The 68,136-nt window shown below is 35.9% G+C and overlaps 1 protein-coding gene, 2 long non-coding RNA genes and 1 pseudogene across 3 annotated transcripts in view; 1 reads left to right on the top strand and 3 right to left on the bottom strand.

Moving 5' to 3' along the window:
- Positions 1-8,447: 8,447 nt before the first annotated feature.
- On the bottom strand, positions 8,448-35,008 carry LOC138308055 (placenta-specific gene 8 protein-like). Its single transcript, XM_069249009.1, has 5 exons — positions 34,960-35,008; positions 11,460-11,562; positions 9,849-9,964; positions 9,480-9,619; positions 8,448-9,165 (listed from the first exon to the last, which is right to left on the bottom strand). The coding sequence occupies exons 1-5, from the start codon at positions 34,991-34,993 to the stop codon at positions 9,073-9,075; spliced, it is 486 nt and encodes a 161-aa protein (XP_069105110.1). The 5' UTR covers positions 34,994-35,008; the 3' UTR covers positions 8,448-9,072.
- A 1,409-nt stretch (positions 35,009-36,417) lies between these two features.
- LOC138311158 (uncharacterized) lies at positions 36,418-41,201 on the top strand. Its single transcript, XR_011206533.1, has 4 exons — positions 36,418-36,525; positions 40,114-40,190; positions 40,374-40,428; positions 41,019-41,201. It is a non-coding gene; the product is annotated as an uncharacterized lncRNA (long non-coding RNA).
- A 15,645-nt stretch (positions 41,202-56,846) lies between these two features.
- Positions 56,847-68,136, bottom strand: part of LOC138311154 (uncharacterized) — a 12,869-nt gene continuing 1,579 nt past the window's right edge. The window contains exon 2 of the long non-coding RNA XR_011206532.1: positions 56,847-57,086. This is a non-coding gene — a long non-coding RNA (uncharacterized lncRNA). The remainder of the gene's footprint in view (positions 57,087-68,136) is intronic.
- Positions 66,813-68,136, bottom strand: part of LOC138308504 (uncharacterized protein KIAA1958-like) — a 1,880-nt pseudogene continuing 556 nt past the window's right edge.

The raw sequence follows: 68,136 nt of genomic DNA, 5'->3' as shown, positions 1-68,136 counted from the left end.
TATATACTAAATCATTACCAAATGAGTATATACTTACCACTACACATCATCAGTATATACTAAATCATTAACACTGAGGTAATTACCACTACATCAGTATATACTAAATCATTAACACTGAGGTAATTACCACTACATCAGTATATACTAAATCATTAACACTGAGGTAATTACCACTACATCAGTATATACTAAATCATTAACACTGAGGTAATTACCACTACATCAGTATATACTACTAAATCATTAACACTGAGGTAATTACCACTACATCAGTATATACTAAATCATTACACTGAGGTAATTACCACTACATCAGTATATACTAAATCATTAACACTGAGGTAATTACCACTACATCAGTATATACTAAATCATTACCACTGAGGTAATTACCACTACATCAGTATATACTAAATCATTAACACTGAGGTAATTACCACTACATCAGTATATACTAAATCATTAACACTGAGGTAATTACCACTACATCAGTATATACTAAATCATTACACTGAGGTAATTACCACTACATCAGTATATACTAAATCATTACCACTGAGGTAATTACCACTACATCAGTATATACTAAATCATTAACACTGAGGTAATTACCACTACATCAGTATATACTAAATCATTAACACTGAGGTAATTACCACTACATCAGTATATACTAAATCATTAACACTGAGGTAATTACCACTACATCAGTATATACTAAATCATTAACACTGAGGTAATTACCACTACATCAGTATATACTAAATCATTAACACTGAGGTAATTACCACTACATCAGTATATACTAAATCATTACCATGAGGTAATTACCACTACATCAGTATATACTAATCATTACATAACACTCATCAGTATATACTAATCATTACACTGAGGTAATTACCACTACATCAGTATATACTAAATCATTAACACTGAGGTAATTACCACTACATCAGTATATACTAAATCATTAACACTGAGGTAATTACCACTACATCAGTATATACTAAATCATTAACACTGAGGTAATTACCACTACATCAGTATATACTAAATCATTAACACTGAGGTAATTACCACTACATCAGTATATACTAAATCATTAACACTGAGGTAATTACCACTACATCAGTATATACTAAATCATTAACACTGAGGTAATTACCACTACATCAGTATATACTAAATCATTAACACTGAGGTAATTACCACTACATCAGTATATACTAAATCATTACCACTGAGGTAATTACCACTACATCAGTATATACTAAATCATTAACACTGAGGTAATTACCACTACATCAGTATATACTAAATCATTAACACTGAGGTAATTACCACTACATCAGTATATACTAAATCATTAACACTGAGGTAATTACCACTACATCAGTATATACTAGGTAATTACCACTAAATCAGTAATCATTCATTACACTGAGGTAATTACCACTACATCAGTATATACTAAATCATTAACACTGAGGTAATTACCACTACATCAGTATATACTAAATCATTACCACTGAGGTAATTACCACTACATCAGTATATACTAAATCATTAACACTGAGGTAATTACCACTACATCAGTATATACTAAATCATTAACACTGAGGTAATTACCACTACATCAGTATATACTAAATCATTAACACTGAGGTAATTACCACTACATCAGTATATACTAAATCATTACCACTGAGGTAATTACCACTACATCAGTATATACTAAATCATTAACACTGAGGTAATTACCACTACATCAGTATATACTAAATCATTAACACTGAGGTATTTACCACTACATCAGTATATACTAAATCATTAACACTGAGGTAATTACCACTACATCAGTATATACTAAATCATTAACACTGAGGTAATTACCACTACATCAGTATATACTAAATCATTAACACTGAGGTAATTACCACTACATCAGTATACAGTAATACTACTCTATATACATTTACCAGAGGTAATTACCACTACATCAGTATATACTAAATCATTAACACTGAGGTAATTACCACTACTAGTATATACTAAATCATCACTGTATTACCATACTAATATACATTTACCACTGAGGTAATTACCACTACATCAGTATATACTAAATCATTAACACTGAGGTAATTACCACTACATCAGTATATACTAAATCATTACACTGAGGTAATTACCACTACATCAGTATATACTAAATCATTAACACTGAGGTAATTACCACTACATCAGTATATACTAAATCATTACCACTGAGGTAATTACCACTACATCAGTATATACTAAATCATTAACACTGAGGTAATTACCACTACATCAGTATATACTAAATCATTAACACGGAGGAAATTACCACTACATCAGTATATACTAAATCATTACCACTGAGGTAATTACCACTACATCAGTATATACTAAATCATTAACACTGAGGAAATTACCACTACATCAGTATATACTAAATCATTACCACTGAGGTAATTACCACTACATCAGTATATACTAAATCATTACCACTGAGGTAATTACCACTACATCAGTATATACTAAATCATTACCACTGAGGTAATTACCACTACATCAGTATATACTAAATCATTACCACTGAGGTAATTACCACTACATCAGTATATACTAAATCATTAACACTGAGGTAATTACCACTACATCAGTATATACTAAATCATTAACACTGAGGAAATTACCACTACATCAGTATATACTAAATCATTACCACTGAGGTAATTACCACTACATCAGTATATACTAAATCATTACCAACTGAGGTAATTACCACTACATCAGTATATACTAAATCATTACCACTGAGGTAATTACCACTACATCAGTATATACTAAATCATTACCACTGAGGTAATTACCACTACATCAGTATATACTGAATCATTAACACGGAGGAAATTACCACTACGTCAGTATATACTAAATCTTACCGCTGAGGTAATTACCACTACATCAGTATATACTGAAATCATTAACACGGAGGAAATTACCACTACATCAGTATATACTAAATCATTACCACTGAGGTAATTACCACTACATCAGTATATACTAAATCATTAACACTGAGGTAATTACCACTACATCAGTATATACTAAATCATTACCACTGAGGTAATTACCACTACATCAGTATATACTAAATCATTAACACTGAGGTAATTACCACTACATCAGTATATACTAAATCATTAACACTGAGGTAATTACCACTACATCAGTATATACTAATTCATTACACACTGAGGTAATTACCACTACATCAGTATATACTAAATCATTAACACTGAGGTAATTACCACTACATCAGTATATACTAAATCATTACCACTGAGGTAATTACCACTACATCAGTATATACTAAATCATTAACACTGAGGTAATTACCACTACATCAGTATATACTAAATCATTACCACTGAGGTAATTACCACTACATCAGTATATACTAAATCATTACCACTGAGGTAATTACCACTACATCAGTATATACTAAATCATTACCACTGGGGTAATTACCACTACATCAGTATATACTAAATCATTACCACTGAGGTAATTACCACTACATCAGTATATACTAAATCATTAACCACTGAGGTAATTACCACTACGTCAGTATATACTAAATCATTACCACTGGGGTAATTACCACTACATCGTATATACTAAATCATAACATGAGGTAATTACACTAAATCAGTATATTACTAAATGATAATCCTAACTCACTGGGGTAATTACCACTACATAAGCATAATCATAAACACTAAATTATATTCTAAATGATAATCCCTCAGTAATTACCGCTACATCAGTATCAGTATTGGTTTTGTTTTAATGTTATGACACATTTGTTTGCAATAACCATAACTCATTTATCGCCATCAAAACAGCAAGCATCAAATTATATTAATATAGATATATATGCCAGCTACCCGACTAGCTTTAATAGTAACTATGTATTTCTTGTATGACTCATTTTATCTCTTCAATGTGAAATTGATTTTGATCTAGTTTTATTCGTATTGATGGAAACAGGAAACTGCGGAACAATAGACTCGGAAATGAATGGTAATATCACAGATTTGACAATAGTGATCTGCCGTTTCCTCTTTTTAACGTTATGAAAGCAAGGGCTACATAATTAAATATATATATATAATTGCTTACGCATTGTTTACATGAAAACTGAACCTGAAAAAGGCTTAACATTTACTTAAAATCATTTACATTCTTTATTGAAAAAAAAAAAACCAAAAAACGAATTAGAACAGTTATGGCATTGGACTAAGATGAATATTACAAAAACCAATACAGAAACATGTGAGATATACATATGTAGGAATATTTAAAAAGCATGTGTGAGATATAACAATATTTTAAAATCATGTGTAAGATATTGAAATATTTTAAAATCATGTGTGAGATATATATGAGCAGCCATATTGTTACGGATGGTTATGACGTAGTTACCATGGAACTGTGTGACTGTTAAAATATGTTTGAACTTCAATGGACGTGACAATTTTTACGGCGTAGTTACCATGGAACTGTGTGACTGTTAAAATATGTTTGAACTTCAATGGACGTGACAAATGTTTACGGCGTAGTTACCATGGAACTGTATGACTGTTAAAATATGTTTGAACTTCAATGGACGTGACAAATGTTTACGGCGTAGTTACCATGGAACTGTGTGACTGTTAAATATGTTTGAACTTCAATGGACGTGACAAATGTTTACGGCGTAGTTACCATGGAACTGTGTGACTGTTAGAATATGTTTGAACTTCAATGGACGTGACAATTGTTTACGGCGTAGTTACCATGGAACTGTATGACTGTTAAAATATGTTTGAACTTCAATGGACGTGACAAATGTTTACGGCGTAGTTACCATGGAACTGTGTGACTGTTAAATATGTTTGAACTTCAATGGACGTGACAATTTTTACGGCGTAGTTACCATGGAACTGTGTGACTGTTAAATATGTTTGAACTTCAATGGACGTGACAAATGTTTACGGCGTAGTTACCATGGAACTGTGTGACTGTTAAATATGTTTGAACTTCAATGGACGTGACAAATGTTTACGGCGTAGTTACCATGGAACTGTGTGACTGTTAAATATGTTTGAACTTCAATGGACGTGACAAATGTTTACGGCGTAGTTACCATGGAACTGTGTGACTGTTAAATATGTTTGAACTTCAATGGACGTGACAAATGTTTACGGCGTAGTTACCATGGAACTGTATGACTGTTAAAATATGTTTGAACTTCAATGGACGTGACAATTTTTACGGCGTAGTTACCATGGAACTGTATGACCGTTAAATAGTTTTGATCCACAATGGTCGTGACTGTGAAATATAATTACTGGTCAAATGTTGTGACCATAGAACTATGACTGTAAATATGACTTCATATTGCATATTGAATATGTTAAAGAGATGTGTAAAGTATATCGTCCAAGATAATTACAATATATGTATGTACATATTGTACATTAAGGTGAAGAGCTGTTTAATAGGATAACTTCGCGACAATTAAAAATATAGTGCATGACACATGCGAATGAAAGAAGGTTGAATGGAGAAATGAATGAAATGGTTGCTAATTGCTATTTAGGAAAATTCTTTAAATGCATTTTTTGTGGTAATGATTTAGACCCAGTACCGTTGTGTAGTATACTTAAAGGTCAGTAACGCGGTATATTTTGTTCTTGCTTGCAGCCAGAGTTAGGTTGTTGTTTAAAGGCATGGCCAAACTAGGTCTCCGAAATAATAGTAAATTGTTACGGCACCTACTTAGTAGCGACTACGTGGAATGTTCTGGAAAGCATGACAGGACATCGCACGGTCTATGCACGTGTTAAACTAGGTGACCAACTTATTAGATAATTGTTACAGAATAAGTATGGTAGGGACTACGTGGAATGTTCTGGAAGGAATGACAGGACATCACGTAGTCCACACTCCTGTTTAATGACGCATTACAGTTTATACAAAATGTGCATATTACAGCTGGTTCTGTCCAGCCTCAACCAAGTCCAGTCAGAGAATCAAAACATTTCTAATTTGGTAAGCCTACATCAGGCGCCGGTAAGGCTGTATTCTAAAGTAAAATTAGTAAATTTTGACAGTTTATGATGAGCTGGGTAACTGAGCTAAGGTATTGTCCCATCGGCACGTGCACCAGTCACGTACCCAATCATTATAAATAGAGGGCGGCAATAGGCCCCAGTCAGACTGAAACAGAGACGGACACTAAGACTGAGGTTTGAGACTTGACTGGGTACTTCCGCCTCACAAACACACACCTAACATCTGCCTTAGTCACCGCCTCCGCCAGGGCCACATGATAGAGTGGGATAGAGAACTCTGTCTACAACTAGAGCTTGAATTAATTATCAGTCAACAAACTTCAAACCTTACCCCTTGTCATCATTTTCAAAAGACACAGCCTTCAATAGGACGACAGTTTTCCAGAGGCCATTTGAATTATCATTATATATCATGTTAAACAGAGCTCTTATTATTGCCATTCTATGTCGGATACAGCTGTCAAGTCCCTGTGTACATGTAGTTTTCCAGAGGTCACTTGAAATGTTATTATATATAAATGGTGCTCATCACTTCCTTGTCAAACAAAATGCACATATATTAAATTTTAGTGTCAGGTTCTATATCATAACATCCTAGTAATTTTGTTAAGAAAACTAATACATTGTACATTGCTATTCTAGATTCCCAATGTTTCAATATACTTTATGTTGCAAAGGCCAGAGCGTAGTTTTCTTTATATTGTATTTTATGTATGTACAATATATAGTTTGTGATGTTTAATATTTAGTGTCTATTGTTTTCCATTATTTAGTTTTTCTTCCTGGTTATCTGCCTTGCTTATTGATAGTCTTGCAAATTCTTCCTATTCATGTCCATCTTTCGCCTCTGCATTTGGTCCATATTTTTTTTTTTATTTTTTTTTTTATATTAATTATAAAATATTTTGAAATAAAAGGATTGAATAACATATCCTCTCAGTGGTGATGTAGCTTTAATTTGGTGTTGTTACTATATTTTATGACATCACATATGAAGACTAATCATGGATGCAACAGATGAAGCTAAATATTGTTGACTCAAACTGGACCCTGTTGAAATCAAAGACTTTTTATTGGATCTACCTAAAATGTCACCATATGAATTAAGATAATTCACAGTGTAAAAAGTGTCAAATTTACTGAGGTTTGATTGTAGGAATGTACCAGTATATATGACAGAACTGATACTAAATACCTATCACAACTGTATAATACACATATATATATTTTTTTTTACTTTGAAATAGTTGATTTAGGCATCACCTAGGTCTTGGGAAACACACAAACCGCCTTTGATATCTATTAAAAGCAATTTATTGAAATGTTTTCACAATTTGCACAATTTTTGACCAAATACAATGTACATGTAGGTTAAACAATATACATGTACAATGCACCTTATGATAGTCCAAAATTCAATTTACTTGTGTTGAGTATGGTTAAATAGTGGGAACAAATACACATAATATGAAGATTATTGAATTATTCATAAAATAAAATGGAAAATAGACGACACTATCATTAGAGGTAAGAAACCTTTCCAAATATTTAGAATTTTAATACAACAAAGGAAGACTAAGAATATCAGACTACATTTTAAACATTATTTAATATTTCCACATTGGATATTTTAACTTGTCAGTCATTTAAATGTAAATATATACTGTATAGATTAATCGTATTCTTGAGACGTACTGTGATCCAATGGTTCCACTATTTACTGTATAGGCATACTGTCAATATCACAAAATTTCAGAGCGGACTACCTAGTAAAAGTCTTACATAACAGAGTGCTCTGCGATCTCGCTATCGAATATGTTGAGTAACTGACAGCTGAACAATGAGCATTATTTTTTTGGCTATAAACTGGTCAATTGTTAAAACCCTATAAACGAATATAGACGCAATTAACCTTTTAAATATCGTCTTTATTTTAGACGAAAGCCAATTTTCGTTGACTACCAAAGATCATTTAGAAGGGATCATCTTGTGACTTCAACTGGCTTATTTACCATGAATTTCACTTCTGATTTGTACCTGATTATTTTTGTTTAATTCCTCAAAATATTCCACAGTTCGGTTTTCGCTTAATATCTACGTCTAAAAGTAAATAACAAGTAAGAATGTCGCCGGGTATGTCAATCGAAGCGCACTTGTCCGCCATGTTTGTTTACATTATAGATGACGAGCCTTTCCACTTGGCAACCGTCGCTGGTGTGGGCGTGGTTAACATCAATCTGGCGATCCGTCAATTGCATAGCTTTGTGTAAATTAAATAGAAAGACAAAGAACTGATCAGGGGTATACACACTGTATACCAGGTTTTAATCGAGTCAGAACAACTTGCATCGGTTAATTTCCGCTAACATCAAAGCAATAAAAGTTAAGAAAGACAGTAGACATAGGTTATGACACTTAGATGCAAGAATACATTACGCATTGGAAATTAATATCACAGAACTTTAAATATAGTCAAAATATCAAACTTTTTAAAAAGCAAAATAAATATCTGCTTACATGTCTTGAATTCAGCACAGAACATTTGATAGAACAGAGCGTATCAGAGCATTTTTTAACTCAATAATTCAGATTTGCTTATGGTGAATTCCGCACAGACTGTTACATTTGTTATACATTGGCATGTTTGAGAGAGCAGAGCGTGTCAGAGCACCAGCACTCTTAACCCAATAAATCAGTACTGTTTATGGTGAAGCATTAATAAGAACAAATTAAAAAAAATTGTACAGGTAATAACACATAGAGTTTTCCCAAGCACTGAGGGAACAGCATGGCACATCTGATAGGATGAAGGTGAATGTATTTGCTGTAATGACTGTCTACAAGCCCATATTATCCAGTTCCTGTGGCACATCTGACATCCTAGGGTGGAGGTTCAGGTCTGTGCTGTAATGACTGTCTACAAGCCCATATTATCCAGTTCCCGTGACATTTGACACACAGCACACATAGGACAACAGACCAGGGCACATGCATCCTTACAAATACTCCCCTAGAAAGGACGGACAAATCTTTAAGAAATCTAAATTGCCATTTTTTTATATTGCGGTAGTCTGCTGTAGTCACTCAAGTAATGACATTGACTTCAATTTATATGTCAAGATGTAATTAAGGAATAAATGTTTATGAAGCTCGTGAATGACTCGGAAATTTACCGTCATTACGTAATGCTTAGAAAATTTGTGTAATTATTCTAATAAACCTAACGCAACCGCGGTATTACGAATAGAAAAAGAAAAATTCGAATGATATTGCAGGTTCGGTGTACAGTTATCACACTATTTGGCTCTATTTGAATTGATTTACCTGTATGCCTCCCAGGGTCCTTAGCCTCGCTCTCATGGCAATGTTGGCCCCCGGACAACAGTATGGTAGACAGCAGAACTCTCCAAGTCGTGAGGCATTCCTACACTCCATACACGGCAGGCACAAACAGGTCATCAAACCTGGACAAAACAAGCATATTGGTTCAGACACATTGCAAATGGATAAATACAAACACATACCTCAATTAGTTCTTGTTATCATATTTGTATATTTCCGTTTACATTGATAGGTTATATTCGCTTTATATACATTTGTATTCGTTTTTAATTGTTCGTCAATGGCTGTGTTCTATTTAGAATGTTTTCTTTTTTTTGACATTATCGGTTTTGGTAGACAAAGAAATCTTACATGATCCACAGTCGTTAAAGCATCCACAAATGCCAGACGACCAGTCACGATGACCGTGAACTGTACCAAGAAGCTTGGCAGTTGGCTGTGCCGTGATGACCTGCTGTACTGCCATCCTAAAAATATGAAAAGAAAATAGGGCACCGTAGTTCATAGTTTCATTTACATTTTACTTTTATTATACTTTTATCAGATTAGAGTTGGTAAGATTGGTCATGAAAAAAAAGATAGAAGGGGATATCAATTTGAGCCATTTAACAGTTACTTACAATAAGAAAACTATTTTGCAGGAAGATAACTCTAGTCTAGGTCTGGTGTTTATTAAGAGCTAGTCAAAACGTCATATTTTTTCTGGGCTCACATCAATATCAGAGGTCAAAATTCAAGTATGAAAAAATGAAGTTTCCACTCTTTAATTTCCCACAAGAATATTACTTTTTAATAGTTTCTGTATAAAAAGTATAGTTTGTATGTCACTTTTTTTAATTTCAATTCAGAAAATAGGTCAAAACTAGAGAAAATATGTCAAAGTGACTTGTGTAAAAGTACATACCTATACTAAAAAATGGCATTTGATAATTTTGAATGTAACTATAAAAAGAGTTTGATAGTTTTGAAGTCTAAAATGTGTTAGTTTACCGTTAATACTACATCTATTATTACACTGTGGAGAATTTCCAATAGATAAAATAGAGAATTTCCAATAGATAAAATAAATGTTAAATTATAAATTGGGTCGTGTTATGTTTTCTAGCGTCGCCCTAATCACCGTGCAGCAGTTGACCTCACAACATCACACGGTAAAACAACGAAATGAACATTCATGGTGAATATAACTTTACAATGGGAATGTTACATTTGCTTGGTATTGTAACTTTATGCCATAAGGTATGTAATAAATCTGATTTTAGGCCATAAGTTATGCAATAAGCTTTTTTTTATCTGAGAAACGTAATTGGCCTATATTATACATGCAATTACATCACAGGGTCATATTCAAACAATAAAAAACTATTTTCGCCTTTCACCTTTTACCTTTGCCCAGAAAAAAATCTATTGTTTATAATAGCACACAATATGAGGTTTATCATTTGTGATATTTTCACTCAATAATGACCAATCGGAACGCAATATGTACAGTGAAATATTGGCAGGGATATTTTTAACTTCAAAACAAAAATTTGATATTACGTGCATCTTTCGTATTAATGTTTCAGTTTTAATTGTTGGGGCATACATATGTTGCATTAGATTATCTGATGTTATTTTCCCTCGAAATCTGTGCCCCATGTATAGAACTAAATTAGTAATAATCTGGAGAATGCGGTTCATTAAAATGAATCAGTTGACATAGATTAAACCTAGAATAGAGACGTAAAAATAAAATAAATACAACATTTCTTGTTTTTGAAAATGTATATATATTGCATCAAGTGGGGCGGAAAGTTTGATATTTTTCGCATGTGCGAATAAAAAAATATCAAGTTTCTACCCTACTTGATGAAAAATAATTGTTATTCACCAGGAAACAAGGGATATCATCTATTTCCAATGCTATTTCTGAAAGGAGATATACATCGTGACTACCCACCTTGATACGTCTTCTCTCACCTGTGTTTAAAGTCAAACTGGGCTGGTCCTGGGCTGACCCGTGATTCATACTGATTATCACAACCAACACACGCACCCCAGATAGGATTTGGTGGATAGTAACCTGTTCAAATATTGACACCGTGTTATCTGTCTTCGACGATGTTCATTTCAATTTGTTTCCAAATATAATATAACATATATATTAACACGGCAATCCTTTCCGCTAACGTTTTCAGGCCTTTCAGGCCATCTTCAGGCGATTGTTTTACTTTAGCTTAGATACAAGGTGACGTCATAGTAAATGTTGCAGTCATAATAGACAATACCCGCAGGGTAGGTAACGTTATTGTTCTTAAGTATAGGTACAGGTATCTTATCATTAAAATGTTATTATTACTAATCTATAATGAACATATTCATTACCATTTAATAATGGTTTAAATAATTTTACAAACATATTTTCTTTGTAGAGTCTGTTTGTAACGCTATCATCTCCCATCATGTAAAATAGAAAAAATAGCCTTTACCACATGTGTCAAGGTGTGCACTGAGTGGGATTTGCTGCTATTGAACTCGCATTCTCTCACTCAGAAATACAATCACGTAGATAAGGTTAAATTATTATTAGGCGGTACTTTTTTCCCAGTCTTTAAGATATATTGGTCCGTTCGTAGATGTTATTGCAAGTCCCATCGCGTGTGTCTCCACATTTCGTCAACGAATAGGTGCATCCCTCTGAATCATTTAATCGTGCACTTGTAAGTATCCTTCTCAAATTTGGCGGCTGTCGCCTACTTTGGAGAGTTTCAAAGTTTTTGACAAGTTGTTGCATATTTTGGCTTAAACGCAAGATTGGAATTATGTCCTTTGCCGTTTCAATGATAGTTTGATGACAGCGGGTTATGTGTGACCACGTATTTTGGTTATATATATATAACAAAGAAAGATGACAATAATTATATGACCATATTAAGTATTTAGTAATTCATAGTATTCGGAGGCCTTGACAGAACATTCGGCTATTGTTCAGATTTGAACTAGCAGCCTTTGTAAACGAAGTAAGGTATGTGCTATTTTTTGTCACGATGTGTTATAAAAACATTCAGTACCAAAAAGTATATGCATCATTAGATATAGTTACTATAAAAAGGTTATAGTTAATATACACTTTGTACCTAGCAACTGTTTGTGACACCACTTTCTATATGGACATACCGACATTATTTATATTCAAAGTTCAAATCAATAATATCACATATAAATTTGATAAGGGCACATATTATTGTAGATACTGGATACGGAATATTCGCTGTCTTGAGACATTTTTCTAAAGAGCTTAATATTCAGTAAAATATCTCCCCTTCGTTAATACTAACAGTATTAACCATTGTGGTGTTACTGGTAAGGGTTATAATACTTATTCAGTAATACGGTTTTTAAGATACATAGAAATCTTAAAGATATTGTTACATGAACGAATAACAGAAAGGAGAAACCAGCAGCTAAATTCAAAACACAATTTAATTATATATACAATATTATACAGAGATGGTTTACAATATCTAAAGTAATTGGTGGTGGTACAAGACTAGTACGATGATTTAAAGTGTTACTTATCTGTATGCGAATGTCCTGGTATAATCCTTGATCCTTCCAGGTTTCAAATTAACAATAATCACAAATCCACAAGGAAATTGAATGTCCACCGATGATTTGTAAAGTTCCAGGCAATATGAAAAAATCCACACAAAGTGTTGTAATAATCCACAGATAAAGTCACAATAGCTCTCCCAATAGAATCTTATATGGCGCTGTACAATTCTTGATATGTCTTATTACAGGTCTCATTACAGTTCTGATTAGCCTTGGACAGCTGGAGTATATATAGCTAAACCCTAATTCAAGAATATTGGAGAACCTTCTACTTCTAGAAATATCTAACTAAAAACAGTAAACAAGTAAACACACATCACTTTCTGGAAATAGATCATTCTAGATCTCTACTTAAAATCAACATGTTTACAAACATATTTGTTTATACATGATTATATTCTAGAAAGTTCTATAACCTAAATCAATGATATGACCTTCATAGGATGTATTGATAAAAAAAGCTATAGGAGTTATCTCCCTTATCTCATAACTACATGTATTTAGTGTCATACATAACACACCCCTCCTTAAAGAAAAGAAAGTTTTCTTGAAAAGGAAACTTTTTTCAAATATTAAGTCATATTTAAATCCTTGATAAAGCATCTGCTAGAATATTGTCTTTCCCTTTGATATGTTTGATGTCAAGATTGTACTCTTGCAAAGTCAAACTCCACCTGAGAATTCTTTGATTTTTGTTTTTCATTTTCCCAATGAATGTCAAAGGGTTGTGGTCGGTGAAGACCAACACAGGCACAACTGTAGTGCATAGATACACATCAAATTGGTTTAAGGCCAAAATCAATGCTAAACATTCTTTCTCAATGGTGGAATAATTTCTCTGGTGTTTGTCAAACTTTTTCGAGAAATAACAAATTGGATGGTCAATTTGTTCAGTACCTTCTTGCATCAAAACAGCACCAACACCTACATCGCTGGCGTCAACAAACAGTTTAAACTGTTTATTAAAATCTGGAGCAGTCAGAACTGGTGAGTTTGATAGTATGGCTTTCAATTTCTCAAATGCAGACTTACATTCGTCTGACCAAACAAATTTGACATTTTTCTTTAACAAAGCAGTAAGTGGAGCTGCTATAACAGAGAAATTTTGACAAAATTTTCTGTAGTATCCAGCCATACCAAGAAATCTTATCAGCTCTCTCTTGCTTCCAGGAGATGGAAAATCTATAATTGATTCTACTTTGGCCTGAACAGGTTTAACCTGCCCCTGTCCTACAACATGGCCTAAAAATTCAACAGTTGCATGACAAAATTCACATTTCAATAAGTTTACAGTCAATTTCATGGTAGTGAGTCTTTCGAAGAATTCACGAATCCCGCGTAGATGGTCTTCCCACGTGTCGTGGTAGTTGATGACGTCATCAATGTATCCATCGCAGCCTTCCAGGTCTGATATCACGCTGTTAAGAAGACGTTGAAATGTTGCCGGGGCATTCTTCATACCAAATGGCATAACTTTGTACTGGTACAAACCTTGCGAGGTTACAAATGCCGACACTTCTTTAGCTCTTTCTGTTAATGGCACCTGCCAATATCCTTTCAACAGGTCAAACTTGCTTACGTACTTGGCTTTGCCAACTTTGTCAATACATGAGTCAATCCTTGGAATTGGATAAGAGTCTGTTTTACTGACAGAGTTTACTTTTCTGAAGTCAGTACAGAACCGGTATGTCTTATCTGGCTTTGGTACCAGAACACATGGAGAGCTCCATTCACTTTTGCTTGGTTCAATAATATCATTGTCCAACATGTATTGAATTTCTTTCTTTAAGTGTTCTTCTTTCAAAGGATTGACACGGTAAGGATGTTGCTTGACAGGTGGCGCATCGCCTACATCCACGTCATGATAGATAGCATCTGTTTTGCCTGGTGTATCCGGAAACAAATGATTAAACTCAAGTATCAAATCTTTCAGTTCATTGCGTTCCTTTTCTGATAGATGACACAGTTTCTTGTCCAAGTTCGCGAGCACATCTGAATTCCGTAACTTAACACCACAGTCTAAACCTACATCTTGTACACCACCATCTAAGTCTAATTTACAAATATCAGCTGTACTTTCACTTTGTGATGGTACAGAGGCCAAAGTAGCAATAGGTTGAGAGGTCTTGCTCTCTTCTCTATCTACATATTTCTTAAGCATATTAACATGACATAATTGAGTTTTCTTGCGCCTCCCTGGAGTTTGTACAATGTAGTTAACATCATCGACCTTTTTCTCAACAACATAAGGTCCAAAATATCTAGCTTGCAAAGGCTGACCCGGTATTGGTAATAGAGCCAAAATTTTGTCACCTGGATCAAAACTTCTTGCACGGGCATCTTTATCATACCATGTTTTCATTTTGGTTTGAGTAACGGCCAAATTTTCTTTTGCCAGTTCACATGCCCTTGTCAACCTTTGCTTAAAGTTAGACACATACTCTAAGAGATTCACTTTAGAATCTTCGTCCAAAATTTTGTCTTTCAAAATTTTCAAAGGACCACGTACAGTATGTCCAAACACAAGTTCAAATGGACTGAAACCAAGAGATTCTTGTACAGATTCTCTAACGCCAAACAACAACATGTGTATGCCTTCGTCCCAATCTCTTTTGTTTTCAAAACAATAAGATCTCATCATATTCTTCAATGTCTGATGAAAACGTTCTAACGCACCCTGAGACTCTGGATGATAAGCACTAGACTTATACTGCTTGATCTGGAGCTGGTACATGACTTGTTGAAAAATACCAGACATGAAATTCGAACCTTGGTCCGATTGGACAGCTTTTGGAAGACCAACCAATGTAAAGAATTTAACCAAAGCCTTGACTATGTTAGGGGCTTTAATATTCCTGAGTGGAATGGCTTCAGGAAAGCGTGTGGAAGCACACATAATAGTTAAAAGATACTCATTCCCAGACTTAGTTTTGGGTAGAGGACCTACACAGTCTATAATGACTCTACTAAATGGTTCCTCAAATGCTGGAATGGGGTGCAAAGGTGCAACAGGGATTTTCTGATTAGGTTTCCCTACCACCTGACAAGTATGACAAGACCTACAAAAATCAGCCACATCCCGTTTCAACTTGGGCCAAAAGAAGTAATCTAAGATCCTGTTATAAGTCTTGGTCACACCTAAATGCCCTGCCATAGGTACATCATGAGACAAACTTAGAATATCTTGCCTATACCTCGGTGGGACAACTATTTGATTGACAACCTTCCAGTCTTCCTCGGGAGACACATCAGGGGGGCGCCACTTGCGCATCAACCCACCTGACTGACGGAAGTAACAAACCGGGACTTTCTCAGCCTCTTCCTCACTCAAAGCCCGATTACACAATAAGGAGATTTCAGGATCTTTCTCCTGTTCTACTATAAGCTCCTCTCTAGACAAGGATGATTTACTCATCATGTCAGACAAAGAAGTACCCTTGTTAGGAACAACTCTATCACTATCAAAGTCTACAGGATTGCTCAAAAGATCACACTTGCTCCCGACATCCTCTATATCATGAGCCAAGAAAGTGTCACCTAACCCTGGACTATAATGATCCTCAACTACTGCAACATCAGAAACCTTCTTACTCATTGAACGAGTTACAGCACAAGAAGGGAAAATACCAGGAAATTCCTGTTGAATAGTCTCAGCATCATCTGTTTTATCTGGAATACTGGACACTAAGGGATCTACCCTAACTTTCTCTCCAGCCAAGTCATTGCCTAAAATGAGCGACACGCCCTCTATGGGAAGTTCCGGTCTAACACCAATGGTGACAGGCCCAGTAACCAAGTCTGACTTTAAATAAACACAATGGAGAGGCACATTAACAAAACCTAACTCTACACCTTGAAGCAAAACACTACTACCACACGAGGTCTCCTCAGACAAAGGCACTACGCCATCTAATATCAAAGAATGAGAAGCCCCAGTATCTCGCAAAATCTTCACAGGTTTCAAGTTGGTAATATCACTAGTAAGTGAAACAAAACCTTCAGAAATGAAGGGAGAGTACTTCTCCAAGACACTATCAGACTCTGAGCTCTTAATCTTAACAGACACTTTAGAATCTTCCACAATATCACTAAGTTTCTGACTAGGCTTTGACATAGCTAACACAGAAGGAACTGACTGTTTACGCCTTTGCTCCTTACGCTGGAGAGAATAACATTCAGACATAGTATGCCCTACTTTCTTGCAGTAATTACAAACAGGACCAGAAGGAGACCCCACACCTGCCCTATGATCTGTTTTAGAATCAGACTTAGTCTTATCACCTAATTTAGGTTTGTCGTTAGAAGGGCCACTAAAGGTTGGGTTCCTAGGCTGACCAAATTTACTAGTACCTGTGGTACTGTTTTTGTCTTGAGAACTGTTTTTAACAAATGAGCCTTTGTGGGTGAGAGCGTAATCATCAGCCATTGTAGCTGCTTCACTAAGTGTTTCAACTTTTCTCTCATCTAAATGAGTTTTTATGTTTGAGTGGACACAACGTTTAAACTCCTCTATCAACAATAATTGCCTCAATTTACCGAAATCCTCATCAATTTCTTTAGAATCACACCACCTATTAAATAATTGTTCCTTTTCTCTGGCAAATTCTACATGAGTTTGTTCATCTCTCTTTCTCGAGTTTCGAAATTTCTGGCGGTAAGCCTCAGGAACTAACTCATAAGCTTTCAAAATAGCTTTCTTGACTACTTGGTAATTTGAAATATCATCAACAGATAAAGAAGAATAAATGTCTCTAGCTTTACCAATCAAGACACTCTGAAGAAGCATTGTAAGCTTATCTTCAGGCCATTTCATACTATCAGCTATTTTCTCAAAATGTAGAAAATACTTGTCAACTTCTTTCTCTTGAAAAGGAGGAACTAACCTAATATTTCTACTGACATCAAAACCTCTGTTTCCGTGTAAACCCCTAAAAGTTGGATTACTTGAACCGTCTTGAGAAGCTAGCTCTAATTCTTTAATTCTAAGTTCTGTTTCAGCTTGAATTTTCTGCTTCTCTAGTTCTAACATCTGATCTCTCTCGATCTCTTTTTCTTTTAATTTTCTTTCCATTTCTTTTTCTCTTAACTCTCTTTCTTTGTCTATTTCTTTTTCTCTTAACTCCTTTTCTATTTCTCTTTCTCTCATTTCTTTCTCTATTTGTTTCATTTTCATTTCATTCTCTATTTGTTTCATTTTCATTTCATGTTCAAGTTCCATTTGTCTAATTTGGATTTCTGAAGTGACTGTTTCCTCTATACTATCTAATGCACTAGAGTCAAATTTGCCATTGTCAACAAAATATCTTATAATTACATTCCTAATTTCAGCTTTCCTCAAATTAGTTTTGATAGTAAGGCCTAAATGTTTACCCAATAACAGTAAATCCTTCTTACCAACTTGCAAAAGAACTTCCAGGGATGGCGCTTTAACAAACTGTTCTACCTGCATAGTAGTCATATTTATCTAGCTGTTGGTTTCAAATGTAAACTCAAAGTTTGTACACAAATTTTGAAAATTTCTTAATTAATTTTTCAAAGTTAGATTTCACAAATTGAATATCGATCCCGGACGAGCCCCCAATTCCTGTTACATGAACGAATAACAGAAAGGAGAAACCAGCAGCTAAATTCAAAACACAATTTAATTATATATACAATATTATACAGAGATGGTTTACAATATCTAAAGTAATTGGTGGTGGTACAAGACTAGTACGATGATTTAAAGTGTTACTTATCTGTATGCGAATGTCCTGGTATAATCCTTGATCCTTCCAGGTTTCAAATTAACAATAATCACAAATCCACAAGGAAATTGAATGTCCACCGATGATTTGTAAAGTTCCAGGCAATATGAAAAAATCCACACAAAGTGTTGTAATAATCCACAGATAAAGTCACAATAGCTCTCCCAATAGAATCTTATATGGCGCTGTACAATTCTTGATATGTCTTATTACAGGTCTCATTACAGTTCTGATTAGCCTTGGACAGCTGGAGTATATATAGCTAAACCGTAATTCAAGAATATTGGAGAACCTTCTACTTCTAGAAATATCTAACTAAAAACAGTAAACAAGTAAACACACATCACTTTCTGGAAATAGATCATTCTAGATCTCTACTTAAAATCAACATGTTTACAAACATATTTGTTTATACATGATTATATTCTAGAAAGTTCTATAACCTAAATCAATGATATGACCTTCATAGGATGTATTGATAAAAAAGCTATAGGAGTTATCTCCCTTATCTCATAACTACATGTATTTAGTGTCATACATAACAATATGGCTTTACGAAACCATAGCATACAAGTTTATCTCAAGCTTGTGTAAATCATCGTCGATATACAGTGTAAGCCTACAGTGGTATAGGGATTTTTATATCTCTAAGGTAGGTATAACACCAGACATCTAGCCAAAGTCGTCCAGTGGTTATGACGGGTGATTTAACTTGGTACAAAAATGTCCATATCGATCACCTGTCTAGATAGATACAAACTTATCAGGTAATAAACAAAGCAACGAGAGTGAGGGGAAAGGGTCAAGTATGAAAGAGAGAAGGGGAAACGAGAGAGGAAAAATATGATAGGAAGAAGGTAAGAGTAGGAGAAAGGGTAGGAAGGAAGGAAATCGAAACGGAAAATGAGAGACGAAGAGAAAGAGAGTTAACTGAAGAGAAATGGTGATGGAGAAGGTTAGATGGGCGAAACTAGGGAGGAAAATATGAGAGGAAAATGGTAAGAGTAGGAGAAAGAGTAGGAAAGAAGGTGATATGGGCGAAACGAGAGAGGAAAATATGAGAGGAAGAGGGTAAGAGTAGGAGAAAGGGTAGGAAGGGAGGAAAGAGGAAGGGAAAAGAAGAGAGGAAAACTATGAGAAAGAGAGTTAAGGGAAGAGAAAAGGTGATGGAGGAAGGTGAGAGGGGCGTAACTAGGGAGGAAAATATGAGAGGAAAATGGTAAGAGTAGGAGAAAGGGTAAGAAAGAAGGTGAGATGGGCGAAACGAGGGAGGAAAATATGAGAGGAAGAAGGTAAGAGTAGGAGAAAGGGTAGGAAGGAAGGAAATCAAAAGGGAAAATAAGAGAGGAAAACTGTGAGAAAGAGAGTTAATGGAAGAGAAAGGATGATGGAGGAATGTGAGATGGGCGAAACTAGGGAGGAAAATATGAGAGGAAGAAGGTAAGAGTAGGAGAAAGGGTAGGAAGGAAGGAAATCAAAAGGGAAAATAAGAGAGGAAAACTGTGAGAAAGAGAGTTAATGGAAGAGAAAGGGTGATGGAGGAAGGTGAGATGGGCGAAACTAGGGAGGAAAATATGAGAGGAAGAAGGTAAGAGTAGGAGAAAGTGTAGGAAAGAAGGAAATCGAAAGGGAAAATAAAAGAGGAAAACTGTGAGAAAGAGTGTTAATGGAAGAGAAAGGGTGATGGAGGAAAGTGAGAGGGGCGAAACGAGGGAGGAAATATGAGAGGAAGAAGGTAAGAGTAGGAGAAAGGGTAGGAAGGAAGGAAATCGAAAGGGAAAATAAGAAAGGAAAACTGTGAGAAAGAGAGTTAAAGGAAGAGAAAAGGTGATGGAGGAAGGTGAGATGGGCGAAACTATGGAGGAAAATATGAGAGGAAGCAGGTAAGAGTAGGAGAAAGGGTAGGAAAGAAGGTGAGATGGGCGAAATGAGGGAGGAAAATATGAGAGGAAGAGGGTAAGAGTAGGAGAAAGGGTAAGGAGAAAGGAAAGAGGAAGGGCAGTTGAAGGAAAATTATGAAGAAGTGGGTTGGGGGGGGGGGGGATAGGTGAAGGAGGGAAGGTGGTGGGAGGGATTTTTTTTTTAAAATGAGGAGGCTTATAAGGGGAACTACAAACGGGTGAAATAGGAAGAAGGGAGGAAAAACTAAGGAGTAACCGGGTAAGGGGTAGAGAAATTGTAAAGAAATAATGGGAGAGGGAGGAATAACGGGTGAGGAAAATTATGAGCAAGTGGATTAAAAATGGGGGGAAAGGGGAAGGAGGAATGGGAGAGCGAGGGAAGTGTGGAAGCGTTCAAGTAAAGCAGAGCGTGTGTCAAAATAGATAATTTTGATTAGAATTGTAGATAATAGTTGTGTGGGCACCGCTATTATAGAGACGATTCAAAGTGATGTATTTGTGTGTGGGCATCATATTAGTAAAGGACATTTCCTTTTATATACGTGTGATCGCGGTAAGAACTTTGTGTAGTTCTCCTTATAAAGCATAGTAGGGGAGAGTTACCGCCCTTTGTGGAATAACTGAAAGGAAACCAGGAAGAGTATGGTGAGTTTGTGGGCGACGCGGGAAGCCGGGAGAGAAGGACGCGGAGTAATGTAATGGAGCAGTGGACATTTGAGAGTGCTCGGTCATCTTTCGAACTGGAAGTCTCCACACGTGTGTAAAAAGTGACTGCTTCGTGTCATGGTGTGTCAGTAATGATGGTGTCTACGCCGTAGACTACGGTAAAATTCTGAGAAGTGTTCAAGATGTGACATTTGACGCAGGACGCGCTGAACCGTGAACGTGGACGGTGCACGGACAAACGAACTGATAAGCCAGTATGATAAACATCTTAAGTGTATCGGTGCCCCACACACCTAAGTTGTAATCTTACATATGTTTTGTATTTATTAAATTGTTAAAATGTATACCAAGGCCTCTGTTTTCACTCAGCTCAGTTAAAGCATAGCTACCCAAGAAAAGATCCCAGAAAAAATAAAATAGCAATTGTCCATATTGTGACAGAGTATAAAAGCAAGGGATCATGCTATAAGGAAACGTGTTCGTGAAGTAGAATAGGTGTTAGAGGTCATTTGGAAGTGAAGACGGAAGGGAGTAGATAAACAATATTAAGGTAGATATCAAATTTATTTTAATTTAGTTCGGTATAATAAAACAATTACATGTATGTGTCGGGATACATCAAGAATGGCCATAATTGTGTATTATTGTATGTAAAGAAATAAATAACATTGAAATACGTTCAAATAACATTCAATTACAGTGAACGTCAATTGTAAATTAATATAAAATGTATACGTAATTGGTGTATTTTTGAAAATTAATTTCAGTGTCATTTTGAAAACAAAGATGAAAACTTTTCTCGTTTTAATTTGCATTGATAAATGAGAAAACGCATTGGTACTTTAAAACGAGTAATAAAGACCGGAAGCTCAAAGATATGGCAAGTGTCATGGAGGAGTCTTAGCAATTTGATTTATTTTACTTCCAGTATAGTCAGTTGACCAAAAACGGCATATCTGTTACGTAAATACAAATTATTTTCTTTAAATCTGATATTAAAAGTTAAAAAGTATTCAATAGAAATTATAAAAAGTACACTTGTATTTCAAGAATCGTTTAAAGCCTTTTATGCTTTTTCTATCTACCAGTATTCCGACGCGGTTACCGACCCCTATAGAAAGCGTAATATGATCGAAAATTTTGGTCTTCTAGATGTCTTTCGAGAACAACACGAAAATATTAGATATAAACACACACATATATATATTAGATATATTATATAAACTTGTAGGAAAAAAAAACAATAAAACAAGGACGTCTTAGTGTTCTTATTGTTTCAAAGAGTTTACTGCCTACTATTGACCAGTCTGGCTTAGATTCTGGATATAGATAGGATCATTCATTTCCCAATATATCTATTACACTAAATGAATTAATGAGGGGTAAAGGAACTTGGAAAATTAATAATTCTCTTCTGTATGACCCGGATTTTTTTAAATCTAATTAATAATTGCATTAGCGACGTGAAAAAGCAATACTGTTTACCAGTCTATCTTTTAAATGGTATTGAAAACATTTCTGATTGCGAGTTTCAATTTTCTATTGATGATCAACTATTTTTAGAAACATATGGTTCATATAAAAAAAAGTAGAAAAGATAATCTAAAGAAAGAGATACAAAAGCTTGAGGCACAGAAAAACACTTATTTAGATGAATTAAATGGTAAGTAAATGATTGAGAGAGGATAAGATCACATAAGATAAAAACTAGTATTGTTAGATCAAGAGTAAAATGGGCAGAAGAAGGGGAAAAAACAACTAGTTATTTTTTTCAGTTTAGAAAATATACCTGGAAAATAATACTAAAACTTCAGAATAATAGTAGCAAGGTATTAGCAAAACAAGAAGATATTTTTGAGGAAGTATGCTCATTTTATAAAACTTTCTGTTGTATCCCTGAAAATACAGATCTTGAAGATAATATACAAAATATGAATCTATCAAACTATCTCAAGAAGAATCTGATCATTTGGAAGGGGGAACCTAATATCAAGAGGCAAACCAGTTTTATTTCTGGGCATTATATTGGAGTAAAAACTAGATTAATATATGATATTATGCATTACACTGAGGAAAATGACATACCAGGCATGCTTTTGATAATTGATTTTGAGAAGACCTTTGATTCTGTGTCTTGGCTATTTATAGATAAAGTAATTCTTTTATTTGGTTTCGGAAATCGTATTATAAACTGGTTTAAAACTCTACATTGTAATGTTCAATCTGCTATAAATTAGGGTGGAAATATCTCTTCTTTCTAATGTATTGGGAGAGGCTGCCGTGTCGGGGGATCCAATCGCACCATATTTGTTTATTCTTTTTGCTTAAATTCTGGCTATAAAACTGCGAAATAATAAAGATTTAATGGTAGTGAATGTTGAAAATTGCCCTATTTTGCTATCCCAGTATGCAGATGATACTTCACTTATACTCGAAGGTTCGGAGAAATCTCTAAAAGAATCAACTATTGAACTTAATAGATTTGCAAATATTTCTGGACTTAAAATGAATGTTGATAAAACGCAAGTGATTTGAACTGGTAGCAAGAAACATAGTAGAGACTTTTTTTTACATGAACTTGAGTTACAGTGGGGGAAGGAAAAATATTTGAATTGCTAGGTATTATTTTTAGTGTAAATCTCTATGAAATGCCAAAACTTCACTTTGACAAAAACTTATCAGACTAAAATCTTTGATAAAAGTATGAAAAAGAAGATCTTTAATACCAATAGGAAAAATTCACATGATAAAATACTTACTTATCTCACAATTCAACCATGGTTTTTATATATCTACCCAACTCAGATAATGAATGTATAAGCAAACTCAATTCAGTATTATTTGACTATTTATGGAATGGGAAACCTCGCAATATTAAAAGGGAGACAATCACACAAAATTATGCAATGGAGGATTGAAAATTGTGTATTATAAACGACATTGTAAAGAGTGTAGAAGAAAGTCTATTTTACACATATCAAGAATTTATTCAGATTTACCAAGTAAACACAATTATTTTACAGTACCAAGGTCTTGTTTCAACTAACAAAAAACTAATTTCTTCATATGATTTACAGAGAAAACAAATTCATTATCCATATATGCCTATCAATCTGCAACTCTTTCTCAGATAGAAAAGGATCAAAACTATTTTATAACTTTTTTAAACAAGTCCGATATCATGCCATCTGGTCCTAGAAAATGGAATAAAAAAATAACTGTATAAATTATGAAGCTCTGTGTAAAATACATAACATTTCATTTAATGTTACAAAAATACTGAACTACAATGGTTCCAATATAGATTAATCCATTATATTTTGGCATCAAATTCATTTTTGTTTAAAATCGGAGTAGTTATCGCCCCTCTTTATGTACTCTGTAATACTGAGCGTGAAACTATTACACACTATTATGGGAGTGTGAGGAAGTGTAAGGATTACTTGAAAGTTTTGACAAACTATTACAAGCTCACTTAAATTCATTTTTTGTAAATAAAAAATCCTTTCGTTTTGAAGTCTTGCATGAAAATTATCTCAATAATAATAGAGTGGACAATAAATTTATCCTAATTATAAAGCAATACATTTACATAATGAGATGTTTACACAGTTCATTAAGCATCAAAGACTTTATCAACACAATTAGAGACCATTATACAATTAAAAAAAAAGATTTCAAATAGTAAAGATGAGAAAGTAAATCTTCAATTTGAATATGAATGGAGAAAATGGGAAAATTTATTGTTACACTTTGTAACACATTTACTTTATAACGCCTTTTAAATCCATATTTATATTTTTTGTCTTTCAAACTTTTTGTCATAAAATGTGTATCAACGTCAACCAGTTCTAAATTCGACAAGATCTATGCCTATGTGGTCCCAATGGTGTTTATACTCTCTATCATCTCAATTGTTTGCACTTAGTTTGAAGGCTTACTGTTCTTCTGTTCTCCATCCCATTTATTTTCGCCCAGTCCTTGGTGACGTGTGCATGTTTTTATGTGCATTTGATGGATTTATTTTGCATTTACTGCACTGCTAGCATAGCGCTTCATATATGTTCTTAATTCAACAATATCATCTGTCTTTCCTTCGCTATCTTAATCTCCTAAGCCGGTAATGCGATTGGGAGTTATATGGAGTTAAGCGAACAAACAGTTTTGCACGAGACCATACAATGCACTCTACACAGGTAAGAGCGAAGCGGGTACACGCGCTCGATTAAGAGGCAACTGAGAGGTATTACTTCGCTCTTTTGTAGTTTTGGCGTACAATTGCGTGTTTAAATTCGTCAGAATGGAGTATACAGGTCTACTGAAGTATTGTGTTTTTATTTTAGAAAGAAGAAGAACCAGTGATGTATGGATGAACATTGTTAAATAATCTCCCCGTGGTGTCGCTTGGATTTACCTTGTGATCGGTCACGTACAGGCACATAGGCTATTTTCAGACATACACAATTACGTGATCTATTTATATATATTTTAATATGCATTTTTGTCGAAACTGTACATATTTGTATTTGAACAAAATTAAGTAAAGAAAAATTCATAAGGATCATCGATGTTTAGTTTGTAGAGCATTCATAAAAACATAATGGGACTTCAACCAATCATTATATTATTATTATAATATGACTGAAGGCAAGGCATTAAAGGGCGCAGCCAGATGTTTTAATATGAATCATGCACAGCATGGGAAGAGCGAAGCTCTACTTGTTTAGTTTATAATTATTTTCTTTTTCATGTAGAAGACATAATTTATAAATAAAAGGACGCACTTTAAAGGGACATGAACCTAAATAAATTATAGAATTGAGTAAAATACATGTGTAAAATGTAATGTGTAAAATACAGACGTGTCAGATATGTTACTAAGTAAAATATATCAGCTATTATGCAAATGTGTCAAATGACTTCTGACTTATCATTCAAGAACGCTAAATACAAAATTGTTTTATTACGAATATTAACTAATATGGCTTCTACTTCATATGTCAACGATCATAAATTAGAAAATCATCTTAAAATGTTGACAACTAATATTCCTTGTCGTGTCATTAAGTTTGTTGTTCATTATAACCTCGCTTTCGACCAGCTTTCGATTTGTGTTCCAAAAATAGAATATGAAGGTCTATTTTTATCATTTTTGGGGTAGGTATTCCCCACTTTTTTCCTGACGTTTTAGATAACCAATCATTGTAATAAAATATTCAATAAACATCTGAAAACCATATCTAAGCATACAGAACAAATTATTTTATGTTCATGTCCCTTTAAACTATAAAAGTATATGATGTAATAATTGTCTAGCATAAACTCAAAGAAATGAACTCAAAGATTCGGATTTCTCTGTGTCCATTCAAGGCCTGGAGTGCAGCGTATGCGAATCCTATGATTTCGCGCCATTTGTTGACGTTATATGACGTCATGATTCCTTGTGCTCATCTTCGCCTTGGTGGATATTTTGACTGCATTCCATAGCTTTTAATTTTCAAAATGTTATTATTATTATTCAAAAAATAATAAAAAATGTTTATTTACTCCTGTTATGCAATTGCATTAGTTAAATATATATTTACTGGGGAGAGCAGTACCGGAGCAACGCACAACCTCCCCATATGTATGAAAAAATGGCGGTCGCAAACTGAAGCTGTCAGTGTGTAGGATTGAATTTTAAAGATTGTGTTTGTTCTTATATTTTCGTGTATCTGTTACCTTAGAAGTACTTCGCACTTCACGAAGGGCTGCGCTCTTATAAAGGTATAGGTACATATAGTAAATTTGGCGACCACCTTGGAATACAAAATGGCTGTCTTTCTACATGAAGTTTAACACTACCAGAATGTTCCTTAGTATCAATTATAATAAACATCAATAATATGGGTGAAGACATTTGAGAATAATGACTTGATCTTTTTCACGATCAATTACAGAATGAAATACGGAAACATCTTTTTTTTAATGACAATCTGGGATTTCAAAATGGCGGTCATTTTGAAACTAAAATAAAAATCAAAATATTCATGTGTCAAACACTACAAAAGTATAAATACTCTCAATAATTTGCATGTGTTTATTTGCTAGATTCAGTTTGGCCAATTATATGTATTATATACAGATAAAGCTCGCAAAGTTGGCGCCAGCTTGAAATACATAATGGCGGTACTTCTTCATGTAGTTTAACACTACCAAAATGTTCCAAGGCATCAATATTTTTTAATTTTTTTTTTATTTTTTTTTTTATTTTTGAAGAGATTTTACATGGGTACAAAAAGCATTTACATGTGATATTCAATATTTATTATTTTAATCTAAATCGTAATATTCATTTATAAACTTCGAATTTCTCTAATATTGTAAACCAAGTTATTTACACGGGCTGCTAGATATAATGCACTCTCCAGGTGTTCATTGAAAAGGCAAAGTTTACTCTCTCTGTAGTAGATATATATATATATATATATGCATTGTATATATCAATTAATTATTACGTATTTTCACATATATATATAATCACTCAACTGAATTACATTGTATATCATATCTGAAAAAGGAGCCAGGAAAAAAAATAGTTGCCGTGTAGACAAAGTGGTTTACAGTACCAGGTATTCCCTATACAATATGATAGTAATTTTCTTGAGTTTAATTGAACGATTAATGACATCAATTTGCAAGTTGCACCCTTTAAGAAAAGCAGAAGAAGAGATTAAGTAAAAAGAGGAATAGTAGAAAGAACTGAGAGAAAGAAGAAGTGGCAATGGACTGACAAGGCACATCATGCTCAATGAGATTTATAAAATCATATGAAAAAAAGAACAGATACCACACAAAGATCATGCTTAAAAGCAAATAAAGCATATTAAGAGAAAAAGTTTAAAAAGTGACATTATTCTAAAAAAACTTTCCCATTTTCTACACTCATTGACAAATTTCATAATATGTGTCATGGTTGCAATGTATTTTTCAGTCCTGTACATATCCTTCAAAAGATGTTTAAATGCATTCATTGATAAACCAATTTGGAGACATCTAGCACTATAAATATATTGCTTTAGCACTAAAATGACAACATTATCTGTATAATTTTTACAGTTAGAGAGTCCAAAAATGAAAGATTCCTTATTAAACGTAAATGAAATTAAAAACATCTCTAGGATTAAAAATTTGATAGGAAAAACTGAACATTTTCACTGTCCCATTATGTATGAACTATAGTCTCAATTTCAGTTTTACACTGATGACAGTAAGGAGTGTCTACAAGGCCTATTTTAAACAGATATGAGTTTGTGGTTAAAATATACTGATTAATTCTAAACTGAAGCCACTGCAATTTCGTGCTTCTGGTACTGATAAAAGGAATAATGTATTTTTGTCTCCATTTTTGATTGTCAAAACCAAAAATCCCATTTTTTCTTCCTGAATCAACAGTAGTATTCTGGCAAAATACCTTATAAAAATCCTTTTTTGTGCTTAACAACTATTTCTAAGATTTTTGGGATAAATGGGTAATTTAAAACCCTATTGGAAATTTCATCTGATGAGAAAGTTTTTTTAATGGCATTGATTACACCTTGATATGTAAAAACTCTGTATACATATTAAATTTCTGATTTAATTCATGTAAACTGTAAAACACACCATTTTCACTACTTTTTATCATATCATTCAGGACTACAACACACTTCTGAAACCATTCTTTATAAAAAGACTTTTATTGTTAATTTTATTGATTTATTATGCCAAATAAGAACTTTAAGAACATTATCGTTTTTCTTTCTAATGTTTTAAGACTTTAAAGTAAGTTTACACCAACTTTTGAAAACATCTTTCCAAAACAGGTTTTTACAGTTTTGTTGACATTTTGAAATATAATCACTACCACAATGCGCTAATATGTTTTCATTACCAAACCTTTTAAAATACAAGCTCATTTTCCCTCTAATGTGTACAACCTGCGTATCTGTGTTAGTTTCAGGGAGTCAATAAAGGATTCTAAATGAATCATTTTAAGTCCACCCTCATGAAAACCTTAGTTATATCTCTTTATCTTCTCAGATTTACCATTCCATAAAAAGTTATAGAGTTCTGTATTCATTTTCTTAAATAGGCTATCCAGATTTGGCAATATTATGAATAGGTGATTAAATTGAGATATCAGAAGAGACTTGATGATATGTATTTTGTCAACAGGTGTGAGATTTCTTCTGTTCCAGGTATTTATCAACGATTTAAGTTTAACTAATTTTGTATCATAGTTTAGTCTGTAAATCAACACTAAAGTCTATACCTAAAACTGTAAATTTTGTGATACCCCATTGCAAATTCCATTCTGGGACATATATATCATCACTATATTTTTTACTACCAATCCACACAACTTGTGTTTTGCTTTTGTTTATTTTCAAAACAGAGATTTTTGCAAAGGCCCGTTCACAGATTCCTTCAAAGATATTTTCCTACCGTCTAAAATAAGGGAAGTATCATCCGCATATTGGGAAAGAACTATTGGAATACTCTCTAATTTATACCTTTGATATTCTTATTCTTTCTAATTCTAATTGCAAGTATTTCGACACATAAAATGAATATATAGGGAGCAATAGGGTCACCCTGACGACAGCCTCTTTTGACTTCAAAGAAGTTCAAAACTTTTATCCATTTACAAATATCGGTACCAAAATTAAAAAAGAGAGAACCCTGTTAATAAATTTCCAACCAACAGAATAAAAAGCCTTTTCAAAATCTATAATTAAAAGCATACCAGGTATATTTATATCTTCTGCAAATTCCATAATGTCATAGATCAATCTAGTATTTTCACCTATATACCTACCTGCAATAAAACCTGTCTGATCTCTACTTATCAATTTGTCTAGAAAAAAATTCAACATACACGCTATTGAGCCAGATGCAATTTTATACACAATATTAAGCAATGGTATCAATAATATGGGTGTAGACGTTAAAAATTTGGGTCCAGCTGTATAGAACGTGGGATATGGATCGTGGAAGGTTGTTTTTGGAGGCTATTTTGAAAACCAATATGGCGGTAGCCAGAGGTCGTGATCATTTGGGGCCCATTTATGTCTTAAACCCTACATGTATTAAAGAAGCCATATGCAAAGTTTCATGGTTTCTTTAAACTTTGAACGATTTTTATGCTTAACTACTCCACTACTTATCACCTTACAAAAATAACACTGCAGCATGTTTTTGCTTATGTATACTAATTTCGAAAGCAGAATGGTCCAAAGGAGATTACCGCTACAACTTTCACTATAGTACAAATTACTGTTGGAAACACAATGACATCACACTTCCAAAGGAGATTGTTGATAACACCGTTAAAGGTATTTGTGATTTCGGTAAGTGAGGTACACATTATAGGCAAGAGGACGTTTAAAACCGGACAAGGACATGTTCCCCGCTCATCAGACCATAACTTTATATCCAATATTGTTCATCAAACACTCATTGGAACGATAAAATCTCTTTAGTGTAAGATATTCATCACAGATGTATAGAGCCCGTTTATTAAAAAAAAACGTACGGATTAAAAATTATTTCCGTTTTTCTCTACTGTAAAGTGCATACCCTTGATACTATCAATTATATGTATATATATATATACTGGCTGGAAACTCTTGCCAGGTTCCTGTGTTATTCACCATGTCAACACTAGTGACGTCATACTGATCACGATTTGGGTGTCATTTATACCTTCAAAGACTTTTTGGCTTGATCAGAGTAGAAGTGGCAAGTAAATGTAAATATAACGAAATAATTCACACGTTAAAACGAGATAACACTTTTTATTTCGGTATGATGAGATAATCTACTTGTTTTAACGAGATGTTAATAGGTTTTAACGAGAGAAAAACATTTTCATTTTCAAAATCACACCAATAGGCTTTCGTATCTATTTCTTACACAAAAAGGAGCACGTAATGCATCTTACACCTGTCCTAGACGTTGATAGTGTATAATCAATTTGTTGCGGGATGAAATATTTCTTGTTTGCTTATTTAAACACTCTGGTTTCATTGTTTGCTCACATGTGGTCGGCAGGTGTCTATATTGGAGGATATAATTGGCGTTATTTTACAGGCCAACACTACTATATTACATCTATCAACATGGCCTCTAGATGTTTTTACCACTTAATAAACTTTTACCTCACCATATCAGGTACGGCTTTTCCTTTTAGCTCAAGCCGAAGTCTAATTTGAGCTATAGATATTAGGAATCATCGAGTTGTCCGTCCGTTGTCCGTCTGTCGTCCTTCCGTCAATATTATTGATACCACGTGATATCCACTAGAAAAGTCTTCACTATGCATTGTGACGTCATCCACGGTTGGTATAAGATTCCAATGAATTCGGCCTCGGATGATATCACTTCCTCGAGTTGATAAATCACAATATACACCTGGAAACAGGTCGATATTTGTATATTATTTACATGAAGGTGTAAAATTTCCCGAGGGCTTACCTGAGGGAAATATTACATCTGAGGGTAATCTACATTTTAATACATGAAAGTTGCCATTTTGATGATCAAATCTGGTGAAGTTAAATAAAGCACTGACCACGACATTTTAGATTACCGTGAAAATTAGGCCGAAAGATGTTGTAGGCCGAGTATATGTACGTATATTCGTTCTAATAGTGACGTACTTCTATCAATGCATCAACACAACGAAAATCAAGATATAGACGTAGTATTGAGGATGTGAACTAGGCCACAAACTTATTCATAGCATGCTAAAAATTCAAATAAGTGTTAAACAATATGGCTTAATTTGAATTTTGGAAACAAAATAGGTCCCAATGAAATTGTGAAAAATTGTCATTAAACAAGTGAACGTAAATTGACATATAGGTAAAAAAATTAAATGAGCTGATACATTGCAGAATCATCACTATGCTTAGCATTTTTTAAATGTCACCTGAGTGTAGAGAATGATATATGGGATTAACAGTACATATTTAATTTGTTCTTACTAAGACTCTTTGAATGCACATATGTTTATCTATAAAACAACAATCAATTACTCAGTTCAGAAATTAGCCTCTTGTTAATGCCTTTTGACTTCGGAACAGTTGAAATTAAGAAGATATCTTTAACTTTAAATATCGAACATCTACTAACATTCAAGTATGGTAATTACTTCCTAAAAAGGAAATTAAACAATAATTGCATACTTTTTTAGCAAGTAATTACCATTCTTAAATGTTAGAAGTTTTTTCATTTCAACAAATTTTATTGACAAAGATGTTACAAGTCAAATGGATTAAATAACAGGCAAAGCCTATATAAATTCTCTTCAATGGTGGCAAAAGTAATAGTTTAAACTTACATCAATAATAGATATTATATTTAAGTTTTGAAATGACATTTTACAACAAATAAAGGGAGATAACTCCATTGCATACTCCATTCACACATCAAACATAATATAAATACAGCTATTATTTTATTACAAGAACATGTTATATTACTAATTAGACCACATGTTACTCAGATATTGACAGACAATGACCAACAGTCCATGTGTATATATATACACTTGTCATTGCTCTCAATACTGTTAACTTTCTTGAAAATAATTGAAAATATACATGTATATACTTTTAATAGAATATGTGTATGCTGTATATAGAATAAAACAAAGTAACAATATTAAAACAACCATGCTCAACAAAATACTCCAAGTATATCTTTGTCAGAGGATAATTAGAGTAGAATATATACAATGTTATTCAAATGTTATATAGTGAACATAGCATAATTTTTTTTTCAGAAAAAAAAATTCTTTAAATTTCAAAAGCTTATTTCAAAAGCTTACGTCATGGCTAATTTAAATCATATAGAGATTAAAACGTCTTGATTTACCAATATATAGGTGAACAAAGTAATTGTCTGTTTATAGTTTCATCACAGTCAGGACAGCCTTGAAGAAGAATATTGATATCAATGTGGTTATGATTTGCATAATTACTAATGCAGGTGAACAGGGAAAGTCTATATCGATCATATAAAGGGCATTCGAGAAAGTAGTGGGATACAGTTTCATTTTCAAAAGAACAAACACAAGATGTATCATCAGATAAATGGTCAGCATATAGGTGGGAATTAAGATTACTACACAAATTTCTAAGTTGACAAAGAATAATATTAGCTTTTCTATCACCTTCTGTTTTAAAAAATTGGGTTGATTCAATTACAACTGGGACATCTTTATTAAGTTGGTGTTTAAAGGCTGAGAGAGAATGTTAGAAGTTGTTCGATATTTAAAGTTTACTGACTTCGATTTCACTCATCCACGATACTCCAGGGATTTTTATCACTGTTGTGATTGAATACGACTTGAATGCATCTTTGTCATAATAATTAAGTTACTTTATATAATAAATGCTTATAATAATAAAAAATACTGTTAAGGATATCTTCTTAATATCAACTGTTCCGAAGTCAAAATTACTTTTTAGTGTTCAAGCAAAATTAATATATTGTAACTTACTCACTTTTTGAGAAATCAACTTTTGTGTCCCAATTCCCCGGATGCAAATATTCACTGTTGCCATACTTGGAAGGTCTTTATCACCACGGTGTTTATTGAGATTGAAAACTATCATTATGACGCCCTTCGAATTTGCGAATTTAACCTCAACAAAAGGAGCGGAACAATATCATTAAAGAAGGCATTTTCAGCACTAATATCGAGATTAGTCAGACATAGAAGTCGAAACCAGATAATAAGAATTTTCTGTAAAAGTTGTTATAGGAAAATATTGCGGTGTGAGGAAATAAATGTTTAATTTATTTATTTTAATTCCCATTTCTAAATTTGGTTATTTGATCCAGGACATTCCCGTGACGTCACTTTTTTTAGTCCCATATGAGCCCCGATGATTCGACCTTGCAAGCTGACATTTTGATTGAATAAACATTCATTTGTGGCATTTATGGTGGCAATTTGACTCATATACAACAGAACAAAGTTTAAAATAATTGGGTAAGTTTAATTTGAAAGAATATATAATTTATACGTCACCAGAAAAAGAAACAGTAAACAACACTTAACTGTGTTATCTACTTATTATAAAAAACCACTGTGTAGAAATAAACTGGAATATAGCTTAGTGGTAACGTGCAGATATTGAGTTGAAAATTAAATATTTTAGAATAAAATTTGCATTTAGATTTTTAAACAATGACAACATATTATGGAAAGATACCGGGAAATATTTCCTATCTTTAATTTTATCTTTATTTTTCCTATCTTCAGTTGGAAAAATAAAATTAGGTTTATCTTATTTTAACTGCAATTTCAAGCGTTCGCAGTTAAATAATATACCGATTTTTTTATCAAGATATGTGCTCTTGGGTGGATATATTTAATTTTCTTAAATTTGAGAAAAAAGTTATTATATGTATAGCCAACCTGTATTTTTCAACCAGCTGTTTCAATATTGTGGAAAAGAACTGAAAAGTAATATGTTTATTCAAGCGGGTCTTGTCTATGTGAAAGATTTTACTTACGAGGTACTTCAAGTTTACTTCCAATAGAATCCATTTTTGAATTAGTCCATGAATATAATCCAGATATCCCAAGAAAGTATGTAATCACTGAGTATGAAAAGGTAATCAAAAGTTTTCCTGATAGAGTCCTCAAAAGTATTCTCAATTAGTGTTATAACAAAACATGAGCCGCAGATCCCGTTGTTACGCTACGAAGGGCTGACGGCACGTGCGTGTAACCACGATCCACACGTGACATTTATACGGTACTGTTGAGTGGAGCATTCGTCGTAGTGGAAGTGTATTTTAAGGTTGCTAATAATTCTATATTCACGCGCGACAAGTTATGTATATGTGGACATTCGGATACGGATGTATATCAACAACAGAAACGTTATGGCACTTTTTTTAGATTGTGTTTTTAAACGGTTTCAAAAAGTTTTTTTTTCTGGTACAAGTGTAGTAGGAATGATGTTATTCGATATATATACATGTACGTTTGACCCAGGTTCTCTCCCTAGGGTTCCGCCTCTCTGTATTAATTAGATAACGACACAGATTAACAAGTTCATAGTGTTTATTATAATTAGGACGACCACACAGTAAACAAGACAACATATATATACATATAGACAACTCTCCCACACGCAGGCGTACAACGCACCTTCAATATAGTGTGTCAACTCCACAGACCAAGTAAATAATAGTTAAGGTCCATCATACCACCTGAGCAGGACCATAATATGATGTGTGATATTTAGTAAAATTTCATTTATATAGATTGGAGATCTAAAAGATGAATGTTATCATAGTTGCAGAATGCCTGAAGCTATATATTGACACTGTTTATATACTGGAAAGGATTTGGCATATTTAGTAACTTTGTCATAAAAATGTTAACATAGAAAAATCCAGAGCAGTATACTAAAAAACTTAAAACACTAAATATGAATTTCAAGATTTTAAAAACTAAATATTTTCCCATGCCTCTAAAATTTCTTTAGGTCATACGAGGGCAAAAATTCAAATTATGATACAGTGAAAGTAGAAATCCCACAATCATTTCAAGGGATGTTCATATCATGGAGGCAGCCATGATGGAAACCACATGTATCTGGTAAAATCTGTTTTTACCATAACACCGTTAAATTTACATTCATGCCATCACTGGTTAAGGAATTTCCAACCTCGATCTATTAGACAAACCATAATATGTTGAGATCGGGCCAATTTCTGTATATGATTTCTTCCAACAAAATTCACATGACACGAGCAGTTTGTTGACGTCTTCCTAGGGACTATGCTAATATTACTACGCCAAAACATAAAAAACAAATTACACGTCATTTGAAAATCAATATGTTTTTAATTCAAAACATTTATTACATATATGTATAACATTCTGTTGATTTCTAGTGTAAAATAATCATTATATTGATAACGTGATACTGTTGGACTACTTTCTGTGCAGCTGTTTCCGGTTCCTGTAAGTACAGACGGTAATTTCGCCAAAGTGAAAGTAACCAGAGTGAAAGCTCGAAAAATAGCAAATTAAACACGGATTTCGGCTATTTACACAGCGGCAAGGTAAGTAAATTAGTTGATTTACTTAATAATGACACATATGTCAACGATCTTTATCATGATTTATTATCATGTTCCCTTGTAAATGTCACCAGCCAGCTTGTCAGCCATGATTCGACACACGATTTGCAAACTTCACAATAACATTATGTTTTTAGTTTTAGGTTTTTTTCAAGTATGTATTTGATATAAACAACCAATACTTTTTCTTGTTGTTGTTATTGTCCCAAATGACGTGTTTACTGTATGACAGCCCACAAGTGAATAGAAATCGTCGGAAGATGATACATAGATAGAAAACGAAATGAATTCACCATGGGAACTTCCAAAAAGCGTCAGAAAAGGTTTGGTTTGGCTTCTGGTTGGTACCGAAATTACCGTAGAAACAAACACCATGTCGGAGGTAGAAGGAAATACAAATATTCAAGCACTCAAGTTGATAGTAAAGACACCAATCGCATAAACTAAAGATATCACGAAACACAATAAAAAATAAGCTAGCAAATTGTTTCGTGTGGCCTCAACTAGAGCCACCAGTTGTGATGCATATGGGGTGAAATATTCAACAACCAATAGGCAGGTGCCAAAAGTATCAAACAAGACCGGTGATGGATATCGTTTCATAAACTTGTCATGTCTACAAAATAAAATTAGTGAAATAACTGAACATTCGGCTTTGTGTGATGGTGCACGACAAATAGCATTGAAAGGGGGCAGTCCAGTCACAATAGCATCGGAATGCCAGACTTATGGATTAGCTTCAATCCTTCATGTTCAGTGTAATGGATGTAAAATCATTCCAATTTGAAACTAGTTCTACATTGGAAAGCAGCGATAAAAGTAGGCATTTTGACAATAATGTAAAAACAGTGTGGGGTCCACTTGTCACTGGAAATGGCCTGGCTCATTTAAATGAGTTCTTAGCAAGTACTGACTCACCAGGCATGGGCGAAAAAACCTTTTCCAACATTAAAAATGATATAAATACATAGTGGGCAGGTGTGTTGGAGGCTGAGTTGAGAGAGGCTATTGAGGCAGAAAAGGAAATTGCTATTTCTAAAGGAAAATATCATGAAGGTAAGGTTAAAACTGTTTCCAACTGATATATTAAAATCTTGCTTATCACGAACCAAAGAAAAAGCTGAAGCCAGTAATTCCTACATAACTTATGTATGATGAAAAAAGTGATAAAGCCCTCAGTTGGGTTTAATAAAATGGGGATCACAGTTTATTGTGGAGAATTAAAACTATGGAGTTATTAGAAACATTATTCTGTTATATATCTCTGGTCGAATTATGAACAAAATTGAAGTCTATCATATTGATATTGCTTATGATAAATTTGATTAAATTGTTAAAGAATAAAAACTGTAAATCTTATTCATATGTGATATATTAAACTGATTGCAGGTTGTTGTATTAGTTGTAGGAGTTCCTGCCATCGATGTTATTTGTGATGGTGGCTGGAGCAAGCGCTCTCATAAACACACTTATGATGCGCTAGGGGGAGCAGCTGTCATTATTGGAGCAGCAACAAAACTTCTTATACATTGGCATCCGCAATAAACACTGATATATTTGTAGTACAAGTACCTCTGATACTCCAAAGCCCCACAAGTGTTTTAAAAACTGGACAAAGTCAAGCCAGGCCATGGAGTCAGACATTATACTGGAAGGTTTCCACAACGCTGACAAGCTTGGAATCAGATACATGAACATTATTGGTGATAGGGATCCATCCGTATTTACCCGTATAAGAGAAGATGGACCAATATGGGGAAGCAGGTACAGAAATTGGAATGCTCCAATCATGTGTGCAAGTGCATACGTTCACACTTAGAAGCTCTTGTTGAGGAAAATCCATCCTACAAAGGGAAAGGCAATTTATGTAAAAGCACACGTATTCGGCTAACTAGTTCCATCAGATGCGCGATACGTATGAGATCATCATTACCAGATAAAAGGAAAGCCGCCAAATTACTTGAGCATGATATAAGAAACAGTATTTTCCACATATATGGTCAGCATGACAAATGTAGTGTAGATTTTTGCAAAGCAAGGTCACTATCCTCCAACAGATCTATGAACTCATTAAATGAGGAGAATACTACAGATGATATTTTTGAACTGCAGTCCAAACGTTGGTGTGAAGGGTCTTCCATTGAGGCACAGGAAGAATTCCGTTTGGATACAGCCGTAACTATGGATCCCTTAAGGTCTGATATTCTGAAAGATGTGGCGTTAATTCTTGATAGGGTGGCATGCAAGAGTGCAAGATTATTTGGAAATAACACAACAAATTTGGTTGAGTGCTGGATGCACATTAGAACAAAATTTGATGGAGGGAAGAACACCAATTTGTGCAAACAAGGGATCTTGGCATACTAGGTGCTATGCGGGCGCTTTAAGATAGAATTTAGGCCCCACTCCTCAGGTCTGGGGAAAATGTACCAAAACAAGAGCAGGTGACAACTTTACACCCTATATTAGGAAAGACACAGATGTCTTCAAAGCAGCGTCAACTGAAAGTTAAAGCCGGAAGCAAGAGCAAGGCGTTGGAAAAGGAAGTTGAACATGTCCAAGACATCATCATCCAAAAAGGCCATGCAAGAGTATGGTAAGGAGGCTAAAGATGTTACCGAAGACATATCTCCCTCTGACCTAAAGAAAGCAGGGCAGGAGTTCATAGACTCTCACTTCAACCCGTCAACTGGAGACATTGAGAAAATCGAAATTGAATCACGTAATAAGTCATCATCTGCCGTCTGGAAATCAGAGAGAAAAATAAGATTGACCTCCTCTACCTTCGCCTCAGTATTTAAGCGTAACCCATCACTTAAAGTGGCTCCTATTGTAAGAACTCTCCTCTACTCCTCTTTTAAAGGTACAGCTGCTGTGAGGAAAGGTATAGCATTAGAACGCGTTACCAGACAAGAATACACCAATATAGCTGTAAAGGAGGGGAAGAATGTCAGAGTTGAGAGCGGACTAGTCATCGATCCACAACATCAGTTTCTGGCATGTAGTCCAGATGGAAAAGTATTAGAGAATCATCACACTACAGGGCTTATTGAAATTAAAATCTCTTCCATGGTAAACCAAGCAATCTAACCCAGGCAGCAAAATTAAAATGCATGAAAAACTTTTGTTTGGAACAACAGAATGGCAAACTTTCTTTGAAAAGGACACACAATTAGTATTACCAGTGTCAGGGACTACTTAATGTTACTCAACTTCCTTGGATTGACTTTATAGTTCGAACAGAAAATCCATATGAAATCCATGTAGAAAGAATATACAAAGACTCAGACCTGTGGAATTTCCGAATGCTACCAAAACTCTCTAGCTTTTATAAGAAAGCCATGTTACCAGAAAATGCTGTACCAAGGAATGGGAAAAGTCCTGGAATTAGGGACCCAGGTTTATGGGTATGCATTGTGTTAAGATAATTTTGGATTATTGAAGGCAATTAGAATCAAAGCTGGCTGGTGATTTAACTTCTGTTATTCATATTTTGGAATTGTTTCAGATGTAAATGCTGTACTTGTACTATTTTTTAAACAAAATATTTGATTTGTATGTGTTCTGTAGTTTGAAGATATTGGAGTGGGGAGATGGAACGAAGACAAAACAGCACAGCCCAAGCCAGCCTCACATAGACCCAACAGGTACTGTTATCATATGAATGATGTGAATGAGACAAATACAATTTACTGTAATGCTATGATAATCAAACTTCGGATTTATTATACTTCTAACAAACTAGTCATGGTATTGCACTTTAGTATGATGTTTGATATTGATGAGTCATTAAAATTGAATATATTCTATGCATGTTTGCTTTATTTCAGCCAGAAAAGACCTAGTTTTGTGGGAAGAACCGTATCACATCAATGGATCACTGAGGTAAACAATCCAGAGTGGTACAATGGCACTGTTCTCTCACTTGTGAGAGGTCTAGCTGGAACCAGAAGTGCAGTGTATGAAATAGAGTATGAGGACGGCATTTATGAAATTGACCATTTGGTAGAAGACTTTGAGATGGCACTAGTCAAATTTATTGATGTTTAGAGGTAATTCATAGCGGTACCATCAGAAGTTTTACTGACATCCCCCCTCCAAAAAGAATGGAAAACAAAAAAGATATCAAAGTATAATAAAAATCAAATAATTCAAGATCAAATATCTTTGAATGGGAGGTAAATGGTAAGTAATCACCATATAAATAAAATCACCAGAAAAATGTAGCATTGAGTTTGAAACAAGCATTGTTTTATGGCAGAAATAGTAAAAATATATTTCAGAGTTTGGTTGTGTCACAGTTCTTCAAATCAATACTTTAGGTAATGACGCATGCATAGACATAATTATGTGTTAGCTAGGGTAAACTTAATGAACAGAAATATTGAAAATGTGACAATAACTAAGTATTATATTAAAAAAATGATTTAATATCGGTTATCAGTGAATTTAAAATGTTCTGTTTTGTTATGCAGTTTCATGGTGCCAATGCTTAAAGACAAAGATACCTTTTTCTGGGTAACTCAAAGTGGTAGAGTGTAAACATCCCAATAACAAGCTCAGAAATTCTTGGTGAGTGAAAAATATATTCAAATTGATGGTTGTATCTTGAGCCGTTTTTTCCTGTTGCTATTACAGCTGTAACAATTTTATCACTTAAGGGCCTCCATACTTCACTGAAAAGTAGTACCAATATGGCTGTATTCCACATTTCTCCATTATATACCCTGGTATATTTTAAACATTTCTCGACTTCAAGCATAATCTTTATGTAAAAATAAACCTGGTGTGTAATTTTTATTCTTATTTTGTTTTTGAAGTGGCAAGGGAAATAACTCTAAGTTTTGAAAAAATGGTATTAAAATCTTATTTAAAATTGTTATAGTGGTAATTTGCTAGCTTCTGTAAACTTTTAACATAAATAATCAGTTAGTCTAGTGAATAGTGAACAGAATGATATACAATAATTGGCAGTTTTAAGTAAGTAAAATGAAAGAAAACTTCACCCAAAAATGATAGCTCAATGTGGTATGATGAACCTTAAGTAAACCGCACTAGTGAGCCTGTCGATCTAGATCTGGTGTGCCACGCGCAAGGGTATTGTGTTCCTTTTATAGCCTGCAGACACAAGGCTGTGTTCCACTTCCAAACCTGGCGCCAGTACTCAAACACACATACATGTAGTCTTACTTTCAATTCTGACACACTCTTTCCCCCTTCGAACGAAAACAATATATATATATATATAACCTAGGTGTTATATACCAATTATGTACTGTGTATGTGTGCATCAAGTCCCTGTGTATGTGGCGTGTTGTTTACGTGTGACCCTGTCAATGTACATGTCCTGTGGAATGTGAGGTATTTGCACAAAGTGGCCGGACCGGTCCGACGTGACATGGACATCAACAGGAACGCAACTCAGCAATTAACACTCACACCTGCTTTGCATGCTTGTTGCGTTCTCACACCTGTCTACGTCATCTTACTTCTGGCTTTCTAACTTCCCCATTCTGGCATTCTATTGCTGGACGTCGGCGCAAGCGGTCCAGCAAAACATAGCCAACAAAAGCTGACTGTTGCGAGACAGATTTTCCCATAGAGTCGCCATTAACAGAAGCCTGGTAAGTTGACATGGTAGGAATGGTGAATGGTGTGCGACATTCGCGTTCGGTATCGGTTGGGTGTGTTTGATATGAAAGACATGGTGAGTGACTGTTTGTTTTGTCTTTGTAGGCTTTTCCTTACCACCCGGTAATAAAAAGGAAATCAACTGAAAATTGTCTCTGGTTTTATTTGCTACGCCCCGGTGACAAATGGCGCCCAACGTGAATTGATGACCGTTATTGTTGAACATTATCTTATTTCGTTCCGTAAAATATCGAGATCCGGAATATCATTTCTATGATTCGATATTCCTAAATTTATATGTAACCAAGCCTCTCTTTGAAGAAAGATGTGGACGGCATGGCAGCTAAGAAAACTACTGTCTACTTGTATTTGTTTGATATAACAACTGCACATCAACACAGAATGAATACCATCCTTGTACAGTTTTTACAGATTGACAGACACCTTATAACTCCCATGGGCCTTTGTTTTTCTATACCTGAGGAGGTCAACTCTCAACAAAGGTAAGGTCACTCCCAAGTCAAAATTCAATGACTTCAAGAAATCGTTAAGGAACAGAAGCCGTTCCCTAAGACTATCTTCTTGACACTGAAATGACTCAGGATCGGAATGGCCCTTGCAACGATTCCACTCTATTATAGAATAGGGAAGTATCTCTACAAATATCAACTTCACAGAAGGAAATAGAGAAATTAATTTCTTAAAATCTGCTATATAATCAAACAAATACGATTGAGCACTCTCGAAAGTTGTGTGACGTAACTAAATAAATGGGCCACGCTTAATAGTCAGGTCGCAAGTACCTAGCCACACATAGAGAGTTATATGACTATGTACACGTACAAGTTTGGGAATATTCCAATGTAACCACGGTAGATAATCCGCAAACCAAGCACCAGCTTTTGCAACAATCTCAAGATTTACACCCAATTTCGTTGCAATATCTAAATTCCTAATCAAAGAAAACCCTTTGCTATAAGTTATTACAATAGGCTTACTGACTAATTTTACATTTCTACAATCAACAGGTTTCTCAATATATTTTTGTAACTTGGAATTCATACCAAAGCTGAAATAAATGACAAATTTATTATATACACAAGTTACTCACATGCCAATCTTCAAACTTGATTGTAGGTCAATATTTAACTGTTATGACTGCAACCAGCCCCTGTCCAACCGGTCTGGCTGAAAAACTAATACAATGGAAACTACTGATTTGTTTATCTGAAATATTAAATTAGAAACCAAAAATATCAATTCATATTCAGTATCAAACCCAAACATAGCAAACAACAGACCCTCCTTGCACCACAGAATGAGTTTTAGCAACCATTGTATTAAAACAATATAACCTACACATAAAACATTAAATCCTATACACATAAGAACCAAAACAGACAAATATACATGAAACAGGCACAAGCAGCCGATAAACATAGAGTTGTCATGTCGTCTGTTTCAGTCGTGAGTTTGTAAGTAATATGAAAGTAAGCGGGAATTATAGATGGATTTATAAGGGCGCAGCGAAGCACATCTAAAGTAACGGATACACGAAAATATATGAAAAAATTATCTTCAAAATTCAATCCTACACACTGACAGCTTCAGTTTGCGGCCGCCATTTTGGGGAGGTTGTGCGTTGCTCCGGTATTGCTCTCCCCAGTAAATATATATTTAACTAATGCAAATGCATAACAGGGGTTATTAAACATTTTTAATTATTTTTCAAATAATAATGATAACACTTTGAAAATTAAAAGCTATAGAATGCAGTCAAAATATCCACCAAGGCGAAGATGAGCACAAGGAATCATGACGTCACATAACGTCAACAAATGGCGCGAAATCATAGGATTCGCATACGCGGCACCCCAGGCCTTGAATGGACACAGAAAAATTCGAATCTTTGAGTTCATTTCTTTGAGATTATGCTAGACAATCTTTTTATTTCTAAATTATGTCTTCTACATGAAATAGAAAATAAAATAAACAAGTAGAGCTTCGCTCTTCCTATGCCGTGCATGATTTAAAACATCTGGCTGCGCCCTTTAAGGCCTTGCCTTAAGTCATATTAGACGAATAGTGATAGAAAAATGAACTATGGAAAATACACTACGCGCAAAGAAAATATAATATATGAATTTAATAACGCCTAAGCGCGAAGCCTGGCAAGCTGACGATGCTCGAGCTTGCTCCCAATCCCATACTTACGGTCACCCTACATATACTTACGCGCTCCTCCCGAACTCATTAGACAACACAAAATACAAAAACACAAATGTAAAAAAAAATCAAATCGCCTTCTCCCCAAGTTCCGTCGACGAGGAGTCCGGAGCTCCACCACTACGCATACGAACTTCAAGGCTAGCACACCGCGTAACATCCATATGTTCAGACCAGAAGGCAGGCTCTTCATTCATTGCTGGGCACGTTCGACCAGAAACAGGACATTTTCGACATTGTGTTGCCGCCGCCTGGCCATAACTGTTGATGTGGAGTTGTTATATCAAAGAGATACAAGTAGACAGTAGTTTTCTTAGCTGCCATGCTGTCCACATCTTTCTTCAAAGAGAGGCTTGGTTACATATAAATTTAGGAATAGCGAATCATAGAAATGATATTCCGGATCTCGATATTTTACGGAACGAAATTAGATATGTTCAACAATCCCTTTTCTTTAAGAAAAGACTATCTAGGTAGTACTGAACATATATAACTTTAACTTTAACTAGCGGATATATATGACTAGAAGTTAAGAAATAAAGGTATTACAGTAAACTTATTGAACTTGTGTTCCCCGAATTATTATTATTATTTTTAACAGTGTCCTTCACATAATTTCACTGGCAGTATAAAATGTCCTGTTCAAACAAGTCTTTAGAACCTTTTAAACACACTAACTACTTTAACTAACTATAACTACTAGAAACAAACTTTAAACCTTGATTGGAACTCATCAGAAATACTAGTGTTTCCGAGAACCACCTATTATTTGAGAAGATTCACTTATAACGAACAAAGTCTTTCAAATGAGTAGGTTCTCTCCTTTCCCTTCCAGACCTTCTGGGTGGTACGTTAAGGCTTCCTTTTGTGGTTCCTTCCATGGTTTTAGATGGTGAAGTGTTAGTGGCATACTTTTCCTCATCGTGCTTAATCGGGCTTGCTCGATTGTCCAACTCATGGCTAACACATATGGGTTGATGTTGTGGTACCGTAATATCACTCTTGTCCGAAGTGTCACTGTTGCTGTGGAAACGCGCACACTGTGTCCTATCGCGGATAATTGCCTCAACCTTAGTTGGTCGAATGTGCATTCGATTTCTACGGTATACGGCGCCATTCTGAGCCTGTATCATGTAGGTAGAGTCGCTACACTGTTCCAAAACACGACCTAGTATCCATCGTTCATGTTCCTTATATTGAAAATAGACATTCTGTCCTACATTCACATACGGTAGATCACGAGCAGTCTTGTCATAGTAACGTTTGATACTTTTCTTCCGAGTCTCGCGTTTTCGTTTAACCACGTCATTTCCCTCGCGACCATGATTCAAATCTGGGAGGAGCGTACGTGTTCGTCGACCGAACATCCTATCGTTAGGACTGAGTCCTGTATCCTGTCTAGGCACGTTCCTTTGTTCCATAAGGGCCTCGTATTGGTCCTCTCTGTTTCTGGTACATTTTATTATAAGGTGTTTGACCACTTTTACTGCTGCTTCAGCCTTGCCGTTCGCTCGCTGATGCTGAAGAGATGACGTCACATGGTTAAATACCCCATGTCTTGGTAAAGTGTTGGAATTCTCTAGAGGTAAATTGTGGTCCTCCATCTGACACGATTATTGTTGGAATTCCAAAATGAGCGAATTGTTTCTTCAGAACGTTCACCACAGCAGTTGAGGTTACCTTTGAGAGGTAATCAACCTCTATGTAGTTGCTGTAATAGTCTACAGTTATCAGGTATTGTCTCCATTTTATCTCAAATAGATCCATACCTAATTTTTTCCATGGCTTGTCACCATCATCATGTTGTTTGAGTGGTAGTTTCTTAGATCGAGGTGCCATCTCTTGACATGCCTCACAGGTTTCCACCCTTTGCTTTATTTCAGTGTTCATGGCGGGCCAGTATACTGTACCTCTGGCTCTCCTCATTGTGGCGTCTAATCCAACGTGATTTGTGAAGCTTAGATTTGATGTCAGCTCGTAGTGATTTGGGTACGATGACAGCTTCTCCTTTCATTATCAAGCCGTCTATAATCCACAGAGTGTCTCTTGCATCGAAGTAGGCCTTACAAGGATTTGGAGTAGTCTCCCTTGTTTCTGGCCATCCAGTTTCTATAGTGTTCATATATATATATTATCATATTATAAGGCAGTTCACCATTTTCTCGGACCAAATCCCTTATGGGATTTAACACTGAAATTTCCAAAAAATACGTGGAAAATTTGTGAATTGGTCAAACTTTCGTACCGGGTTGAGCTTAACGATGCAATTTGCAAACTGTGCAACAAACGAGTGGACAGTGATGTAAAGCATTTCTTAGTTGAGTGTCCATCACTGTACAAAAGCAGGGACAACTTATATGAACAAATTGTAAACTGTATTAGCGTAGAGAAATACGTTAGTTTTGACACATTAGAGCCAGATGAAAAGTGTTCATTCATTCTTGGCGGAAGGACACTTATTCAATTGGAGGATATCGAATGGCAGAATATGATGGTTGCTCTAAGCAATGCAGTGGAAGGGATGCTTACGGAGATGAATGTACTCCTCAATGACTGAGTTCTTGTAATTATAATGTAAATACGTCCGTTTTGCAGTTAAATTGAAATGTTAAAATGACATGTACGCAATCTCGATTCAGAGGAAACAAAGAATGTCTGTCTGTCTGTCTAGTGTTCATCAAGTTTTGAAGATCAGGGTCTGATGATGTGGCGTCACATATTTCTCTTAGCCATTTGTCTGAAATGTCCTCATTGACCTCTATGTTCATGATGCGAGGTCTAGCTTCGTCAAGATATGCTCTGCTCAGAGTATCAGCAATGACGAGTGATGTCCCTTTAAGGAAACGGAATTCTACATCATACCGGTAGAGTTTCATTATGATATCCAGAAGCCTCCTTGGGGCACAGCTAAGTGGTTTCTTCAGTATTGACTCCAACGGCTTGTGATCATTTTCAATTATTATTTTGCGGTCATATGTATACTGGTCAAACCGTTCTGCGCCATATAGGGTAGCGAGTGCTTCCTTTTCGATTTGTGCCCACTTCTTTCTGAGGAAGTAAGTGCTCGGGATGCATACTCCAATGGTTTTCCATCCTGCAACATAACAGCATCGATACCATCTTTGCTACTGTGGCAAAAATAGGCCTTACCGCTATGTCATGTGTAACACGTGTTTCGCTGTACGTGTGTTGTTATTGTTAACGTTAGGCAGACGCTTCATTGTCGGGGCAGTATACAGTGTAAGCGTTTTGGTGACTTTAATGTAGCGAACACCTCTAATACGTTAATTAAACCCGAGGAGTTCCGAGATAATCACGATGATTGCCGCTAGGGGCGCTGCTTTCTCTCGCAGTATAAAAGGGAGCGAGCTGGCGGATTGTTCACCTTTTGGTCCTGAACGTCGAGCTGTTAACATCGACAAGGTAGTAGGTAGTGGCACTGAAAGATAGAAGTGGCTGAATAAGTCTTGCCTTGATCAGTGTCATACCGAGCGACAGGACCAGTAGTCGTATTGTATAGCTGTTGAGGATAGAGCTTTGCAGCTCTTAGCTATACGTAGGGTGGTACACACATATAGACTACAGGTCGCGAGTTACTCGCGACATCAGCTCACGACCACTAGCTAGGTAGTTGTGAGTAGGGTCACGACATAGGTAGTCGTGAGTAGGGCTGGTAACAGCTAGTGTTGGCGACACGCTCGCAGTCAGCGGGCTACGAGCTAACAGTGTGTCGGTGTACACGTTTAACGACAGGCAGTCGTTATATTGTTGATGTGAAGGGCCGTGATCAGCACTGAGTGTGTTGCGCTCTATTGTTATAGGAGTTGTCTCCCTTCATCTAGTTAATTGCAGTACAGAGAGGTACTCTGTCATATTGTGCTTATAACGTGTATTGTACATAGAACATTGACTAGTGTTGCTGGTTGTAACCTAGCTTATCTGTATATATTGGCTGCTGTAGTATAGTTGGTAATTCATAATAGGGACCCAAGCATATCTTGGTAACAACCCCCGCCGGTACGTTACATAAATTTGGTGGCAGCGTTGCGGGATCCCTGTTAACCTGTAACTTGCTATGCTACAGTAGTACATGTATTGTTTATCCGTAGTTTGCTGTTAGTTATTGTGTGTTAAGACATACATTATTACATATTTGATATTTTAGAGGTCGTTGTTATTTTGTCAAAATTATATTGTAAATATGGCAGCAAAGTACAGTTATGATATCGGTCAGGACCTTCGAATTGCTTTAGATGGCCAACATTTGGATGATGATCATGATGTCTCTGACACAATGGCTCGTGACTACTCGACCCCTGTGACCAAGTCCAGCGGAATATTGAGAATGTCGGACTCGGGTATCATGACTATACCCAGTTCTGAAACCAAGGACCCTGAGTTTGGGTATGAGCTAAATGGAAAGAGTTTTAGTGAGGATACTCAGAAAATTGAAGATGAGATCAAGATGCTAAGGAGCCAGATTTCGTCTATGAAGCAACATAGTATGGAGATGTTGCATAACCCACTGCATGCTACGAGTAGTCAAACTCACACCAACAGCAAGGATAGGAAATCTCATGGCCTGAGATTTTATGATGATCAGAGCAATGGTGATGATGGCCCAGTGACTTATAGGAAAGGTGATACACGTCAACAACGAAGGAGCATCAACTCAGACAGATCTCCTAAATATGTATCGGTTAAAGCCTCGACCTATGATGATACTACAGCATTGATTGATTATAAATCCCACTTTGAAGCATGTGCTAGAATCAACAATTGGTCGGACTATGAGAAGGGTTTGTACCTGGCTGTTGCTTTACGAGGACAAGCTCAAGGTATACTTGGGGATCTCGATGTCTCTCAGCAGCAGGATTACGACTCTTTGATGACTGCATTGGAGGAGCGCTTCTCTCCGCCTGACCAGACAGAGCTATACCGCGTACAGCTAATGGAAAGAAAGCAAAAGGCTTCAGAAACACTGCCTGAGCTAGGATAAGCAATTAGGAGGCTTGTAAAGCTGGCATACCCCGCAGTGCCCAGTGATGTACGGGAGACTCTTGCTAAGCAGCAGTTTATAGAGGCATTGAGCGATTCTGACATGAGAATTCGCATCAAACAAGCTCGTCCCGCAATTTGACTGATGCAACCCGGTTAGCTGTGGAACTCGAGGCATACAACCGTTGTGAGAAACAACATAGAGATGGACGTAATTTCCTACGTACCACAACTACTGAGACAGGGACTAGTGTGTGTGAGGTCAAAGGGGCTGGTGCAAGCGATGGTAGTGCTATTACCAAACAGTCTGAGTCCAGTGAGATGGTCAAACTGTTGGAAGATATTCAGAAGAAACTCGCTACACTGGAGACAGATTTTAAGAAAATGAAAGAGAGGAGGCGCAGACCGAGTGGAAATAACTGTTACAATTGTAAGAAAGAAGGACATTTCCAGCGGGATTGCCCACAGCTGAAGAAAAAGGATAGCCGACCAACAGCCCAGCGGGTAGGAGTGAGGCGTAGAAAGAAGCTATCTAAAGCTTCAATTGGTGCCTCTGCAGCAGCTCATGAAGCTGGTATGTACATAGAAGCAGATGTACATGGATCCAAGGTGAAACTCTTGGTAGACACCGGGGCAACTGTTAGTATAATCTCAGAACGAGTGTTTGATAGCATCACACCATCAGCGAGACCGAGACTTACCAAGGTACACCAAGATATTTCCACGACAGGGGGTGACAAGCTACACGTTGTCGGGCGTGGTAGTTTCATGGTGCGACTCGAAGCCTGCAAGAATATGAATATAGAGGCAGTCGTAGCCAGAATCAGTACAGATGGCATACTAGGGCTTGATGTCATGAAGGAGAGGCATGGGTCTCTAGACTTTGAGAAAGGTCGTTTAGTATTGGATGGTATTGAAATCGCCACCCAGTACGAGGTTGCAATGGGTTGCTTTCGAGTTTACTCTACAGAGCAAGTTTTGTTGCCGGCAAATAGTGAGGTTATTGTGCCGGGGAAAGTGTGCACCCCACCAGGTGATCATATCCGAGGAGAGATGCTTTTAGTTGAAGGTGCTGAAACCTTTTTACGACGAGACACAGCATTAGTCGGAAGGTCACTAATTCAGAACATGCCTACTGTACCTGTGCGTATGATGAATCTCGGAGCAGACATCGAACAAAAGCCATATCTACAGGGACAACAAGAAGCAGATGAGGATATTAAAGTTGTCATTGAGTGGGTACAGGACGGGAAGAAACCTCCATTCAAGAGTATTGAGAACCGCAACATGACTGTGAAATCACTTTGGTCCCAGTTTGAGGCATTATCCCTGGAAGATAACCTGCTATATAGAAAAAGTCCTAATGGGACCTCGCAAGTTGTCCTTCCCAAATCAGAAAGGCGAACTGCATTAGAGCATACCCATGACAATAAGGTAATAGGACACTTGGGGTTGAGAAAAACACTTCCAAAGATCAGGCAGTCCTATTACTGACCGGGGATTCAGGCTGAAGTTAAGCGCTATGTTGTCGGTTGCCTACAGTGTTGTAGAGGCAAAACTCCTAACCAGACAAAGGGAGCTATGCAGAGACAGAAAAGGAATCATGACAACAAACTGTCCTGGGAAAAGTTTAAACCAAGTAATGAAGTCTTTGTGTTCTTTCCCAATGTGAAATCAGGACTGAGTCCAAAATTGGCCTGTAGATGGCGTGGACCATTTAAAGTACTATCCAAGTTGACTGATGTAACATATAGGGTACGTTGTGGTCGCAAAGGGAAGTCCCAGGTGGTACATGCAGACCGGCTGAAACGAAGACAGATGCAGATTCTTCAAGGGGAGAGTGCCAGGGAGCGTAGTGGACTGAAGGATGCAAAGGTCCAGGTTGATGAGAGTTGTTTCATAGAAGATGCTACATCACAGGAGACAATGCAGAACTCTTCAGGGGAGTTGGCAGACAGCACCTCATCAGATAGTGAGAAGGATGAGGACACGCTAGTAACCTCAAGGCGGACTGGGCGAGCGAGACGCCCACCAGCGTGGCACTCTGACTTTGCAAAAACATATTTGCTTATGAGCAAGGGATTCTTTACTTCTGTTTCCTCGAGCACTGTCCAGGAAATACTTATCAGAGGTACATATCGTGGTGATGGTGGTTGTAATTGTTGTACATAGTTCGTTGGTTTCATGCTTAATGAATGTTGGTTTGCAAGCGAGGTCGCTTGTTTTTTTCGGAGGCGTGGGTAGTGTGGCGAAAATAGGCCTTACCGCTATGTCATGTGTAACACGTGTTTCGCTGTACGTGTGTTGTTATTGTTAACGTTAGGCAGACGCTTCATTGTCGGGGCAGTATACAGTGTAAGCGTTTTGGTGACTTTAATGTAGCGAACACCTCTAATACGTTAATTAAACCCGAGGAGTTCCGAGATAATCACGATGATTGCCGCTAGGGGCGCTGCTTTCTCTCGCAGTATAAAAAGGGAGCGAGCTGGCGGATTGTTCACCTTTTGGTCCTGAACGTCGAGCTGTTAACATCGACAAGGTAGTAGGTAGTGGCACTGAAAGATAGAAGTGGCTGAATAAGTCTTGCCTTGATCAGTGTCATACCGAGCGACAGGACCAGTAGTCGTATTGTATAGCTGTTGAGGATAGAGCTTTGCAGCTCTTAGCTATACGTAGGGTGGTACACACATATAGACTACAGGTCGCGAGTTACTCGCGACATCAGCTCACGACCACTAGCTAGGTAGTTGTGAGTAGGGTCACGACATAGGTAGTCGTGAGTAGGGCTGGTAACAGCTAGTGTTGGCGACACGCTCGCAGTCAGCGGGCTACGAGCTAACAGTGTGTTGGTGTACACGTTTAACGACAGGCAGTCGTTATAATGTTGATGTGAAGGGCCGTGATCAGCACTGAGTGTGTTGCGCTCTATTGTTATAGGAGTTGTCTCCCTTCATCTAGTTAATTGCAGTACAGAGAGGTACTCTGTCATATTGTGCTTATAACGTGTATTGTACATAGAACATTGACTAGTGTTGCTGGTTGTAACCTAGCTTATCTGTATATATTGGCTGCTGTAGTATAGTTGGTAATTCATAATAGGGACCCAAGCATATCTTGGTAACAACCCCCGCCGGTACGTTACACTACTGTCAACCTGGATTACTAGCTCCTTGTTGGGATCATAGTATGCTAAGACTGGTGTAGATGTGAGTGCCTGTTTTACAGTAGAGAAACATGCATCATGTGTCTTTGTCCACTTGAAATCTACATCTTTCCGTGTAAGTTCACGTAGTGGTTCTATCATTGTCGAGAGAGAAGGTAAGAACCTGGCCATGTATTGAACCATACCAAAAAAATCTTCGAAATCCTGGAGCATCAATAGGACTGGCCATTTTCAGAATGGCCTCAACTTTCAGAGGGTCTGCTTTAATACCCTTGGCGGTAATGGTATGTCCATGGAAGAGTATTTCCTTGAGACCTGTAGCTTTCTTCTCTTCATTAAGGACTATGTTTCTTTCTTCACATCGCTGATAAAGAACCTCTAGTTTCTCTTTGTTGTCCTCCAGAGCGATTGCGTCACAGTTGATGATTCCACTTTTCCAATGAACCGTTCATTGTTTACAGTTACTAGACCCAATTCTTGTATGGATCTTAACCCGAGAATGTTCTGTAATCTATTACGGATGACAACAAATTTCACAGCCTGTCCCTCTCCTGTTTTAGGATTCATGACCATGAGTTCCGTCTCTCCCAATGGTTTTAGTGTATTCTCATTAAACATGTGTAGGGTGAGAGTTGTTGGCTGAACTTGCTCTCTCCGAACAAACCGTTGGTTGATAGTATTAACATCAGCTCAACTGTCTAGCTGAAATTTCACAGAATTCTCATTCACAGTCATTGAGGCAGTAATTATGTTCTTACTCTGTTTAATCGCAACAGAGTGTAACCACTGGTCGTTTCCATCATCGTCGAAATCAGAGTTTTCTCCCTCCACACCGACGATATGAAGATTTTTCTTTTTGCATTTAACTTTGAAGTGGTTTCGTCCATACACTGGGTACATGTCTTTCCTCATGCTGGGCATACCTCCTTTTTCATACTGTGTATTCGTCCACAAAATTTACACTCTCTGACATTTCCACTAGCATTTGATTCCCTGTAATTAGGCCTATTCTTCATCGGTTGTTTTTGTTTTCCTTTAACATTGGGCTTGGTAGTGGCTTTCAGTTTGTGTACTTTTGAGTCTTTATAGGCAGGTTCTTTCATTTGACTCACCTGTCTATTTGCTTGTTCATAAGATTGACATATTTTAATTGCTATCTTGAGGGTAAGGTCGTCATCACGTAGTAGTAGTTGCTGTACTTTTCCAGTAGCGCTGAAAACTATTTTGTCCCTTATCATCCTATCTTCCTGTGTCCCGAAATTACAGGATGCTGCGCGTGATCTCGATTCGGTCAAGAATTGATTAAAAGGCTCAAAATACTGTACAGTCCAAAATTTGTGGGACTCGGCGACCTCGTTTTGTCTAGGATTAGAGTAATCTCTAATTTTGTTGAAACCATCTACGGGGTTATTCTTATCCATCCCGTCTCTCCCACGTAAAGTGATCGTATGCCTTCAATAGGGCCTCCCCTCCACAATTATTTATTGTTGCTGTTTGTATTTTTCCGCCCAACCGCGAGATTCCACTCGCGGTTAAGTATATTTCGATATGCCGTTTCCATGTTTTAAAATTCTCCGACACATTTCCTGAATGAATGTTTAATTCTGGGGGCAAACGTAAATTTGTGTTGATATGCTGGGTTGCCAGTACCACAGTGTATGAACGGAAGTGTATAGTATAATCATTAGTTGTTTTTGTATCGTCACTTGTGAGTATCGAAGCGAGATGAATGAAAACAGATACAGGTCGGTAAAACACCAAATATCGGCATTATTCGTAACTACAAATATGTTTAACATTATAACATGTATATTAACAATTTCATGAACATGATTTGGAAAATAATGTTAGCAATAGATAAGAATCGAAGTGTAATCACTGAGTTACGATCAAAACTGCGATGTGTTTTCGGAGGAAATTGCGTTTCCCCCCGTTTTTCCTGAAATATATGTTATAATTGTAACTTATATGAGTAATGTGATTATTTATTTAATTACAGTTTCTTTATTCTACATCATCCGTAATTAGAAAGCGGCTAAAGCATATCTTAAAATATGCATACACGAAATAGTTTTGTATAGTTGCTTGTTACTTTACTGTATAGTCGCTTGTTTTAATTCAAAAAATTACTGTATATTCACTTGCGCAAAAATCTCATTACAAATCGCTCATTTTCTACTTTTCAGTAATTTTCTAGCAAAGGGAACTATCGTTTAGGCCACAGATGTGTTCAGCATTGAGAAACATATAAACAAAAAGTGGAAAGTTGCGTTAATCTAGTTTTTTATGATTTGATTAAAGTGAATAGTCGGGCTAAGGAAACCAGTCTAAATGCGTTCTTTGGCCTTCCAAAAGTCATTGCATACCATAATGATGGTCAAGTTCTGCTTACGGTGTCCAGTTTTGACCATTGAAATTTTGGGGAAGCCCCGTGTAAATTTAGCACAGTTCTAAATATAAATTCGCCAAACTCTTTCAAAACGAGGCTGCGTGGAAATGTCAACATGGACATGTGTTTCACGGTCGTGTCGGTTTCGTTTCGTGTGATAAACCACTAATGCGGTATGTAAATTGTTGTTTTGAGATGATACATTTGATGAAAATGAAGTATTCTTACATTAATGACAATGCCTTGTAATCATTTTTCGATAAAAGCATCTTTAGACATGGAAATCGACACAAATATTCGGCCGATGCAGAGATGGGGCCCCGGCAAGGGACAATTATTGCAGCATCGCAATCGTCGTATTTCAAATCAACCAAATCATGAAGGTTAAATACAAATAATCGTAACATAATTTCCCATTTAAAACCACACGAAAACGTTCCATACAACGTCCATGCATGTAGCTGTCAAAGATGTGAAAAATAAATTAGCTCATACATAGATATTTTACAAGTACAATATATGTGTTCAATTATTCGTGTAGTTTTTTGCAGAGATGTAATTAAATTATCTATGTCTCTGTTTTTTTGTAAAAAAAATATTTGAGTTCTGGAGAGAGATGACATGAATGTCCAGCTGGAAGGAAAGAAACTTTTATGATGTATATGTATTGTACAATGTATATGTAAACGTACATTCCATGTAGCTGCTATAGAATTACAACTAGGAAATTCTCTCAAACATTGATAATATTTAATTCTTCACATTCATGTAGGCCTATGCTGTGAGAATTAACACATCATATATATTTCCAGAAAACATATAGGCCTACATGTATATTACTGTCCTTTTCTGTTGTTTCTTGTTCTTTTTTGTGCTCTGGAGAAAAAGATGATTGAGTTGGAAGAAAAGTAATTAATTAAGAGAAATGTGTACAACAGTACTTTGTCTGTAGCCGAGGGGTTCTATACTGTTTTAATAGTCCAGTAATTAATAATTAAATTGAAAATTTCAAAATTAAGATGAAATTGTAAATTCCATTTTTGAATGAAGCGGTTCCCCTCCTTTGAGAGTACACAGTGTGTATATATATACCCTTTTTGGTTTTTAGGAATAATACCTGAATAGGAACCTGAAATAACATGACAATCAATCAGGTATGTGTGTGTTGGGGGGGGGGGGGGCTAAAAGACAGAAGAATCATGAGGTTGGGAAGTTGTAACTTGGGTGGGGGGTTGAAATATAGAAGAAATAGCTACAGATAACTGGAAGTGGAAGGGTGCTTTATCATTGATCTGGTCATTGCATATTTTGGGTTTACATGGCTTTTTTTGGTTATTTAGTCTCATTGATTTTGGAGCAACTTTGAATTCATATGGTACTGTATATCTTTCTTTCTTCCATGTGTAGCTATTTCTTCTGTATTTCACCCCCGCCCAAGTTACAACTTCCCAATAGGTATCACTTTTTTTGTTTAGAACTCAAATCAAAGACAGATGTACATAGTACTACAAACTACATTTTAGTCTATGTGTTTGTAATCACTGTTACTACAGTTTAAATAAATAAATGTTCTATGTACAAGTTACACATAGACAATAAATGTGAAATTTGGTTCAGACAAAAAGATTTGTAACATTTCAGATAACTTGCCAGTTTTATGGTTTTATTTATATGTTGAGTCTACTCTCTTGTAAAGTAGAATTTAGAAATCCTAAGACAATGGTATCTATATTGCTATATGTAAAAAAAAATCCTTATATTTTAAAAGTAATTGAAAAGCTATCTCACAAGCCCTGCCAAACAAATGGGCAGGCATGTGGATGCCAGATTATAATCACTGGATCTATAGGACTAATATAAACAAATATTTCTACAAAGTTAAACAATGAAAAAGTATAGCATCATAATTTTATTTAATGATTACAGTTGAAAGGAACATTTAATAAATTAATACTGTTTAAATGTTCTGTTCATGATCTTCTAGGTCCATATTGGTAAAGTTTACTTTCAAGAGCACTCAAATCAACATTCTTCAGTCTTCATATGATGCTAATTGTATGTATATGTATACATACACTTGTATACAGGTCCAAGGGATGAACTTTCTGTATTCATGTCACTATGCATGCATGGTGTCTGAAAAAAAAAGAACCAAATTTTTTTTATATCTGTTGAATATGACAAAAATTGAAATGATCAATTTCAAATATATATAAATGAATAAATGTAGGTTCATTCTACAGGTTTTTATTTTATTTTAGAGAAAACCTTTTATAAGTTGTGAATGTGTCACTGATGCATTTAATAGTAGACACTTATTGAATATGTATGAGGGAAATAGCACTTTTATGGTTCCCAGAGACACGAACTATTTTCCAAGGCGAAGTCGAGGAAAATAGTTCGTGTCGAGGGGAACCATAAAAGTGCTATTTCCCGAATATACCCATTCAATAAGTGTTTTATTATACCTTTGCTTCATTTTCGCTATGTAAAAAGCATACATGGTGTATACTATTACAGTGACGAAGATGTCATCGTGATTAAATGACGCGTAAAATCAAGAACATGTTATTGGTAATATGTTCGTCACCATAATACCCATACCTCTGACCATGTCTGTGTTTTATAGTTCTGACAAAAAACACAACTGAAATACTGTATTAAATTTATGAAATTTTATTGATATTCAAGAAATGCACAAACAGTAAATAAGATAACATACTTCGCTGATACTTCGCTGATGGCGGCCTCGTTGAAAGTGTACACACTTGTAGAGAGGCATTGATGGTATTATAGATCTTGGTGGAGATAAGGGTTTTTCCCCCTCCTACACCGACTTTTGAGTTCCGGATACGCACGCACAGATATTATAGAGTTATTTACAAAAATTTAAAAGTATCACTATTAACAAAAAAATAAAATATCTATAAATTCCAGTCATAGGGACTGAAAATATGTATCATTTTAAAATATTGGTTTCAAATGAATTGAGGGTACCCTATGTGTATATGTACTAGTTAATAGATTTAGTTTCATAAAATTATGATCTATCTATAGGGTAGATTGATACAATGATATATAATGGGGAACACTGATACAAGTGGCGGGGCAATCCCCAAACAACTTGTACTACTTAATAGTAAATGAGTATATAAACCTGAGTAGACTGGCGATTAGAATTGGTCTATAGGCTGCATATGTGTTTAATAGAGTCTCTTTTGCAGTTTCCTTAGACCAAATCTATTTTAAAGTTACACTCCAGGCCTCACTATGGATGTTCACTTAGGACAAACTTGTTGTTGGTCTTCCAGTATTTGTTTAGCTGAGTCTTAAAGCTGTTGATTGACTTGGCGTTGACTACCTCGTTTGGTAATGCATTCCAGTGGTTGACGACTCTATTGGAGAAGGCATTTTTGTTGTATTCAGCCTGACCTGTCTCTTGAACAGTTTGTGGGTATTTCCTCGGGTTGACTGGTATGGTCGACTACTAAACATTGTGTCTGAGACTATTTTATCATGCTTATTAATTATCTTGTATAGTTGAATCAAATCACAACGTTTTCGTCTATACTCCAGTGTAGGGAGACCCAATGTTCTAAGTCTGTCTTCGTAGGACAAGTCTTTGATATTTTTAATCCTCTTTGTAGCTCTCCGTTGGACATTTTCGATTTTGATGATATCTTTTTGTAGGAATGGTGACCATATGGTAGTGGCATATTCTAAGTGCGGTCGTACCAGGGATTTGTAAAGATTTCTGAATATATGTTGGTCCATGTATGTAAATGACTTAAAAATTACTCCCATGATACGATTTCCTTTTTGTGCTGCTATGTTAGCTTGTTCCGAGAAGTTCAGCTTCTCATCTATGATCACACCTAGATCCTTTTCTGTTGAGACTTTCTGGATAGTTATGCTTGAGGATTCGTTCCGGATGTTGTATTGGGATGTTTTCTCGTTGTTACCAATCTCCATATGTTTACATTTGGTAAGATTGAGAGTCATCAGCCAGTTCTCTGCCCACTTTACCATTTTATCTATGCTATTTTGTAGTTCTTGTCTGCTACCCGGAGTAGATATTTGTTTGTAAAGTTTGGTGTCGTCAGCAAACATTTTAACGAGGCATGGCACAACTTCTGGAATATCATTTACATAGATCAGAAACAGTACAGGTCCCAGAACACTTCCTTGGGGAACTCCACTTGTTACAGGTAGACTATGGGAACGTGTTCCGTTAACAATTACTCGTTGTTCCATGTCCGTGAGAAAATTTCTGATCCATTGGAGTACTCTCCCTTTAATACCATATTGTTCCAGTTTGTGTAGCAGTAAGCTGTGACATACCTTGTCAAACGCCTTGCTGAAGTCCAGGTATATCACATCGGTATTGTGCCCTTCATCCATTGATATTGTCCAGTCTTCCAGGCATTCCAGTAATTGAGTGGTGCATGAACGTCCCTGTCTGAAACCGTGTTGCTCTTTTGTGAATAGGTTGTTGGTATCCATATGTTTGACAATTTCGTCTCTCACTATTCTTTGTAAAATCTTGCTAGGTACTGAGGTAAGGCTGATTGGTCTGTAGTTACTTGGGTCTTTTCTTGAACCTTTTTTTGAATATTGGTCATACATAGGCTTTTTTCCATGGGTCTTGGAGTGTCCCTTCTTGGATTGATTTGTTGAATATAATAGTTAGTACACTTTTTATTTCATTAACTGTTTTTGCCAGCAGCATTGGATGGATATTATCTGGACCTGGTGATTTGTTAGGGTTGATTTTATTGATGGCTTTTTCAACTTGTGTGACAGTCACAGTAATCGTCTCAAGGGGTTCAGCATAATTTCTGGTTGAAAGGTTTGGTCTTTCTCTGATTCTTTCCTCTGCAGTAAACACACTGGCGAAGTATTTATTCATAGTGTTGGCTATTTCTTCGGAGGTCGATGTTAGCTCTCCTGATGGCATTGTAACATTTCCAATCGTTGTAGCTGTGTTAGTTTTAGTTCGAACATATTTCCAGAAAATTAACATACGGAAACTTCCGTACGTTTTGTCAAGAAGTAAAGATGACGTAAGAGAATGTTGAATTTTAACTTTAGAATTTAATAACGATACGTTTGACTTGACGGAGGGCTATTCTGGAATGTCCAGAATGTACCCGATGTGTTCCGTACAAAGTCGGAGACCTAACTGACTTACAAATAAAATATGTCATGCTTAAATAATGTACATACAATAAAATTACAGAATTATGATTGACAGATATCGCTCATTGGCAGATTAATCAGCCGTGGTCAGTGTCCTTTAGGCAATTAGGATGGCCGTGACATTAATCCGGTTACGTAATAGAATGGAACTTAAAATCTGCCAGAGGATATACACAGTTATCACACATATGGGGTTTTATCTCAAATGTCACAAACATAAATATGATCAAGAATATAACCTTAGGAATGTCAAATTACACACAATAGTATTAACTGATAATTGATGTTAAAATTTAGCAACTATTAACGCAAGTTCAAAGCACTTTAAAATTCATCACAAAATTCTTTGTGATATGTGTGTTGTTTTCAAGTTCAGTTCGGACCGTTGTTAATTATATAAATCACAGGACACAAAACGAAGAATTCAATTGGTATTTGATTTTCTCTTGTATTGTATTTCTTTCCCATATATCAAACATATGTGACACATTACATAGAAATAAAATGAAAGTTCACTCGTATTGGTAATCCAACGTAGACACTGAATTAGTTGTCCGTAGATGGCGATCCACCTTATAAAACTTCAGAATTTGAATAATGTTCACACACACAGTTCACTATCTGGTAATCCAAGAAATATCCGTAGTGACCGCCTTGAAGGTTGGAAATCCAACTGATATTCATAAATCAGACATGGGTTTTTTATAATAAAATGACCATTGTCCAATAGGTAAACCCGGATGTAATCAAGATTAATAGCATAAAGATATTATCACAATTAAACGACTTGACAATATATCGACAGTTTGATATGAAATATATCTACTTAAGCTTATCAATGACACCATTGCCTCAAGGAAGTTTATAAACACTTTGACATGTGAATACTATATGTAATTGGTGGTCACTCCACAAAAGTAAGACCACAATGCCTTAGGGTAGATTTTAAACTGATCAACACATCTATAGGTAAAATATACAATTATATAACAACAAAGAACATCTCAAATTTCTCTATGACAACTTCCTTCTCGCTCAGGAAGACTCTGTCCCAGAGTCTAAATTATTTGTCAAGCAAGTCAGTGTTGATAATCTAAATACACATAGGCTTTTCTCAACTGTATAACGTTCATTCAATAGATTGTCCATCAAATTAACACACATGTAATAAAAGTGGATACTGTTGTTTTCAAGAGACTGTTATTGGTTTTCATTGACTCCTTCAAATCTAGAAGTATAATTAGCTTAAGCTTAAGCATGGGTTAGCAAAAACTGCTAAAAACTTAATAGTAACCAAATTGGTTTCCAAAATTTCCTCGTCTTCGATTTGGCCGAAATGGTTGGTTATGATTGGGAGGTGCGTAATTTTGACAATTTTGTCGAGACGTTTGAGAATTTACAAGCAAATTTTCTCTTTCGAAATTCTGAATCGTGCTTTCAAGATTAGCGATTGTTTCCTTATATTTTGTGATGTCTTTTTCAAGACGAGCTATTTGACCAGATTTATCATCGTTTCTTTTTTCAAAAAATGCATTCTCCCGTTTTAAACGCTCATGTTCACTCTGGTACAAATTAAAAGTTTCTGCAAAGCTGACTCTTAGCTCATTGGTATAAGTTTGATTCTCGTTCAGCTCTGATTTTAAGCGTTCATTTTCCGCTTCAAGATTTTCATTGGTGATTTTGAGCTCTTTAATTTCCAGCTCGTTTTCATTTGTGCCATTGTTGCTTTTGATCTGTGGTACAATTTGTACTTGAATTTGATTTCTTGTGTTTATTTTTGTGAATTCTGAGTCAGAAAGGTCCGAAAATGGAAATGCACATGCGATTGATTTTCGTAAGATGAACTCTGACATGCGTTTTGCGTCCCTGCTTTTGTGAAATTTACTTTTTGATTTACGATTTTGGTTTGATTGGTCCGAAATAGGGCGCTTTGAAAAACAAGCCCGTGAGAAATGTCCGAATTTGCCACATTTGAAACATTGAGCTGATTTTGCCTGACAAGTGATTTTAACGTGCTCTTGAAAACAATGGAATACCCACTTACCACATCTAAAACACTGATTCCAAGGCGACGATTTTGGACCGATTGATGACATTGGGGGTCCCTGGTGCCTTGTAGCCGTTGTTTGACAGGCTTCGTAAGGTGAACGTGTCCATCTTCGGTTGAAAGGTAGATTTGGTAGAAACGTTGTTCGTGTCGTTGAGGGGAATGCTCTTTGGTACGACATTTCGTTTCGGTATGTGGTATCTATTGTTGAAATGCGGAGCAGATTTGTGGCAACAGTCTTGGTGCTCCAAGGTTGGGGTCTCGCTGAGGTTCCCGGGGATCTTGTGCGTAACTTGGCTTACCTGTGGCAAGTTACTCCGAATTCTCTCACCAATTTTAATAAAGGAAATGTGTGTTATTGTCAGGTTCGGTTCGGACCGTTGGTAACGATATAAATTGCAGGACACAAAACGAAGAATTCTAGTGGAATTTGCTTTTCTCTTGTATTGTATTTCTTTCTTATATATCAAACATATGTGACACATTACATAGAAATAAAATGAAAGTTCACTCGTATTGGTAATCCAACGTAGACACTGAATTAGTTGTCCGTAGATGGCGATCCACCTTATAAAACTTCAGAATTTGAATAATGTTCACACACACAGTTCACTATCTGGTAATCCAAGAAATATCCGTAGTGACCGCCTTGAAGGTTGGAAATCCAACTGATATTCATAAATCAGACATGGGTTTTTTATAATAAAATGACCATTGTCCAATAGGTAAACCCGGATGTAATCAAGATTAATAGCATAAAGATATTATCACAATTAAACGACTTGACAATATATCGACAGTTTGATATGAAATATATCTACTTAAGCTTATCAATGACACCATTGCCTCAAGGAAGTTTATAAACACTTTGACATGTGAATACTATATGTAATTGGTGGTCACTCCACAAAAGTAAGACCACAATGCCTTAGGGTAGATTTTAAACTGATCAACACATCTATAGGTAAAATATACAATTATATAACAACAAAGAACATCTCAAATTTCTCTATGACATAAGCTTCGGATTAGTTTTTATTTTGTCAGCCAGGTCTTTTTCGTAGTAGTATTTGGAATGCCTCAGAGTTTGTGTAGCTCGGTTCCTAGCCATTTTATATTCAGCAAAATTGTGAGCAGATTTACAATGTAGGTATTTGGTCCAGCATTTCTGTTTTCGTCTAACTGCATCCTTTGCTGTTTTGGATATGTATGGTTTTGAATTTCTTTGGCTGTTAGTTTGATGTAGTGGAATGTTCTCCCTAATTTCCCTATCGAGTTGTTGACTGAAGACTTCCCAGGCTTCCGATACATTAGAACAGTTCTCAATGTCTTGTAGTTGGATGTTTGTAAGATTTTGCCTGATAGTTTCATAGTCTCCTTTATGAAAGTTGTATCTTGTTTTAGTGTTGTCTTTAGGGTTGCTATCAACATACACGATTAGGTCAAATGCTAGTACTAGGTGGTCACTGGAACCTAGACTTGGATTATACTCAAGATTTTCCACCATTCCTTCCTCATTTGTGATGATCAGGTCCAGGATATTACTTACTTGGCCTTCTCTATATCTAGTCGGATCCTTTACGTGTTGAAACATGTAGCAGTCCTCGATAGTAGACAAAAATTTGTTAGCAGGGTGGTTGTTTCCGACCGTTGTTGACATAGTCTCCCAGTTGATCTGTTTGAAGTTCAAATCTCCTACTATTAATATATGTGTAAAGTTCATAGTATACAGCCTGTCAAAGATTTCTAGTATTTTATTGTTGTTCTCTTCTGTGTTATTTGGGCTCCTATAGATATTCCAAATAAGGAGTTGGTCTCTATTTCGTAGATTAATGGTGCAGGATACTTGATCTTCTAGAGGATCTAGCTCAACGTATTCCGAGTTGATGTTACTCTTAATGTAGATCACTACTCCTCTCTTCATGTTGCTAGCTACATAGTGGTGGTAGTTTTCTATCTTGTAGTGGCGATCGTCATAAGTATATGATGGTGTTTTTTGAAGAATCTCGGTTAGACATATTATGTCAGGGTGATTAATCCGTATAATGTCTTCTAATTCAGCTTTTTTGGTTTGTGTTAGTGTATCACAGTTCGAGTACATAGTAGTTAGTTTCCCACATACTTCATTATGAACATCATCTTGGGTAAAACTGGTAAAACAGGTATCCTATAATATGGTCTTTTGGGAACCTGATTCGGTAATGGTATCGTTCACCGGGTCATCGTCCGAATCAATTGCATATGCTAGTGTTTCCTCTTGGTCGTCCATGATGGATATTTGGGAAGAGTTGAGAGTTGTATCATTATATACACTAGCTGTAACCATTCTCAACTTGGCTGACCTTTGGCTGGGCCTTATAGGACTTATAAAGTCTACTGATTGTAGTGACCTAACGTCATCCACGGTTGTTGATTTCTGGATGGTTGAAGGGTTTTGATGACTAGGGTTTCGGATAGGACCTGTGGCGGGGCTATCCCCAGACAGCAGGTCTTTCTCCTTAGATTTTTTGTTTATCTTGGTTCCAGAGGAGCTTGAGCTTGAGGAGGACTCCTTTAAGTTTTCCACAGTCTTTCTTGCTTTGAATTTTGCCTTTCTTTCCTCACGTTGTAGTTTGGTAAGATCTCTTGTCAATATGGCATTCTTTAGAGATGGAGGTGCTCTGTCTTTGATATTTCTTGCCTTCTCCAGGAGTTGTTTACGCTCCTGTTTTGCCTTCATTACAGCTACTAGTGGCCTGGATTTGTCTTTGTTATGCTTGCCGAGTCTATACATGGAGAGTGTTTCCGGTATGGATCCAGTGAGGGCTATACATAACTGGTTAAAGACCTGGGTGTCATGGGTTTTTATTTCATCTGGTGTTTGGTTTTCACATTCAGGCATATTAAACAATATCACATTTTCTTCCTTGGAACGTCGTTCTTGAAGTTCTTTCGTTCTCTCGTCAACTAGATCGAAGACATTTTCTCTGAGGTTATCCATCATTGTAGATGCTTTGTGAAGTTCCGTCTTGGTTTCTTTGGAGGTGGTTTCTAGTTGGTTTAGCCTGCTCTCTATGCTGTCGAGTCTGACCTCGTTTTTCTCACACAACATTTTGAGGGAGTTATTAATATGGTCCAGAGTTGGTTTTGTTCTTTTACACACTCTGCATGACCAGGTCATGTTATCTATGTCACTATTGATAAGACACTGATAGGCCATATCCGAAATCCTCGAACATCTTTGGCAGTAGTTAAACCCACAAATATCACACTGAATATGATTCGTGTGTGTGTTGAGTTCTGTTTCACATTGGCCACACAGATGTAGTGAGTCTTCTGGTTTGGACCTCTTATTGCGCTGGTCATTGTCCATGGTGAATACACTAGGTAGACAGAAATGAACTATACTATGTGGTATTTAAAGACAGTTCTTGTATGTTGTACAAATATGTAGTTTACTAGCTCAGTGGCGGAGCAATCCCCAAACAACTGAGCAGAAACTAGTTAGTATACATAAATGTTAGTGTTCAGCAACAAAGTACTCTATGATCCTTCTCAGCCAGTATTTGTTTAGAACTTTGGTGGAATGGACCCCGTCAGATAGAAGCGAGTATGATATTATTTCGGTTGTGTAGGCTTTGTTGCTCTTTCTCGACTTCAACATGTCAAGGGTTAGTTTGGGAGAGGCTGTTCCTAATTCGCGGTTTAGGGCGGGGATACCTTTGTTCAGCTCATCTATTTTCGCTCTTAAGATAGAGTCTGAGTCGGCGAGTGTTTCAGGATTTTCATAGCCTTTATTCGCATTCCATATCCGGATACTGTAGTAAGGGCACTCTAGAATAGTGAACTTTACAGAGTCTCCATATTTGTTACTGAGGGAGACGAGTCTGCTGTACTGCTCTATTACATTGTCGATAGGGGCCTCATGTAGGCTGATGAATCGACCAGTCTTCTTGGTAAGATCACACGTGCCCGTCCAGAGAAATATTGACACCTTAGTGTAACGCCTAATGAAGGGCTCCAAGTTCTCAACTATATAGTTAATCGAAACTCGGGTGTTCTGGCCAGGGCGACAGTACCACACAATACTTTTTTCAATAGGCGTCTCAGCTACATCTCTTAGTTTTAGGCCCTTACTATCAGAGACGAAAATGATTGTACGATCACTACGAACATCTAGCTGGGGCGGGTTTCTGTCTAGAAATTTTTGGAGTTTCGATACACTCATGGGGATAATTATTAAGTATTGGGCAAAAAATGTGAAATTTAGGGGTGTATCATTCTTATTACATGATATAATGTTATTTCTAAATAATGAACAGAAAAGTTGTCTACTCACAGAAGGTCGCCTCGACTCGTCCTCAAGAGTTAGCCATTTTGAGTTTTGAAAAACACATGTCAGTAGCAAGTAACATTATCCTAATCTATATGGAAAAAATGCGTCCATATATCAGCATATGGTCGATAATATGATGAGTACTACATTTATATCAAGATATGACAATGAAAAATGTAAAGAAAAGGTAATTAAGATCAATTTGGATCAGGTGGTAGCCATTTTGATTTTTGAAAATCACTTGACAGTATAATGCAACATCATCCTATTCTAGTGCAAAAATATGTCTCTATAATCAGCCTAAAGTCGAAAAATATGGTAGAATATAACCAGTTCTACATTTTTACCAAAATATGTCACTGAAAAATGTAAAAGAAAGTGTGATGATGATCGATTTAGATCAGCCGATCTTCAGAGGAAATTTCTAACCATCCGCCATAGGTGCGTGCGCAACCGGAAGTCCCAAACATATATAATATTCCATAACAACAGTCAGTATTTATATGATCCAGTTAATTCTACTTTGTGATATTGATGGTAACATTGCAATTATTGAGATGGAAATTTCCTGGAATATTGCCTGATGTACTCATTGGGATGTTATTGCAGACATTTGTCCTAGTAGCGGCTAGCTCATATGCAGTAATGTCAGCCATTATACTTTCGAATTCGTCGTCTAAAAAGTCGGGAAGCTGGAGGTTGGAAGAGCATGTAACTAGTTCATTTCCGTTGACAGAGTTGTGTAGTTTTGGAGACTTTGCTGGGGCAACATTTTCACTCAGTATGTCCGAAATTTGGCGTTTCTTGTTTTCACTTAGTCTCTCACTATAAGACCTGATAGAGTTTTCCGATTTGTGCCCGCTTATGCCCATGATGTGCCTTGCTTCGACTCCCTTTTGGTCAAGCGTCGTGATACATGTTGCCCTTATGCAATGGTTGGTGTATTTAACAGAGAGACCTGCATCTTTGCTGAGCCGTGACATGAAATTGTTCAAAGTATTTTACCTACAGCGCAATTATCATCCATGCTCTGATCGACAGTTTTCTTCGGCCTTTGCCAGAAGTTGTCATTGTTAGGATTTAATTTGCTTAGGTATTTCTCAATAGTAGCCACAGGACAATTAGGATTCCCTGAAACATATGAAGAGGAAGGAAAATGAAATGCATTATTTACTTGACTCATACAAATGACAAAAGTCAATGCTAATGAAAAATGAACACGACGTAATTGTAAACGAATTTGGTATTGTTTGTATAAGCTACACCTTTAAATACGCTTTTTCAAATTTGAAATATTAAAACTTTCAATAAAATCAATGTTACAGTACCTGGTTGATCATACATGCGTCCCTCCTTGTCATTGTCTCTTAAATCGTCGCCGCGATGGTTTTTTGTTTGCCAACTGGTGACGGTGACGTATCGTCTCCCTGTAGCATCAGTATTGATGTTGAAATCATTTTTCTGAATATCTCTCAGGTTCTCACGGCCTCTATTACAGAAATAGTATAGATATTCAAATATTGTCCGGTTTTGTAATCCCTCCGAGGTATTTGTAGAAAAGATTTCACTTGCGTAAAGCTTCTCCATGTCTTTTGCATCAATTGGAGCTTTGTGTTTCGTATCCC

The sequence above is a fragment of the Argopecten irradians genome, chromosome 1 (genome assembly GCF_041381155.1).
Source record: "Argopecten irradians isolate NY chromosome 1, Ai_NY, whole genome shotgun sequence".
NCBI classification, from domain to species: domain Eukaryota; kingdom Metazoa; phylum Mollusca; class Bivalvia; order Pectinida; family Pectinidae; genus Argopecten; species Argopecten irradians.
Note: the sequence above shows the minus strand (reverse complement) of the source record. Positions and strands in the feature narration are given on the sequence as shown.

Bases quoted from the DNA above. Each gene is read 5' to 3' on its own strand.
- LOC138308055 (XM_069249009.1), bottom strand. From the start codon at position 34,993: ATGGATTCTATTGGAAGTAAACTTGAAGTACCTC. The intron at 9,965-11,459 runs GTGAGAGAAGAC...TCATATTTTTAG, and splicing joins CAGTTTGACTTTAAACACAG to GATGGCAGTACAGCAGGTCA. The intron at 9,166-9,479 runs GTAAATCAATTC...CGTCCTTTCTAG, and splicing joins GGACCCTGGGAGGCATACAG to GGGAGTATTTGTAAGGATGC.